Consider the following 70,410-nt stretch of genomic DNA (forward strand, 5'->3'; position numbering starts at 1 on the left):
GGAAGCACAGGTCTGCCCATAGTGATTAATTTGTTGAGGGATGTTCTTGGGTAGTCCAGCAACCATTTTCTCAGCATATTTTTATTGATAGGTATGTATGATAGGAAAGATGGTATGTAAATACATAAAGGCCTTTGATATATGGGATTAATACTAGGCACTTACAACGGATTGGGGAGACCGAGCACACTCACATTACAAGTGCAACCTGCACTGTGAAAACCTGCACTCACACAGCAGAGGCTCAGAAAGTGGGGAGTTCTCAGAGGGCAGGGTAGTCAGAGAAAGAGGGTGTCCCCGAGGAGGTAAAGATTTAGAATTCCCATCACACCAGTGAGGTTCAAAGGAGTTACTGTCCTTGCCTGGCACAGTGACACACACACACACACACACACACACACACACACACACGGTGTTTGTCTAACTGAATTGAAAAGACACGTGAACTCCATCCAGAAAGATTAATAAGATGGAGGTTGATTGGATGAGAAACAATTTCCATTGGATGGACCTGGGGTGAGGACTGTCAGTATAGCACAGAGTTAGTTGTACAGTACTTCCCTGTTTGCAAAGCACTGCTCATGTGGGGTGGGGGCAACGTCTCCCCAACTGGAGGCACTGGAGGTGGGAGCATGCCTTATTCATTGTGTGGAGTCTTCACAAGGACCCCACAGTAAATAGCACCTCCCCACCCCCTAACCCCCGCCTGGCTTTTGCACACCTTGAGAAATAAAACAAGAGGAAAGGGAATCAAACCATTCACTTCCCCCCCCCCCCCCCCGCCCCGATGAGATTTTAGCTATTGTATGAAACCGAATGGTCCTGCTAAGTGCGTCCAGAATTCTGCATAGGACTGGGCAGGCCTCCGCTGTGGGCTGGAAGAGTGTAGCCCTGGAGAAGTGGCCCAGGAAAGCTGTTCCCTGCAGGCAGCTCTCTTCCTGCAGAGTGAGGGGCAGGCTGGGCTCTTCAGGCCCAGTGTTTTCCTTCCAGAATTTACCCCTCGGGGTGTTTAGGGGAACCCTCCTCATCAGCCATAGAATGGGGCTGATGTGTTTTACCCCCTAGAATTAAGCTCTGAGGTGGCATGGATCATAAAACTTCAGAAAACCAGAGGATGTGATCTCAGAGATTAGCTACTGACCAGCCCTCATTTTACTTATGCAGAAATGGAGGTCCAGGGTGATCTGAAACTTTCATATGTAATTTGTGTGGCAGATACTATTAATATTATTAAAAAACAAGACAACAGGCCTCAAGTGAAGTTACTTATGCTAAATCCAACATTGCCAAACTGAGATTTAACCTAATTGCAGTTTGACTCTGCCATAGATGGAATCTTAAACCGGCCAGGAGTCCTCTGATCAGCACTAATTAGGTAACCTACTTGATAAACCCATCATCCCCTACAGGGAAAGTAACCTTGCAATAACTAACCCGCTTTTTGCCTAGTATAACGCCTTGTTCCCACTCCCTTCCGCTTATAAAAAGTCTTTCATTTTGTAAGAGTCCTCTGAGCTGCTTTCTGTCTGCTAGACTGGATGCTGCTTGATTCGTGAATCATTAAATAAAGCCAATACAATCTTTAAAATGGACTCAATTGAATTTTTCTAAACAATATTTTTCTGAACAAATCCCAAGGGCAAGAAAAAGACAACTCTTGCCTCTCGCCCCTTCACAATGCTGCAGGAAATGGGATTCCCAGGCCCATCCTAAAAGGCTCAGTCCACTGGAATCGCAGGCCCAGGGCTGCCTAAGGGTCTGCCCGGAGTCTTGGCATCGGACTGTAATTGTGGAATCAGGAAACAGGGTCCTTGGCTAACTCAGCTGTATCCACATAATTAAAAGGAGAAGTGAAATGTCAGGAGGAAATACGCATTTAATAAATTTTAAAGGGCTCTGTTCATTTTGGAATCTTCACTTTTTTTCTTCTGCCTTTGTTCTTGCCACTGTAAATTAGTCCAAAAAACGATTTTAGAATAGAAAAGGAGCTAGGAGCCAGAGAAGCAGTCTTTACATTTAACCTTCCTGTGGCACTATTTAAGATTTTAATTTTGAAGCATGGCAAGGAGGCAGAAATGATTTAGGGCCCCATATAAACAGAATCACTTTAAAATGAAGATATAACCCTCCACCCCTGTGAGATCTCTCCCTAAAACAACTTAAAAAGCAAAGACCTTTCCCCATGCTGATTAGAACAGACAGCATTTCTAATTCCTCATGAATGGAAATATGAGCTAAAGTATTCCAAAGCAAGGATTTACTTGGATTCACTGCTAAATCCACCACATCAAGCCCCTGGGAGCGGGGAAAAAAGCGCTGAAATTAACCTACCTGGTATATGGGAAATATCAGTTAAATGCTTTTGCAACTTCATCACCATCTACTCGGGGAAAACACTTGTTATTCAAGCCTCCTATTGCCTGAAAGTCTGCAGCTTCTGAACCAAGAAAGGAAGAAACCAACAGGTTTATTTACAAGTTCCTTCCCTCCAGTTTTAAGACTGAGAAATAAACCTGCTGGTTACCGCTCAGAGGCCAACACCTAGTGAGTTAACCCGGCTCTGCGGGGGTCGGCTCTGTCGGCCTTCTGCGCCCCCCGGCGGGTCTCTTTGGTGGTGCAGCCCCGGCCACTCGCTGCAGCAAAGCGGTCCCGGCAGACAACACCGCAGGCTGTCCTCGCGCACCAATCTTGGCGGCGCTCCTCACTCGCCTCTGTCCCCATCAGCGAACATCAGGCTGCGGGAGAGGGGATTCCAGCGGAGGCTCCAGAGTGCAAGAACTCAGTCTAGTGTCAGACGGCGCCAACGCAGCCACCCCAACCTGGGCTGGGAGCGCACGCATCTTTGGAGCCTTCCGCGGTGGTGGAACTCCGGGAGCCAACTTCAGGCCAGTCTGTGGACTCGGTGCAGGTAGCTGGATCCTCCTGCCCCTCCGTGGATGGGATGGCTGGGACTGATGGGCCATTTCGGATCCAAGTGAAAGTGGTGAAGTGCCTCGCTCTCCGGGTTCCTGTAGACGCGCGGGGTGCCCGAGATTGTAAAGTGACAGAGCCCATGACTCTCGGGACCAAGACGCGCGTTGGAATGCCCGAGGGTGTTGGGTTAGGGAAGCGCCCCTCGGGAGGTGACTGGGCCTGGAGGACCCCCGCTGGAGGGATTTTGGGAACAGCGGTTGGGCGTCCTGGAGGCAGATACTGAGGCAGGAATTCGGGGGTGGGGGGATGGTTAAACGTCTTAGAAACAGGAGGTTGCAGGATGGTCCTGAGCTGTGGTTTTCCAGGCAAGAGCTGGCCGGTATCTCCGGGGGAAGTAACTGGAGAAACATTTACTAGGAAAGGTTTGGGGGTCTCGCGGGAGGTGGCAGTGCTGAGAGTCCTAAGGGCGGGTAGCTAGTTTGGGGATCCCTGGGGAAGGTGGCTGGTTTAGTAGGCGTCTTAGTCCTGGGGCAAAGTGGCTGATTAGGACTCTCCCTTCTCTGTCGAAGCGACTGAATCCCTGAAGGAACTGGCGGTCCGATAGATTCGCGGTCATTTCCAGCGGCTCAGAAGAGGTACCTCAAACGGGGATTTCTGGGGTGGTGGCTGAGCAATCCCGGGGCTGGCAGTTGTACCCCGAGTCTCAGAGGATTTGGGGTCCTGGGAAGGGGACACCTGCGCTGTGCATCGGGAGAGAACCGTGGTGGTCTTTTCAAGGCACTGGGGGTTTGTTTCAGGGTCCCACCCAGCAGATCTGCCCTCGGAGTCTCCGGAGAGAAATCTGAGCCGCCCCCAGGTACGCCAGGAGGCCCCCGTTGGGCCCTACCCCGTCGGGCCCGCCCCATCGCGTCACATCACGTCTTAAAAAGCACCAAAAGGCCAGGATCGCGCAGCGGTGGCCACGGTCATGGAGGGCACCTTTGAGGCCAACTGGAGCGCTGAGGTGGTCAATGGGAGTGCGGCGCCGCCAGGGGCAGAGGGCAACCGCACGCATGGGCCGCAGCGCAACGAGGCCCTGGCGCGCGTGGAGGTGGCCGTGCTGTGCCTCATCCTCTTCCTGGCACTGAGCGGCAACGCGTGCGTCCTGCTGGCGCTGCGCACCACGCGCCACAAGCACTCGCGCCTCTTCTTCTTCATGAAGCACCTGAGCATCGCCGACTTGGTGGTGGCGGTGTTCCAGGTGCTGCCACAGCTGCTGTGGGACATCACCTTCCGCTTCTACGGCCCTGACCTGTTGTGCCGCCTGGTCAAGTACTTACAGGTTGTGGGCATGTTCGCCTCCACCTACCTGCTGCTGCTCATGTCGCTGGACCGCTGCCTGGCCATCTGCCAGCCGCTGCGCACCCTGCGCCGCCGCACGGACCGCCTGGCCGTGCTCATCACGTGGCTGGGCTGCCTGGTGGCCAGCGCACCGCAGGTGCACATATTCTCCATACGCGAGGTGGCCGACGGCGTCTTCGACTGCTGGGCGGGCTTCATCCAGCCCTGGGGGCCCAAAGCCTACGTCACGTGGATTACCCTCGCCGTCTACATCGTGCCGGTCATCGTGCTTACCGCCTGCTACAGCCTCATCTGCTTCAAGATCTGGCAGAACTTTCGGAACAAGACGGCGGCGGAGGGGGCGGCCAAGGGGCTGGAGTGCGCGAAGGCGGGCAGTAGGGAGGGAGCGGCCCTGGCTCGAGTCAGCAGCGTCAAGCTCATCTCCAGGGCCAAGATCCGCACGGTCAAGATGACCTTCATCATCGTGCTGGCCTTCATCGTGTGCTGGACACCATTCTTCTTCGTGCAGATGTGGAGCGTCTGGGACGCCAATGCGCCCAAGGAAGGTAGCGCGGGGTGGGAGACGGGGAGGAGCTAGCACGCTGGCTCGGCACATTCAGGAGTCTGGGGGCTTCTTGGGGGTGGGTGGGAATCCTGCAGAGCTGGGTTTGGTTTATGCATGGCTCCATCATCCACTGGCCAAGTGATTTTGGGCATAACTTCCCTGAGCCTCAACTTCCTCTTTTGTAAAATGACAATACCAGCTCTCACTAGGCAGTAGGGGAAGGAAAAGAGAAAAATGCACATAAAGTCCTTAGCACGGTCCTTGGGCTGCACATGGTAATGGTTCCTCATTACGGACCTGGAAACAGAGGTTCAAGTGACTGTGTTTAAGAATTGTTGGGGAGTGGTGGAGGTCACTCTTGAACCCGGGCCCAACTTCAAGATCCCTCCACTTTAAGTTCACTTTGTGTTGAACTTCCATTCTAAGTTCAAGTCAGCCAGAACCCACAAGTTCTGGTTTGGATAAGGGCAGTGGGAGATGGGCGATTCAATTGGGCTAACCAAGTGCTGATAGGGTGCTGGGTGGGGCATCCTGGGGAGGTGGCCATGAGTCTCTGAGCCCTGGCTTGGTGGAAGTGGTAGAGAGGTGAATAACACTGGGTGCTGTAGGCAAGCCTAGGGGCTAGGGAATGTGCTTCTGCTGGGGCTGTGGGGGAAGGGAAGGGAACAAGGACCCACATTTTCAAATTTGAAGGGAGATTTGGGTGATTTCTATAGGTGGGGAACTTGCCCTCCAGTTGGAGGACTGTGGAGGTCAGTGCTGAGGGTGGCCAGGGGTTTTTGTCCAAGTTTGGCTGGTGTCTGGGTATAATGATTTCCTCCCTAATGATTTTTTAATGTTTTTGTCCAAGTTTGGCTGATGTCAGGCGACCCTGCTAGCGGTTCTCAACCTGTCGTGACCCACAGGTTGAGAACCGCTGCTGTAGAGCCTAAGACCATCGGAAAACACAGATATTTACATTACGATTCATTAACAGTAGCAAAATTACAGTTATGAAGTAGCAACGAAAATAATTTTATGGTTGGGGGTCACCACAACATGAGGAACTGTATTAAAGGGTCGCGGCATTAGAAAGGTTGAGAACCACTGCGCTAGGGGCTGTCTCTGGGTGGCTGGGAGCTCCAGGCAGTTGCTGTCTCATTGCCCACAATTTGCCAAGAGCAGGAGGGGTAATCAGTGGTGGTGAATAACTCACACCTTTTTGTTTGAGGGTTAGCACATAAAACTGCACTGGGATGCCAGGGACTCCAGTGTTTGTCAGGAGATACCAAGGGGTTTGCTTTTATCCTATCTGCCTTTGAGACAGCACAAATGTCCCATTTCCTGATATAATCATTACTGCTTCCAAGAGTCTCAAACACAACCATCCGGCGCAAACTGAAATCTCCCTTCACTCAACTGGATAACTTTGCTTTGCTCTCTCCCCCAAACCACAGACTCCTGGCTTTCCCAGCCCTCCCCGGTAGTCTAGCATTATTCCTGGGTCAATTGTCTTCAATATTTATTGAGCACCTTCGTTATGCCAATCTAGCTGTGAGGGGTAAGGTTGCTGAGAGGACTCAGCAAAGCCAGCCTGGCTTCATCACCCAGTCCCTGGTCACACCTTAGAGAGGGGCTTCAGGGATCCAGAGAGGGGAAGGCACTTCTTCCAGGTCACACAGCAAGTCAGAGGCAGAGCAGCCACTAGAGCTGGGGTTTCCTGTCCACCTCCCTTTTCTTCCTGTGCTAGGGTTCTTATTCGGGAGTTAGGTTGGGCAGAAGCCAGCAGTGAGGTGTTGTAAGTAAGATGAGGCACCAGGCCATTCATTCCTGGGCAGGCTCCTGGAGAGACCATACCCAGGTCTTGAGGAAGTGAGGCTGACGCTCCCTTAGGGTGGATATTGGGGAGACCTGGGATCTAATGCTCCCTCCAACCCTTACCAGCTGTGGGACTTTCGGTGAGGGATCCCCACTTCCCCTTGACCCTCAGTGTCTTACTTTTTAGGCGAGGACATTTCAGCATTCATTTTGTTCATTCGGCAAATACTCTGACTCCTCTCTCTTTGTAGCCTCCTCACCTCTCCCATTTATTTTCCTCCCTAATGATTTTTTCCCCTCCTCCCTCTCTCCTATATCACGTCCTGTTGTCCGTCCCCCTCACCTGCTCTCCTCTTTCTCATTTTTCTCCCCAAAGATTGAGAGTATGTGGCCAGCAAATGTCATAATCACTCAGTGAAGTGTATATTTTTTCTACACTTTAAAAGTACCCCAAGTTGCCCTGACCAGTGTGTTCAGTGGTTAGAATGTTAGCCCTCTCACTGAAGTGTTGCGGGTTCAATTCCTAGTCAAGGGCATGTACCTGGGTTGCAAGTTTGAACCTGGCCCCATGTGGGAGGCAACCTGTCCATGTGTCTGTCTCTGTCTCTGTCTCTCTCTCTTCTTCTTCTCCTCCTCCTCCTCCCTGTCTCCCTCTCTCCTTCCCTTCCACTCTTTCTAAAAAAATAAAAAAAAAGAGAGAGAAAATATCCTGGGTTAGTATTAATATAATAACAACAAAAAGTACACCAAGCAATTTATTTGTCTGTCTTAAAAACAAGACATAGGAAAAGAGAAGAGAAAGTGCCCCTGGGTAAAGTGAGGGCAGAGCCCTTCTGGTCCCCAGAGGATATCCTGGGGTGAGGCCTTCATAGAGATGGGCTCATGCTCAGGCTCCAGGAGCAGGGAAAGACGTGGACTCTCAGAATCGGAACCTCAGGTCTTTCTTCCCTTTGCTCCTTTGCTTTTTCCTAGTTCAGGGTGGGTCTCACATGAAAAGCCCAGGTCCCCTGTCCTCCGGGGCATTCTCTCCTGGGTGCTGGAGAAGAGTACAAATGCAGACCCCAGGGGATTCGTGGCTACATGTCGCCAGCACCTCCTCCCAACCTCCAGCGTGTTGCCAGGAGCAGGTACCAGCCCACGTGGGAGAGGCCCACCGAGCACAGAGGACTCAGGCTCTGGCCACCAGCCTGGCCAAGGCATGCAGGGTTCCTAGTGGACGTGGGCTCAGCCAGAATACACATCCTGTGCCCACTTGACATTAATCTAGATAATTGCAAATAGCCGGCTGGGCCATCAGAATGATGGTATTTACAGTTACCTTGGAGATATGACTCAGTCTAGAAACTATCGTCAAGCATTAAGGAAAGAATCAAAGAGAAAAAAAAAAAAAGAATCAAAGAGAGACCGCTCTCAAGTTACTCAGGAGATGTTGATCAGCAAAATGGAATCAGTGCACAGCCCCCACTTTAGTGTCCAAGAGGAAGGTGATTTATAAGAGATGCAAAATACCTAGATCAGGGCTCCTTGCTCTGCTTATTGCCTGGGAGTGGAGAAGGGAGCTCAGGGAGCTGGTGGACAGTGGGACATTCTTCAGGGAAACCCCTGGACAGACAGGCTCAGACTGGGGCAGAAGCGGCCAGACGTGGGATCTCTTCCTGCCAGTAGCTTCATCTGGAAAACAGAAGCAGCTCCAGAGCAGAGTGGCTGGGGAAGTCATGCTGGCCTTGGCAGCTGGTCCCGTGGCCTCTTGGAGGATATAGGTCCCTGCCTCCAGCAGGGCTCACTCTCAGGTGTTCTCTCCAAACCCAGGTGCCCCTTTTACAGTGCTCTCCCTTGACTGCCCTGTCCCCCAACCCCTACACCTTCATTCAAACCAAGGGCTGCCTTTATGGGCTTAGAGCTCACCTTATTCCAAAAATAATTTGAGGTGGGGCACTAAGATTCATGTATTGCAGCAAGACAAAGTAGACATAACGAAACTTAGAGGAAGAGGACAAAAGAGTAAGACAATTATAATCACAGTAATAATAAAGATAAAGTCTGTGTGGAGGTGAGCTGCACACAGGGCTTCCTTTTCCTAAGAGCCGATCTAAGAGGAAAACTCAGTTTCAATATTTCCACTGATTGGAAGAAAAAACAATGAGTGGTAAGAGCGATAGCGGGTTGCCCTGTCCAATAGCCTCCAGGTATTGGACAGGTCACATGGTGGTAATTTAATGAGCTCCCCCCCTTTAAAGCAGCCACATGCCCGCGTGCTGACTAGGTGAGCCTGGGGACTGCAGAAGTTAGGGCTGAGACCAGACACCCATCCTGTATCCTTCAGAATCAAATTCCACAGCCAAAGACTTGGCACCAACCTTCCCCCTTGAACTTGCTGAAGTTTTTTTGCTGCTGGTCCCAAGAACTTCAGCCCTGGGGTAGTTCTGAGGGAAGAGATAGAAAGGGTGTGTCCATTTTTCCAGGGGTTGGTGGATGCGGATTGGGTGTGGTGAGCTGATTTTTAATCTCTGTCCCTAGTTCTCCCCTTCCAATGTGTCCCTTGTGAAATGCCCACACCAGTGGGCATAGGTGAGAGAGAAGGGGGGCAGGTTGGCAGATAGGGTGGGATATGCTGCCTGAACACAACCAGCAGTGGCTCCTGTCTAGTCACCATTCTCAGAAGCCGGGAAGCTAGAGGAGAAGCTTTTGAATTAAAGGAAAATCTCACTCACAGTTTGTAGATGAGCCATATTCATCTTTCAGAATAGTCCCTTTTTCCCTCGAACTTGCTGATTTCCACAGGAGCAAGAAATGCCCAGAGAACAGAGCAGGGCCTGGGCTCCCTGGTGCAGGGAAAGGGCAACACGGCTGGCCTGTGTTTGGAGGCTGCTGGCTGTTTCCTCCTGTGTGTCCTTGAGCAAGTGGTTTCATCTCTGATCCTCCGCTTCCTCCTGTGCATAACAAAGGTAGCCAACTCGTGGAGTTATGAAGATGACATGCTGTGACTGGTGGCACGTGGGGGCCACAAGATCAGGGTCACTCTTCTCCCCGCCCCCATTCTACATGTCAAAGGTCTTGTTTGCATTCTTGGGGCTGACTGAGATTTGGGCAGTTATTCCTGCTGGAGGGGATGGACATTTTTCTCTTGAGAGCCTAGGTGGAGGGGGAAGCGGTGCAGGCAGAGCCTGCTGGACAATAGGCTCTGTGTCCAGGCAGGTTGGTATGTGGAGGAGAGACTAGTTAAGACTGGAGAGGTGAACTGTGAGCCTTGTCACAACAGGGATACTGCCTGTCCTGTTCACTGGTGTGTGCCTGGTGCCTAGCACAGGCTGGGCACCCATTGGGATCTCAAGCAATGCTTGTTGAACAGATACGTGGGATATGGAGGAGGGAGGTGCAGGAGAAAGGACAGGGATGCGTGTGTAGAGTAGGACTTAGAGAAATAAGGACTTTCTAAGCAGCCCTTCAACAGCAGAACTGGCTGCCTGGTGAAGAAGTAAATGCCCCATCACCGGGGGCAGCCAAACATCTGTCAGGAGTGTTGTACCAGAAGGAAGGTTGAAATGCACTAGAGGCCGGGTTTTAAGTGTTTTCCCATCAGATAATAGCTTCCCAGCCCCTCCCTGTTTGTGTGGAACCAAGGCCCCTCCAGTGTGGCCTGCCACCTTGTAAGGACTCTGTGCCCAAGGTGTGGGTGGGCTGGGCAACTTGGAGCGGGGCCTGCTCCTCAGGGGACCACTGATAGGGAGAGCGGTGGGAAAGGTTGGGCTGGAGGAGACTGGACAGGGAGGTCTTAGCTTGGCCCTTCTTGCAATAAATTGCAATTAGAGGGACAGTTGAGGACCATACTCTTGTCTGATTAAGCAATTGCGAGTTCTTTTACATTCTTGGCTAGTGCTAATGTTTTCCCTTTGAGTTTCTGGCCGAAGGTGACTTTACTTTTCTTTCTTTTTTTTTAAAGATTTGATTAATAGCAAAAAATAAAAATCTGTTGGTTGAGGCTTTGCTACATGTTTTTTCCCATTCGATGGGTGTCTGAGTGGGTTGGGGAGAGGGGGCAGGGGTTGTGGGAGGGTCTGTGGGAGGAGATCAGCTCTCTGGAGGGACTCGGGGAGGCCTGGGGTGAGGGCTGGTCTGTCAGCTGCCTCAGGGGCTGGCCCGCCTGATGACCCCACCACGTTACGCTAGCAGTTGGAGGCAAAGGCAAGCCCGTAAGGCTCACTTCTGGGGGTTGGGTGGAGGCTTAACTGTGCTCTGCTGGACCCTGTATGTCAGTCTCCACCAGCCCCAGTCCCTGGACCCCGAGACAGCACTGGGAAGTGATGGGAGTCCCTGTGGGGCATGCCTCTGGGCATTCCCATCTGAGCAATGGAGATGGTACTCCCCATGGGACACGGTGCCCTGTCTGGGCATCAGTTTCAGTGAGGTGAGGAGTTGGATTAGCTGATATCAATACCACCCCTTGTTAAGTGCCAGACCCTGTGTCTGGCCCCATCTTTTCTCCTCACCCAAACATAGCCAGGGAAAGGGGCATTATCCCCATTTCACAGATGAGGACACTGAGGCTCAGGGAGCACATTGAGTAAGTGATGGAGCTGGGATTGAACCCAGTCACCTCATGTCAGACACTGCTAGATTGCACCGGGCCTGTCCCAGGCCAGCATTTTCAGGGTGTTCTATTTGCCTGAGAGTCAGGATCTGCTGGCACTTGTTTAAAAAGCTGATTCCTGGCTCTGTCCCAGGCGCACCATACCAGAGCCCTGCACCCACTCTGTGGCCCGGATACCCCTGGGCTCCTTCCGGCAGCACCCAGCCTCATGGCCGTATTGGCACTGCCCTCTCAGCACTCAGGGCTCGACGCCTGTCGCTTGACTTTCCCTGCTGTCCACTGATCCCTACACCTCAACACACACCTCCCACTTCCCTTTTCCTTTTCATTACCACCTTCTTGGTTGAGAGCGGAGGTTTTCAACTTTGGCTATTGACATTTGGGGCCAGGTAATCTTTGTTTTAGTGTGGCGTTGGGAGGGGCTGCTGTCCCATGCCCTGTAGTGCGTTTAGCAGCATCCCTGGCCCTACCCACTAGATGCTACTGCACCCCTCCTCTCCCCCCCGCCGCCCCGTGTGACCACCAAAACCATCTCCAGACATTGCCCATGTCCCCGAAGGGGCAGAGTCGTCTGGCTGAGAAGCAGTGGTTTAGAGCTACTTGCAGGCCTGGCCTGAACTGACATCCCGCAGATGAGTGCGCCTTGTCACCTTGCCTGGGCTCTGGCCCGTTGGCCTCGTGTCCCCTTCCAGGCCTGCCGACTTGCCACTTCCCACAGGTCCTTTTGCTTGGCGCTCACGCTGACGGTGTTCTCACCAAGGAGGGCCCACCCCCGTCTCTTCTGTGGAGACCCATCTTTCAGAGCCCAGTTCCAGTGTGGGCTGCTTTGTGCACACCTCCAGGGGGTGCCACTGACCTCAGGGTCTGTGAGAAGGGTGCTCTCAGGAGCTGTGCAGGGACAACCCCAACACGGCACCTGGCAGCCTCTTCCAGGGCCCCTTACATGAAACTCTCTGTCTCCCCAGCTGGGGGTCTCCCTCCTCCTCTGAACGCCAGTGTGTTCATTCTACCACCAGTTATTCAGTGTCCCCCGAGGGTTCTGTCCACACGGCCTGCCTGCGTCTGCTAGCCCTCGGTGAGGAGAGCTTGCAGGGAGCCCCCCTCAGGCCTTCACCTGCCCTCCCAAGGCCAACAGCTGCTGTATTCATAATCGTGTGACAGGCCAAGGTTGGCCACAGAATTCTGGGTATACCATGGACCTCTGGGAGGGACACCCCCAGTGTCTGCCAGGCTGGCATTGGGGTCTTATGTCCCGTGGGGTAGTCAGATGGAGTGGCAGCAGTGACCCCCAAACCTGCCTAGACCTCAGTTTTCTGGGGTTGAGAATAGAGTTTAGGTTGGGAAGGGGGTGGAATGTGCCAGTGGCATAGTGCCTAGCATATAGTAAGTGCTCAATAAATGTTTGCTTTTATTTTATTTATTTTTAATCCTCACCTGAGGATATTTTTCCATTGATTTTTAGAGAGAGTGAAAGACAGAGGGAAACATTGATGTGAGAGAAGCACATCAATTGGTTGCCTCCTGCAGGAGCCATGACCAGGGCCTGGACCGGGAAGGAGCCTGCAACCCTGGTACAAGCCCTTGACCAGAATCAAACCTGGGACCCTTCGGTCTAAGCCAAACCGGCTAGGGCAATAAATGTTAGCTTTTAAAAAAGAAAGTTCAAAATGGGCCAGGGTCCTGAGGTAAGTCAGTGCAGCGAGGGGGCGGGAATTGTTTTGAGCTCAAGAGCAGCGTTGTAGCCAAGGGGCTGCAGTCTCAGTAGAGGAATGGTGGCCAGCCCAGGGATGCTGGGAGTGAGAGTGTCACGAGGTAAAGCGAAATGGAGGAGACAGCAGGAGGTGCGGTGGGGAGGTTCTAGCTCTGGGTTTTGGAAACAAGGGGACCCTGGTGTGACAGGTGGGCAGGAATGGGGCATAACCAGGTGGTCTTCGGTGTCCCAGCCCCTGATTCCTGTGATCCTCACTCCTGGCCACTGCGGGGTTAAGAATAGAGTGCTCCCCGGAAGCTGGAGTTTTCTACCCATTTGCCAGATGCTCCCGTACCACGGTCTCTGCCCTCCAGGGCCCATGCCTCACACTGCTCATCCAGTTTCTCTTTCTCTCCACCTGACCATGATATCGGGTGTGAACTTAATTTTTCTAGAGGGAATTGCATTTGAGTCCAGTCATCTTGATAGGAGCCATCTCCTGTCATCAAGCTGGGAAATTGTCCTTTTGCCTTTCAATGTGCTAGTGGAGGTGGCTGATTTATCAGGACTTCTGTCTGCTAATTTCATGCTTCAGTTCAAGTCTTTGCTCGCCAGTGACAGAGCCACAAATGAAAGCCACAGGTTATAAACATAAATAACAATGGTATGAAGGGATGATACTATGAGAAGTATTTATCGAGTATTGTGAGTGCCCTAAGAGGGATTCATTGATTTTCTTTCTGGGAGAAAAATCAGTAGGACTTCAGAGAGGAAGCAACATTTGGAAAGGGTTTTGAAGGATGAGTAGGAGCTGGCTATATAAAGAAGCCATGTTGAGATCATTGGACAGTTACTTTATTTTCCTCCTAATAGAGGAATACTTCCCAAACTTCAGTGTGCACACAAATCATGTGGGGGATCTTGTTAAAATGCAAATTCTGATTCAGGGGGACTGGGTGTGGTTTGCATTTTTAACAAGCATCCAGGTGGTGTCTTTGCACTGCCCATGAGCTGGCCCGTTGAGTAGTAAGTCTTTCATATCTTTTCTCTTTTACCAAAACGTTCAGTTTGCCTTTACACATATGGCCCAATGGGCTGCAGGGCCCTGTTGTCCCCTTGGGGTAGAAAAGGGCTGGTCGTTTGCCCAAAGGCCCCTGCCCTTCTGTTTTCAGAATGTGGCTGTTCCTCAGGTTCTGTCCAGAGAGCACATGTCCCCTCGATTTGAGCAGTGACACAATAGAAGCCCACATAACACTCTGTAGCCCACAAATTTGGCTGTTAATCCTGACCCTATGATACATAGGATGATCACACACTTGTGATTTTTAGAACAATTCCAATTTTTAGAACAATTCCAATGTTGTCAAATTGTGGTCTTTTCAAAGAAGGCACTCTGTAATACATACTGCTTTTCAGTCTTTATATACGTGTACAGTAAAAACAAGAAAAAGGTCTTCCTTAGACCACAACTGTGAAGTTATACACAGCTCCCATAGGAATAAAGGACTTAGACCCTAATTCCTGATTTCATGGGGGGCTGGTGGGGGTGGGCGTGGGGATACTGACACGGGGCAGTGGGGAGGCCTTGAACCTAGTTGATGGTTTCTGGAGTATAAAAGTTGATGAGCTTGATTTGATTCAGATGAAAGGAGAGATGTCAGCTAAGCCATGTCTTTAAATTGTATGTGAACCGCCTCAGGGACAGCACAGCCCAGAGAGGCCTCGGGCAGCTGCGTGTCAGCTGTTCTGGGCTAATTTGGGCCTTCAGTGACAGGAGTGCTGGGAAATTTGAGTGGAGGGAGTGCTGGGATATCCAAACAGGGGACTTCTCCTGGCTTGAGTAAAGCCGGGCCTGGTAGGCGGATCTCAGGCAGACAGTCCTGGAGTGGCCCTCAGCCGCCCACCTCTCCATGAATCACAGTGCCAAGTGGAAATACAGAGTGATTTCTGTCTCCTGGGGTACAGTTACCCAGCATGAGTTGTCTGCTTTTGGTACATGGCCGTTTCTGCTTACCTTCCCTGCTTGGAGCTCCTCCTTAAAAATCACCTGTGGTCCCCAGCCTTGGGCCCACCAGCTCCTCCCCCAAATGCTGCCACTCCCATTGTAATAGAGTGCCTGTCTTGTACTTCTCTCTTTCCACTGGTGTTTGTAAATCCCTTGAGGGCAGGTCCCCAGACCTGACTCAGTGGCTGACATCCAGAGTAGCATGAAAGGATACATGGATGTCTCATAATCTCCCTCTCCCTCCCCCTCCCCCTTCCCTCTGTCTTCTCCCCCCTTCCCCTTTCTTCTCCTCCCTCTTCCTTTCCTCCCAGCTTGAGGTCCAGCAGGTGTGAGGGCCAATCCCTGGACCAGTGCCTCCCACTTGCCCTCCCTTCTAGGCAGGAACCAGAGAGCAGTATGAAGGCACTCAGGGCTGGTCCTGGGGAAAGGTGTTATTTTTATGGGGGGTCCATTGGAGAGTTGCTGCCACCTTCCCTTTTGGGTTTCTGGCAGAGTAAGATTTTTCCAAAACAGATTATCTAAAGTTCTTTTGGTGTCATATAACCCAGTCCAGGGCTCTGAGTTTTGATTATTATTATTATTTTTAATCCTTGAAATCATGGCAAAAAGAGCAAAGGACACTTTCTTTAATCAGCCTGGGATCAGGAGTCCCCAGACCTTGGGCTTTAAAAAAACTATTCAGTTAATCATATCTCATAACCATCCTACCTAATAAAAGAGTAATATGCAAATTGACCGCACCTTCGCTGCGCCCAAGCCACACCCACCAGCCAATCAGGACGAGTATGCAAATTAACCCAACCAAGATGCGGTTAATTTGCATATCAAGACAGCGTAGAAAGAAGCCAAGCGCTGCAGAAGGGAGCGAAGCTGCGGAGAAGCAAGCAGGCGGGGTGGGGAAAAGGGAGGAAAGCAGGCTGGGCTGGGGAGAGTGCAGCAGGAAGCCCTATTACAGGAATTTTCCTGCAATGGGCTAGTAGTTAATAATAATAATGCTAAGTACTGAACAAACACTGCCATTCACAAAGCCCTTTCATATTTTTTTTCCTTCAGTTTTCCTTCAAGTGTCCTCTGTCCTGTGTCCCATACCAGGCTGCCTCAGATGCCAAGACACAGCCCAGCCCGTTGCTTCACATGCATCGGCACTAACTCTGGTATTGATAAGAAAAGTAACATTTATTGAGCACGTTCACATCATTGTAGTAGTAATGACAATTGCTAAGCTTTATTAAGTGTTTACTGGAGTTGAGTGCCAGGAGTCATGGTGAGCACTTGGAATCCTGTCTAATTAAAGTTGGCAAGGATTCTGTAAAGAAGCTATTTTTATTATTCCTGTTTCACAGATGGGGAAACTGAGGTTATGGGAGGTTAGGTAGTTTGTCCAAGAGCACACAGTTGCAAAGTGGCAGAATGAGATTTGTGCCAGGCCTTGGTAACTTGAAAGCAAAGATTGGTACTCCTGTTAATGTGGGGAACAGTGGGCTGAGCTTGCCCTGGGGGTCTGCTCCTCCCCTTTCTGAGCCCTTTTCTATGCTTTTTAACATCGGCCCCTCTTTAGACATCAAGGATTGGCTAACTTTTTCTGTAAAAGGCCAAGTAGGCTGGGGTGAGGGAGGCGGGTATAGGTCTCTGTAACAACCCTATGGAAGGGCAATGTTGTAGCCTAAACAAGATGCAGTAAGCGCAGAGAGCAGTTGCGGTGCAGTCACTCGTCTGCTGGAACCTTCAGTGGCTGCCCATTGCCTGTAGATTCAAGTTCAGACTCAGCCTGGATTCAAAGTCCTCCTCAGCCCAGCTCTTTCCAGTCTCTTCTCCCATGAAACTGCCCTTCTCCAGCTCTGGCAGTGTCTGAATGCTCTCTCTGGAGCATTCTCACCTGTGTGTCTGTTATTCCTGCTGCTTTTCCCCTTTGAAATGTCCACCATAGTCCTTGTTTTTTATTTCCAAGTAGCTCTCCTTCCTGTTGATGGCTTGAAATTCCACCACAGGGAGGACTCTCAGGTCTTGGGTGATTAGGATATGTGTCAACTAAAAGAAGTCCAAATGTGTCCTTAGCATTGGCAGCTTGATGTGAGCAGGATCAGCTTAGAGAGGGTCATCCGTGGCCAGGCAAGTTATTCGTGTCTGTGGCCACCAGGTGGGGGGCAGAGGTGCTGGCCATGGCCCCATGCCTCCCACCCAGGCTGGCCAGCTGCTCAGAATTTATCAGCTGTTTACTTTTGTGTTGTTGTTTATGTAAGTTTTTAAAAAAATAGGATAAATAAATTACAAAGATCCACACATAAGAGTGAGGCAAGTAGCTTAAATGAAGGCAAGTAGCTTAAATCAACTAAGATTATACTGTTAACTACACAGCTAGGTAAAACACGGTGCCTTTCTGTCTAAGCCTGAACTTCATTCTATCCCATTTTATAGCCTCAGATGCCTACATTTCCCCCCTGGTGTTGGATAGATTATTTTCGATGCCTTTTAAAAATTTGACTTTTATGTGTTGATTTTGCCTCTTTCATTTTATATCTTTAATTATGATGTATTCTTAGTCTTGGTGATATTTCACCAGAATTTCTAAACTTAAATTCATCTTCTTGCCCATTCAAATCAGAGCAAATATATTTTTCATTCTCTTTTCTAGAAAGTGAAAAATTCAGTATTATTGGCTTTCCCCCTCTTCATTCTCTCTTTTAAATTATTTTAGTCTAAGGGTTTGATTTTCCTCTTTTGTTCTCTAAACGTTCTCTTTTGCAAGATTTTTTTTTTTTTTTTTGGTCTACCTTAGCTTGTTTTGGTTCCAGGTGCACCAAGTAATCAGACCAGTGCTCCTCAAACTTGGGTGTGCGTCAGACTCCCCTGGAGGGCTGTTTACAACCAACCACTCAACCATGCCCCCAGGAGTCTGATTCCCTGGGTTTAGGGTAGGGCCTGGAAACCGGCTTTTCTAACAAGTTCCCGGTGATCTGGGGGACCCCACTTTGAGAACCACTGAATTTGTTTCACAAACAACCGCCCTCCTCCCTTTGGTGCTAGGACTCGTTGCAGACCAATAGCTCTATTCTGCATTGATGGTGGTGTTGGCATAAGAAGTGCCCAGACCTGTAGAGACTTTTTGTGAGTTCTTTTGAGTCAAACTCACTATAGTTGCTTGGAAGCAAAATCGCAACAGGTTGAGAAAGTGCTTCAGAAAATGGCAGTTTATTTCATACATTAGCATCAAAGGAGGAGCCGTAACGGGGTTGATGGTAGATTAAGGGGGTGAGAGAGAGTAAAGTAGGGAAATCTCTGGGATTGCATGAAAAGCAAAATGGAGAGACATATACTTATTTTACATTGGTGGGTACAGGATAGTTACATTTACAACACACAGAGATGGTATTCAGGGAGCAAGATGACAATGAGGGGTTCCATGGTCTCCCAGCGGGGGTGTGCCCTGAGGGGGTCTGCGAAAGAACATTACTCCTATTTCAAAGGCATGTTATCTTAGTTACAAAAAGACAGTACACAGGCTCACTTGAGGTAAAGATTAACCTTTGTCAAGGAAGCTACAGGCCTAGGATGTGACTACCCGCCATTACCCGCTTTTAGTTAGGAATTTTTATGATCAGACCATCTTCTGTGGTTCCTTTCCGTCTCTTGAGTCTGTAAGGCCCGCCATGCAGGCCTCCCCTGAGCTTGTCAGGTTTAGTATGTGGCCCTTTTTTAGTATGGTGGCATCTAGATCTCAAAACTCCAGCATTCCCATGAAAAATCCCTTCCTGGATTTAGCTTTTGAGTCCTGGAGTTATTTTTTTGAAAACTTTTCCCAGAAGAGACGGAAGACCAGAGGATTTTCTCAGCCTTTGCAGTTGCTTCGCTCATGAGGATGTGGTTGTGAACAGAATCATTGAGAATACGATTCCTTGGGTTTTTGGAGGTGCTGCCTGTCCTCTGTTGATGGGACATGTCTGAAGTTTGTCTGATTTAAGTCCATTGAAAGAAACCCAGATTTTTCTCCCCTCCTACTACATAGAAGTATTTAGGGTTAGGACTTCTCTTTCTCTTTGGAGGTTAAATTTGTGACAGTTTTGATAAGTAATGTCATGAAGTTGATTGCTGATCACTAATTCTGCCTGAAACTCAATAAGTCCTCAGGATAATGGCTCGTACACAGTGCCTCATTTAATTTTAGTGTCCCTTTTTTTTTATTGTAGTAAAAGTTTGTTGTCATGTCAAAGCAGTGCTCTTAGGGGCATCTTCACAGAGAGCATCCACTTCCTGGCCACCATGCCCTTGCCTGTGCCATTCCTTCCTGGAGCATTCATGAGCATCCTTCAGGTGTCCGCTCCAATGCTGGTTTCTGTGGGGCCCGCTGTGATTCGCTCCTAGAAAGTTACATCCCTCCTCAGTGTGCCCACCTCATGGTGCCACTCATTTTATTTTTGTGTTCCCAGTGCCTAGCCTGGTGCTGGCACATGGCTGTGGTGGCAGCCAGCAATGTATTGGGCACTTAACTATGTTCTGGGCACTCATTAATCCTTACAGCATTCCTGTGGGGTTTGTGTACACTTGTCCCCACTTAGAGATTAGGAAACAGAAGTTTGGGGCGAGTTGAAATCATTTGTCCCTGATGGGGCTAGAATACAAACAAGGTCTGGCAGCTTCCAGACTCTGCGCTCTGGGACTCTGAGCTGTAGGCACTCACACCTACTGGGTGAGTGGTGAACCAACAGGTGGCCGTGAGGAGGGCAGCGCCTGCTGGTGGAAGCATGCAGTGGGGAAGTGTTTGATGAGAGAATGACCTGAAGCCTTCCAGGGCTGGCTGAGCCTGGGAGGGCTTGGGGGGCAGTGTGAGTGCATAACAAGAGCAAGGATGTGGAAGGAAGGCAGACTTTGTCTCTTTATTTTATTTTATTTTTGTTAATCCTTACCCAAGGATATTTTTTCCACTGATTTTTTTTGAGAGAGTGGAAGGGATGGGGAGAGACATAGAGAGAGAAATATGGATTGGTTGCCTCTCGCATGCGCCTGGGACAGGGCCGGGGAGCCTGCAACCGAGATATATGCCCTTGACTAGAATTGAATTTGAGACCCTTCAGTCCTCGGGCTGATGCTCTAACCACTGAGCTAGACTGGCTAGGGCCAGAGGATATTTTTTCCATTGATTTTTAGAGAGTGGAAGGGAGGGAGGAAGAGAGGGGAAGAAAAAGAGAGAGAAACATTGATGTAAGAGAGACATATCAGGATTGAACCTGCAACCTAGGTACGTGCCCTTGACCAGGATTCGAACCTGTGACCCTTTGGTGAATGGGCTAACATTCTAACCGCTGAGCACACCAGCCAGGGCCAGACTTTGTCTCTTTAGTTCTCTGTCTGTGGCCCAGCTCCTGGTGCCAGAAAAAAGCTACTCTCAGGAAACAGTGGTTAGCATTCCAGTCCTGATGCCCTGTTCTCTTTCTCCCTGCACCCCCACCTCCTGCAGCCTCGGCTTTCATCATCGCCATGCTCCTGGCCAGCCTCAACAGCTGCTGCAACCCCTGGATCTACATGCTCTTCACGGGCCACCTCTTCCACGAGCTCGTGCAGCGCGTCCTCTGTTGCTCCTCCAGCTACCGGAGGGGCTCTCGGCCTGGGGAGACCAGCGTGAGCAAAAAGAGCAACTCCTCCACCTTTGTCCTGAGCCGGCACAGCTCCAGCCAGAGGAGCTCCTCGCAGCTCTCCTCCCTGTGACCAGCCTGGCTGACTGCCTCTTTCCCTCAGGTTGTGTGACAGGACAGTCCGCCCCTTGGTGGCCGTGGCCGTATGTGTATAGGTACCGTTCAGTTTGTACACCTCCACACCTCGGGGCAGCTTGTGTGGGGTGGGATCCTGACACGGGAGGGGACGTGGTCTGCATGGGGGAAGGTGATAGGGTGACTCAGTCACCAGACTGTCCTTGGATCTCCCCTGGGTTCCCACAGGTACTTCTGCTACCCCGACCCCACTGCTGCCTGGCTGCTGGGTGGGTTGTTTATGTTTCCCGGACCTGTACTTTCACTCCAGTATCTCTTTTCTCCTTTATTCTGTGATCTTGTGAAAAGTAGTAAGTGTAGGATTGGTGTCTAATTATATGTGGAAGCCTAGTGTCCTGAACTTGGAGTAAGGAGTGGGAGCAGGACCCCAAATGGGGTGGTGGTGCTCATAGCCTCCTGACCCCAGAGGGTGTTTGCCTTTGCGTGGCTGACCCAGCATCCTCTTGTCAGAGGATGGCCCTGGGAACAGCAGATTCCCCGAGGAGGCAGTTTGGCACAAGCAGCCGATTAAAACTTGGATTTAAAATCTTTAACAAGCTAATATTTAAGTAGCAAGTGAGAAAGAAAGAAGTAAAAGGCATCCAAATTGGAAAATAAGTAAATCTCTTTGTAGATAACACGATATTTTGTACATAGAAAATTCTAAGGAATTTGTACCCATACACACACCCATGAAAACTAATTAATGAGTTCAGCAAAATTTCAGAGTACAAGGTCATTATATAAAAATCAATTGTATTTCTTCTCTCTCTCTCTCTCTCTCTCTCTCTCTCTCTCTCTCTCTCTGCTGGGTACAGTTTATTGATGGTACATGACAAGGTAGGGAGATCCCTAAGCCCCTCCCCTTCTTCAGGGGGCCTGGGATGGAAACTGTGGAGGTCAGGAGATTGTCAGTGTGTTGGGGGATCGATTTGGGGCAAGGACTCCCCAGCAGCTGAGGGCCTGTCTTCCTCTCACTGAGGGTGATGGTCCAGGGGGCTCTGACTCCTTGGAGGCCATGTGGCCCACCACCTGTTGCTATTGCCAAATTCATTGTTATAGCAGGAAACAAGCTTGATGAAGTGATCATTGAGGGCAATGCCAGCCCAGCATCGAAGATGGAGGAGTGGGTGTCACTGTTAAAGTCACAGGAGACAACTTGGTCCTCAGTGTAGCCCAGGCTGTCCTTGAGGCACCCTCTGATGCCTGCTTCACTACCTGCTTGATGTCATCGTATTTCTTTAGACTAGCAATGAACAATATGCCACTAAAATTAAGAAATAATTAAATTTATAATAGTATCAGAAAGAATACAAAATAGAAATAAATTCAATGAAAGAAATATAGGACTTATACCCTGGAAACTACAGAATATCATTGAAAGAAATTAAAGAAGACTTAAATAAATTGAGAGACATCCTTTGTCCTGGGTCTTAACAATACTATCCAAATTGGTCTACAGATTTAATCTTATTCCTCTCAAAATCCTAGCTGGCTTCTTTGCATAAATTGATAAGCTGATCCTAAAATTCATATGAAAATGCTAGGAATCCCAAATAACCAAACCTTGAAAAAGAAGAGCAAAATTGGATCCACACTTCCTGCTTTCAAAATGTACTAGAAAGCTATAGTAATCAGAACAGCTGGTCCTGGCATAATGACAGACATATTGACCAATGGAGTAGTATAGAGAATACAGATATAAATACTTACATTTACGGCCAGTTGATTTTTGGCAAGTGTGACAAGAGAATTTAATAGGAATGATAGTCTTTTCAAAAAACGGTGCTGGGACAACTGGCTATCCACATACAAGTGAATGAAGTTGGACCCCTACCTCTCACTCAATATAAAAATTAACTCAAAATGCATCAAAGACCTAAACGTAAGAGCTAAATCTACAAAACTCCTAGAAGAAACATAGGCATCAGTCTTCGTGACCTTGGATCAGGCAATGGTTTTTTAGATATGACACCCAAAGCACAAGGAAAGGAAAATTAGATAAACTGGACCTCATAAAAATGGGCACAAATTGTTTATGCTTCAAAGGACACTATCAAAAAAGTGAAAGACAGCTTGCTCATGGAATGAAAGAAAAGAAATATTTGCAAATAATATACTTGTATCCAGAATACATCAAGAACTCTTACAAACTTAATAATAAAAAGACAAATAAGCCAATATTAAATATGGGCAAAACATGTATTTGAATTAACAAGTGAATAGACATTTTTATATCTTCTCCAAAGAAAATAATATAACTGGCCAGTAAGTGCATGAAAGGATGCTCAGTATTATTATTCATTAGGGAAATGCAAATCAAAAACACAGCGAAATACCACCTCATACCCACTAAGATGGCTGTAATCAAAGAGATGGGCAATAACAGGTGTTGGCAAGGATGTAAAGAAATTGGAATGCTTGTACATTGCTTGTGGTAAGAATGTAAAATAGTGCATCCACTTTGGAAAATAATTTGGCAATTGCTCAAAAAGTTAAAACACCAGAAATGCCACTCCTAGGTATTTACTTAAGAGAAATTAAAGCATACACACAAAAACTGGTACATAAATGTTTGTGGCACCATAATTTATAATAGCCAAAAATGGAAATAATCCAAATATCTATCAACTGATGAATGGATAAATAAAATTTATATCTCTATAATGACATGTTATTCAGAATAAAAAGAAATGAAGTACTGATACATACTATAACATGGATAAACCTTGAAAACATTATACTAAATGATAGAAGTCATTGCAAAAAGCCACATACTATATAATTCCATTTATGTGAAATATCCAGAAGAGGCAAATCTATAGAGACAGATTATGGAAGAGTGGTGGCCAGGAGCCGAATGCTGGGGTGAATGGGGAGTGACTGCTAATAGATACAAGGTTCCTTTTTTGGGGTGATGAAAATGTTCTGGGATTAGTAGTGATGGTGCACAATTTTGAGAATATTCTAAAAACCACTGAATCAAACACTTAAAAAAATAAAAAATAAACAAAAATTTTTACCAGCTCAACTTAGCTTGAAGGATGAATTCCTTGGAATCTCTTACGTCCCAGCACTTTTGTTTCTCTATGTGACTCACCATTTCGGGGAATCCCATGGTTTCCATACTTAGTTTTTCTGCGAGAGTTGGTGTTTCCAGTTTGGCCAGAGGACCAGCAGTGATGAGACGCCCACCCTACTCTAGCAGGGCACTGGGAGGCCTTGTGGCTGCAGGTGTTATATTTTATTTAAAAAGACAACTCACAAGGGTCTCACTTGGTAAACATGTTCTCAAATGTCCTCTCATCCTTGAGGTAGAACATAACGGTATCCAAAAAAATACCTACAAGTTGTTAAATACGTTATAGATCAGAGGTTTCTGACTGAGACTGGCCAGCTCAATGGCACTCTGGGGCACTGTAAATTTTTGAAATTTCCACACCTGTTTTTGGACTCACTGTGGTACAGTAAGAGCATTTCCAAAAGGCTACTCTCTGCATACAAATTTTCCTCTTCCCCCTTCACACTGCAGTCTACACACACATGCACAGGGAGGAGAGAGGCAGGCCCTGACATGCCAGTGTTCAAGTCTCAGCATTTAGCCCAGGTCTGCAGTAAGAACTGGAGACTGAAGACTGAGCATCACCTTTGGACACAGAGGCATTGCACAGTGTTGATGTGGCTGCTCTGAGAGTGTCAACTTGCTCTGTGGGAAGCAAACAGGATGCTGGTGAGAGTCTCGGTGCCCATGGACAGGACCCCAGGGGCATTGGTTGCACATGCAGCAAGGGTGGGGTCTGTTGGCATTTGAGCCTCTCTGCTCACCAGCCAGAGATGCCCCCATCTCCTCTGTTCCCAGGGAAGTTGTCATCCCAGCAGCCTACAAAGCCACTGGGGATCAAGGAGACTGACTCAGTATATTATTCTGACTGGGGCACAGCCTTCCCGTGAACCCTGGAGTTGCAAGGTTCTTGGGCACCAGAACCAACTGGGACACTTTCCTAGTTCTGTGCAAGCTCTGGATGGTACCTTGGGTCTCATATGGCGCAGGCGTCTGTGTTTTGTAACAAATCAGTGACATTTGATTTCAGCAGCACCCCTGGCCATACACGTCCCCTTCCCAGGCTCATCTTGGAGAATATTTTCACTGTTTCTTAGCCTTTCCCCAACAAAAGCCTGGAGGAAAGAGCATGGGGTCCAGAATGCTACCTGGAGCTCAGTCGTTTCCTTCCTCCAGTTTATAAGCCCAGTGTGTGGCTGGAAGTGCCAGGAGATTGGAGCACACAGATTTTCTTCTGGAACGTGTCATTGTTCTGATGGTCAAACGTGGAATGTGAATACTTGAAGACTCTGAGCCTTATTTCTTTCGGCCCTGAAAAAAAAAATCTGTCACACAGTTTGGTGTCCTCTCGGGATGGGTCTATGGATTGAGACTGCAGGAAGCTGCCTTTTTAAATGAAGATCCTGGTTTCAAAGTGCTTAACCTTTTTGAATTTAATTGCAATGAAATATCACTTACTGCAAAATGTGAATTCCTTGATTTTGTTCTGCCGTGGTGGCTCTCGTGTACTGTGCCAAGTGGTGAGTGGTGTGGTCAGCAATGAGATGTCTGCTTCATTCGCTGCTTTACGAAAGGTGCATCTAATAAACTTGTTTTTTTCATACATTGTTTTGTCCTCTTTCTCACTCCCAAGAACAATGACCATATCTGGTGCTCACACACTTGAATTCCCTTGCGGAGCTGCATGCTTACCTGCCTGATTATTACAGAGGTGCATCTGGGCTGTGGCGGGCGGGTGGGTCCTGGTCCCCTTGTCCTTGGGCACAGGTCCTCTCATGAATCAGAATTCTCAGAAAACATTCTACATCCCAGAAGCAAACATCTTGTATGATGTAACCACCTCCACTGTGTGCCACAGTCTAATAGGATTCTAGATTGTCACCTTGAAGGGACCCTAACAAGTGTTTCCTCAAGTGGAATATAGGGGCCACCTGTGAAATCACAAATGGGTCTGTGTTCATTCTTGTCACCACTACTGAGGCACACGCTGGAGCTGGGCCCCAAACCTTCATTTTAACCAAGAGTCCCTCATTCCCTGGGTGCAGATTATAAGAGGGAGTGGATCTCCACCTCCCTCCTGTGGCCCATTCACATCACCCCCCACTCCCCGGGGTGCAGTTCCATGTCCTGCTTCTCAAGGGATTCCTGGAAGGAACAGAACTGAGACATATGTGCATCTAAGGGGGTGTCCTTTCTCCAGTTCCATGAACCTCACAGGTAATTGAGCACCTGCCATACTCTGCCCCAGCAAAAGAGAGCGAACTTGAAAAATTGGAGTCCTAGTCAAATCAGGTTTCAGCAAATGCCAAGATGGTGACAAATCTCCACGTAACCCAAGATTCCAACTGTGAAACTATGGCCTAATGATTTCAAGAGGTGTTGGAAGGGCAGGCCCCTGGAGGAGGATGCTTCAGTATTTTTCAGCAGGAGGAGCCTGGCTCGCCATGTCCACGTGAGAATGTGCAGAGCCCTCGTAGAGCAAAGAGGCGTGGGCTGGGGCAGAGCGGATGCTGGCTACTGTGCACCTTTCGGCAAGTCTGCTGACCTCTTTGGGCTGTAACTTTCTCATTTGGAAAAAACTAAGGGATTGATTATGAAGTGTTTAAGAGCAAAATACACTGATATCTGCAGCTTATTTAAAAATGCACAGAGAAAGATGAGATTGGTGGACAGATAGAGATGTGACAAAACAGGAGCAGTTAAATGTTCATTGTGGAGCCTAGGTGGTGGATGTATAGTTCACAAACCCTTTCAAGTTTTCCTCTGTGTTTGAAAATTTCAAAAGATACTAGAAAAAACAAAAATGGGTAAAATTTTAGAGCAGAAATGGGCATTAGAGATCATTTTGTAGATGACAAAATTGAGGCCAGAGAAGGCAACTAGGAGGAGAGGCAGGACTAGAAGGAGGCTGCCTATGCCCTGCCTCCCAGTTCATGTGTGGTCCACCCACCACGCTGCCCCGCTGGCCCCCTGGTTCAGAGCCAGGCACCAATGAGGTGATGCCTTTGAAAACCTGGAAAGTGCGGTGGAACCTTAATTTTATGAGACTTAAATGAGTATTGCATAAAAAAGTCACATAGGATTGGGGGATACGGGCCTAACCAATTTCTTTTCTGCAGGACTTCTCAGAGCTTTTAATGTGTCAGTGTCTATTGAAAATCTTTTAAGAGAAATACATAGCATTTCCCAAACAAATTTAACGACAGAAGCCATCCCCTCCTCTTTTTGAGGACTGAGTTTTAGATAACACAGTTGGGAAAAGCATCTGTAAAGAATATAAGATTGCTGGGGTTTTTTTTGGGGGGGAGGTGATAAGGGGGTTGATGAGGAGGTAAGACATATCCTTTCTATTGCTGCTTATTTACACTGTGAGTCCACACATGCACACATTAGACCTTATGCCCTCATCACACCTCTCAGGGCTGAAGGTGTGCAGGTGCCAACTGACAGTGCCAGGGGCTCAGTGTCTGGGGAGCCACAGGGAAGGTTCTGAGAGGGTTGACCCCAGGCCCTCACCTCAGTGGTGCCAGAGAGGGCCCCCCATCCCTTCCAGCCCAGGGCCATTTTCTTCTGTTGTCGACCACTAGCTGGCCTGGGGGCAACAGATGTCAGTGTGAACTAATCCAAGGGACACTGGGGAGCAGAGGCCCAGCTACCAAGGAGAATCCCAATAGAAACCCAATGCTATCCTGGTTGTTGGATTTGGACAAGAGAAAGCGCCAACCAGCTTGTTCCCTGTCTGTTTCTCAGGGCAGCAGCGAAATCTATTTTAGGAGCTGATCAGAACACACACGAACAAAACACAGCATTCTCCGAATGCAGCTGGAACCCTTTATTGGAGCCACCCCCTAATGCCCACAGTCCCTGGCGGCTTCCTGGGTGGCGCATGTGGACAGGTCGACCCGGGGTGGGGATAGTGCTGGTTTGTGCTGTTACAGTACATGTGATCGCAAAGACTTGCAGTAGCTGCCTCTTAGCAAACGATCTTCCCACGTGCCCAGTCCCGGGGGCATCGCGGAGGGGCGGGGGCAGAGTGGAAGGCCACTGTGTTTCTGTGGTGGGGCTCTCTTTTCTTTCTGGTTTCTCTAGACTCAGTGCTCCCGTCCTGGGGGGAAATAGCAGTCCTTACGGAGCAAGAGCTCGCCAGCAGGCCCCGTGGAGCAGTTCCGTGGGGCCAGCCTGGCCTAACTCCCCTGCCCGGCCACACCCCTCGCTTCACCTGGCTTTACACTTCCTTCCGCAGCAACACCTTGATGCTGCTGCACATCTGGCCCAGGGCGGCGAAGAGCGGGTTGCAGAAGGTGCGGATGCAGAGCGAGTAGATGTGGCTGATGCACTGGATCTCGATCAGGTAGCTCTTGATACACGGCACCACCGCCCAGATGTGGCAGAAGGAGATGCAGGCGAACAGGAAGCCCCAGAGCAGGGCCAGCGGCACACCCAGCAGCGTGGACAGCAGGCGGTAGCACCAGTACTTGGACACGGTGAAGGTGGTGTAGCTCACCTTCCACACGCCGTCGAAGCTGTAGGTGCCCACGGGCTCCGCGATCACGTCCTCGAAATCCACCTGTGGGGGCAGGAAGGGGATCCTCAATCACGGCACCCACCCGTTTCTCAAGCTTCGGTGTGTGAGCATCAGACCTCCCTGGAGGGCTCCTGACCCCGCAGGTCCCGATGGGGACTTGACCCCTCACCTTACGGGTGGGTAAGCAGGCCCGGGGAGCCGAGGGCCTTGCTTCAAGCCAAAGGTAAGTCGGAGGCAGGCCTAGAGGCATGGCTCTCAAAATTTATTATTTTATGATCCTAGGGAGTCAGACAGTCATAATCACGCTGGAAAGATTTAGGGGTGCCTGCTGATAAGATGGTGGGCAGCAAAGGTTCCAGTGGTCCCAGAGCCCATGGCGGGCAGTTGTACCACAGTGATAAGTGCTCGGGTAAGGGAAGGACAGGGGCTGTGTGCACCCACAGGAGGACAGTGAACTCAGCCTGGGGAAAGGGGAGGCTTCCTGGAGGAAGAGACATCTATCTAGGCTGATAGCTGAAGGTAGCCAGGTGGAGGGAGGGACTGTGGGCTGAGAAAGGGAGTTTAGGGCAGAAGGAGCAGGGATTGCTGGGAGCGAGGAGCAGGTGGGACAGTGTGTGCTCTCAGGGAGATGCAGGTGCTTCCCCAAGTCCAAGCCTAGACGACAGGAGTGAGGCTGGAGAGGCAGGCAGGACAGGCATCGGTGCGATGAGCAGCCTCGGAAGGCTCTGTGCAGGGAGCAGCTTGTTCTGACACTGAGGTTGGGGTGGTGGGGAGGATGCAGGTGAGACCAGCTGGGAGCCGCTGGAGAGTCCAGGCAGGACCTGGCGCCTGGTTCGGGTGGTGGGGATGAGTTAGAGGTGCACAGGTCTGAGCTATTCTAGGATCTGGCATGTGGCAAAGTGAGGCATGCCGTTCTGGCTAGTAAGGGAGTCTGGTATCTGAGAGGGGCCGAGCCCGCTGATAAGCACCTTGAGGAGAAGGCAGATTGTTTCCTTGACCTAGTCCTGCAGGGGCCTCGGATGCCCTGCCCCCATTACCCAGCCCTGCCTCTGTGGAGCTGGAACATGGGTGCCCAGAGAACCCGACCCACACATCCTACTGAAGGGTGACTCAGGCCCCATTAGGGAAGTGGGAAGATAATCTGTGGACTTAGAAAAAAGGCCGCTTCCAGCTAAGCCACTTAACTAGCCTTTCTTGAGTCCCTGCTGTGCATTAAGCTCTGTTCCAACTGCTTTCTCATATGTGATGCCATTTAGTGTCACTAAACTTTAGCTGTTTTGTCTGTAAAATGGGGTAGTGACCATCTCAGGCCATTTTAATAAAGTTGGTTGAATGAAGGCACAGACTAATCAGACTAATGGGAGGGGTCCCTGGTGGGGGCTGTTGGGGCCTGAGCTCAAAGTTCAGTCTTCCAGGGTGGGCCTGCTCCCCACTTTTGTTGGGGAGGAGAGAATTCTCTCTATGTCAGTGGTATTATTACAGTTAGTTTTCATTCTAAAATAACATAGCCATATTGCAGAAAATTAAGGGAATAGCAAAAAGAAAACAAAAGCATCTTCGATTTGTATTTCTCTGGTACTAAAAATATTATTGCTTTGGTGCTATTCTTTCCAGTGTAACCTTTTTGGGGGAGGGAGTGGACATAACCGTGTTGTACATTCAAGGTTGAGTCCTGTTTTTCTCGTATGACTGGATTCTGGGCTCCTGCATCATGTCTTTGATCCCTGAGTCCCCCAGGGACAGCTCTGGCTGAGGCTCCACGTACGGAGGCATATTAGCAGGGAGCAAAGTGTAGAGGGTGAGCTTTCAGGCAGCAGGCGATCTGGAAAAGCTGACTAGGGAATCAGAAGGGCCTGCCCCAATCCTTTTGTAAATTTTGCCCCCGGCCCTCTCTGCCTCATGAAGCCCCTTGGATAGAAGGGGAAGAACATGCATATGGTCCTCACCTCCTGGAAGGATGGCACTTCTTCCTGGAGGGCTTCCAGGAGGTGGTGGCTGGCTGGGAATTTGGGGGGCCGTGGGGTTTGGAGGCAGAGATGGAAAAGTGGTGTGCTGGATATTTGGAAAAGAAAGCCCAAGTTGGTTGGAGAATGTCTCATGGCTTTGAAGAGTGGATGGTAAGTGCTGGCATCTACATCTGGTTTATATGGGCCAAAAATCCAGTTGCTGCTCCTTAGGGGAGCTTTCAAACCCAAGGAGCTAGGGAGTAGAGGCCTGGGGGACCATTCCAGCCGTGCCCTGGGTACTCCCACCATGGCTATCGAGGGCCAGTCAAACTCATGGGCCCTGAACCTGCTGCCTGCCCCTCCTCCGCTGTGGCCAATGCCCAGCCCATGCCTCTTAGTGCCAGGGTGGCCCCTGGAGCATGCTGCAGCCCTAGGAACTTTGCCAGCAGAGGGAGGCATTTGGGCAGAGACGTGCCTCCCTGCCTGTGTCCCCACCAGCCCTCCCTCCTTCCCTCTCCCACTGAGCACCTGTGGCCTCTCCTGCCTTCTGGTGGCTGCTCCTTAGGAGGGCGCCTCCCCACTCACAGATTACCCAGCCCTGCCTAGGCCGGAGGAGGCAGGCAGGGCCCAGACTGGATCTAGGCGTCCTGACTCTAATCTGAGCACTTCACACTGCCCCAGCCAGGGTCAGACCCCGGGGTAGATGCTGCTGTCAGGGAGAGTGACTGTCCCTCTGAGGTCTGGTCCTTGTCGGTAAAGACCTGCCCAAGGCAGCGCCCCGGGCCCTTCTTCCCAGCTCCCAGCAGTCATCAATGCCCCAGCCCTGCTGCAGCCCAGCACGATTTGTCCACTTATCCCAGAATATTCCTCCACTCGACACATTTGATTGTTTGTGTCTGGCCTCTAAGAGGCAACAGAGTGGGAAGAGCCCTGACTGATGAAGTCACACTGCTAAGGTTTGAGTCCAGCTCTGCTCCTTATGGCTCTGTGACCTTCAGCAAGTGGCGTGGCTTTTCTATGCCTCATTTTCCTAAGCTTACGAAGCTTATTGGAGGATTCAGTACTTTAAAAAGATGTAAATACTGAACATTGCCTGGCACAGAACACTGATTAGGAACTGTTAGCTGTTGGTGGTTGTCACAGCGTGCTTTCAACAGGAGACGAGAGTCCCAGATCTGGGTGTGCACACCAGTGTAGTTGCTGATCTGATGAATGACTTTGGCAACTTAGCCTCTTTGATCTTCATTTTCTCATCCGTAAAATGGGTTTGCTACTTCTTACAACCTTGTTATGAGGAATAGAAATAATTTCTCATCCATCCGTTCAACTCAACAAGTATTTATTCAACATCCACTCTGCGATAGGCACACCGCCTCTTGGGCAGTGCTTAGCACGACATGTGGTAGGTGCTAGTGATAGTAATTATTTGTTCGGTTGCTCTGAAGATCCTATGAAAATATATTTAAGGGAATCTGTTGACACCCCAGATCATAAGTGCACTTCTTCAGCTTACCTAGCCATAAATGTGTGTGTGTGTGTGTGTGTGTACACGCGCACACACAGACCTCAGCCTGCGCCGATAATAAAATGGACGGGTCCTCTTTTCCCTCATTTCCTACTCACAGTAATGATCCTACCCCCAAGGATCTCTCTGTTGTGTGTCTTAATTATCATTCATTTTATTGCGGAAGCCATTGGTGCTGACATTTGCATTTCCAGTAATTGCCCTTGGGCACTATGCATGGGGCAACTGGCCTGTGAATCAGAAAATGTGCCCTCAGAGGGATGGGCTGTGCTGGGAGGAGGCAGCTGTTCCCTTCACTGGGATTAAGCATGGAGATAGCGTGCTAGTTTGGGGAGGTATTTATAAGACCCGGCTCAGGCCGCTCTATGCAGTCGTGCCAGTGTATCAGAAGCACACGGTGACTTCATTTCTTAATTCGTTTTCAGAAGCTGGAGGGGAGATGGCTGTTTTGGGAGGATGGTGGGGCGGGGGCTGGATCCATGGGCAGCTCAGTGTGCAGCTGGAGGGAGGGGCTGGAGGTGGAGGCGGAGAATGTGGCTGCTCGTTCAGTTGGTGCCCCCTTCTCTGGCATATCTATTTTTGGAACAGCAAGAGGGCCAGTTGATTAATCGGAACCAGCCAGCGCAGCCCCCGCAGTCTCAGAGGGCAGGGAAGGTGCTGGACAGCAGGGCCAGGCGTTGCTGGAGGATGCGTGGGAGGCCAGCAGCCACCTCATGTCAAAAATACCTCCCCCACATGCCCACATGATTCAGTCCTTGGGCATCCAGGGCCCTGGACACTTTGGGTAGGGTATGTGGGAAATAGCTCTAGGCGGGAGGGTAGATGTTTAGTCCCAGTCTCCACTTGACCACTGAGTGGCTACTGTGTGATTTGGGGCCTGGTGCTTTCCCTCTGGGGCCTCTGGGACTCTTTGTTTTTATTTTTTAACTCTACTAGTAGAGGACTAGGTCAAGACCCTTCTAACACAGACTCAGTTTTGGAGTCAGAAGACCCAGGGGGTGGCTTAGCTTTGCTGGGTCGTAGTTTTCTCGCTTATTGCCTTGCTCCATAAAGGGTGGTCCTCAGTCAGTGCCCCTCCACACCAGGCAGGTGCAGAAGTTGAGAGTAAGCATTTAGAAATATTCACAGCCATTTGACCCAGTAATTTTATGTCTGTTGACTCTAATCATACTAAAAATTGGAGCTTACATTGTGGATGCCTTTTATTGATTTGATTTCTCTAGTAATTAGTTTTTATTAAATTTTACAAAAGTATTGGTGTATAAACGGATTGAGAAAATAGTAATAAAAGGAACCCTCTACTGAGATAGTTTGAGAAACACTGGCCTATAAAGTAGGAAGCTAACATGAGGTGATTGCAGCAAAAACAGTTGAAAAACGGCAAAGCTTTGCTTTTTGTGTAATTGGTAATGACACTAATAGAATTCTGTACAATCTGGTATAACCATAGCAACACCCATAATTTGGCCCTGTAGATGGTGGTTTCTGGCCATGTATCATATCTAGTGTTTCACCCAGCATGTAAGGGGCGAGCAGGGGTGGAGCCCACGTTGGCCTGACATCAAGTCCTGAATTCCCTCTGCCCTGACCCTGGCCACAGTCATCGTAGGACCGGATACCGCAGCAGGAGATGAGGCCCAGAAAGTGACACAGGCCAGTTCTGAGGGCAGGAGGCGGGGTCAGGGATTCCCTGGAGCTTGAGGTCCAGAGCACCCTACAGGATGGATCTGGGTCGCCTGGCTGGGTCTTACAGGGACTTGGGTTTATGTAAAAGAGCTGTGAAGAGACTGAGATGACAGAGGCTCCAGGGCGAGAGAAAGGACCTGTCGGAAGAACCCCCACCAGCTCTCCTGAGCTCTGTCCTTTCCTCCTGCCCATCTCTTCCCATGGTCTCTCCTGCCCGGTCAGTCTCTGCCTTCAGGAAGTCGGTGCAGGTGGAAAGGAGAGCAGTAGAAATAGCCCTGGGCTGAGTTCTAGGCATGCCTGTGCCCCAGATTTTGGTGGGTGGTGAGCTAGTCTTCAAAGATGCTCCCAATTAGTCATGCCTCTCAGCATTTATGATCTTGCATAGTCTCATCCTCATTGAGTCTGGGCTTGCCCTGCAACTTGCTTAAACCACCAGAACGAGGGAGAAGGGATGCTGTGCCATTTCCAGAACTAAGCCTTAAGAAGGCTTGGCAGCCATTAGAAGTTCACTTTTATACCCTAATCTAGAGACCAGTCCATTGCTATACCCTGCTCTAGAGACTGGTGGAGAGGCCACATAAAGGGAGAGGCCCAAAACTACACGGAGATAGAGGCCCAGCCATCCCAGCATTGGAGCTAAGACCCGCCTCCCAGCCATACCCGCCAAGGCGCCAGACATATGAATGAGCCATCTTGGATGCTCCAGCTCAGTCCAGGCCCCAGGTGGTTGCAGCCCCAGCTGTCATCTGACTGCAGCTACAGGAGCTGCCCCCAGTGAGCCCTGAAGGTGGCCCAGCTGAGCCTGGTCAACCCACAGGACAATGAGAGATCATCAGATGGTGGTTGCTTTAAGCCTCAAGTTTTGGGATGATTTGTTACACAGCAGTACATAACTGATACAGTGTGTCTTTAGGGAAATCTGGTGGTAACTCTGGACTCCAGGTTTGTCTTCTAAAGGATAAAGGGGACTTATTTGCACTTGAAAATGCAAAACATTCACTGATCCTGGTTAATAAGAATTTCTGATGCCAGGTCCAAGAAATCTGCATTTTAACAAGCTCCCCAGGAAAGTGGGCCATATTTTGAAGAACTCTAGGCTAGTTGATATCCAGAAGTTCCCATCACACTAAGTTATAAACACCTCAGTGTGAGGTAGTCCAAAGTGGCCCTTCCTCGTGGTACTTGACAGAGGGCAAGGCATTTCCGAAAGGCATTGCCCACGTGGAACGACTGGCAGATTGGGTGACCTCCCATAATCCACCTTCACCCTGCCCCTTTGCCTTCTCTCCCTCCAATTCCCTTTCAGATGCTTTGTCTTAGTCCCCCTTTCTTCTGCCGTCAGAGCAGCAAAGAGGTTTCATCTGCGAGCCAGCTCGGCCTGGCTGATGGTCCAGGGCTTCCTGGGGAAGTGCCGTGACCCATTAGTCCTGTCTGCCTGGACCCCAGGGTGAGGGTGGGGGGAAGCGGGGGAGGGGCAATGCCTCTGACTTTGCCCTACATTCTTCTCAATAATTGTGGCCTTTGCTTATTTTGTTTCCTCCTCTGGGAAAGCCTGTTCTCCCCTGTCCACACTTAAAATCGTTTCCTTTTTTTTTTAAAAAAAAGCATCTGGATACCACCCTCCCCACCACCCTGAAGCTGGCTCCTGATTTTCCCAGATGAGAGTGATGTCTTCCCCTTAACCTCCCGGGCACTTCAGCTGGCACTCATTTATTGCATTTAGCAGCTCCCTGAGCACTTGTTAGTTTCCTCTCCTCTTGCTGGTCGGGTTGGCTGCTTCTTGAGAAGAAGGAAGTGCAGGTCAGTTTGCTCTCTGTCACAGCGTGTCCAGGGGGCCCACCTGGGGAGCAGAGCTTGTAGAGCTGGTCCTCTGGGTGTTTGCAGCAAAGGCTGGTGCTTGTGTGTTTTCCTGCAGGCAGGTGTGGGTTGGGGGTGGGATGGAATCTAGAGGGCTGGGCTGGGACCATGTCTGTCCCTGCCCTGTTTGAAGGGCCGACTTTTAGTGCCTAAGGAGAGAGCGGGTGGGGCCAGAAACTGAAGGGCCTGCCTGGCCCTCTGTGCTCACGTGTCACTTCACTGCGATAGCACCTGGGGCCTCATTGTGAGGGCAGGGAGAGAGCCAACCCTGAGCCCTGGGAACAACTCAGGAGGACTCAGGGTGCGGCTGGGGCCTGCAGGAATGCACGGGGAGAGGGCTGAGGCTTTGCAACGTGGGTGAAGGGAAAGGTGTCCTCACTGGCGGGCTGGAGCCCCGAGGACCATTGGCACACATTCACCCCCGTCACCCCCAGAGCCTGGCATGGGGGTCTGAGCCAGCACAGTGCCTGGCACATGGCAGGCACTCCGCAGTGATCCATGGAGTCAGTGCTCCACGAATGGTGGTGATGGTGGGAGCGGAGGGAATGGGCGTGCTTCCCAGCTCCTCAGCCCTGGGCCCGGCCCAGAATCTTGGAGACCACAGTTCAAGTCTGTTGGGCTGCACAGGTCTCCCCTCTGTCTTAGCACTTATTTCCCACCTGGGTTCAAGGGCAGCCCCAGGCCTTGCTCAGGAAGTTTGGGGAAGTTGGAGCTCTGGAAAGACTAAAGGGAGTGCCTCCCCTCTGCTGGGGGTCAGATCCACGGACACATTGGATCTATCTCCCGCTTCTCCACCCAGCCTCCATCTACACCAGGGCTCAGGACCAGAGAGGGAAAGTTTTCCCAGAATCACACAGCAAGTTAGTGTTAGGACTGCGACCAGAACTTAGGTCTCTGTACGCAGTCTTATTTCAGCAGCTTACTGTATCACTCAACCTAGGCCACGTGGAGCCTGTTACCACTCATGCAACCACCCCTGGCAGGTGCCTTCCGAGCCTTCATCTCAGCCTGTCCCTCTTACCCCTCACCCCCTTTTCTTTCTTCCTCCTTCCATCTGGTCTTCTCCCCAGGTGATGAAAGACGCCCAGGTGATCCACACTCTCCTCTCCCCCTCCTTCCTCTCTGGATTCCCTCACAGACCCTTATACCACTCTGAAGTCTGATTGAACCTATTTTGTGGTATTTGTCTGACTTGGTTTTAAGAACCCTATTCTAAATTTCAAAATGTTTTCATTTCTCACTCATGAAAAAAAACAAAAGAAAGAAAAAGTTAAATAACTACCCAAACAAGGGAATGGCCAATAACTATACCAAATAATTAGCAAGATGGTTATCTCTCTTGCTTCTCCTGGGAGAGACATTTTTCTGGGGCTCAGCCCCAGGGGAGGCTGCTTAAGCAGCTGCATCTGTGGGCCCCCGTCCCTCCTTAGGGTTATAATCTGGACCTAGAGCCTGGAAGGCTCACTCCTGGCTCAGTAGGACCTGAGAGCCTCTCTGCACTTGTCTCCTACTGCGGGTCTCCTTTGGAAACCACGTTCTCTCTTGGGGTCCTATTCTCCATCCCCAGCAGAGGGGCTGCCAGAGGGGAGCCTGGGAGTAAAACCTGGCGCTGGCTCAGTTCTCTTGTCCTGCAAGCTCCTCCAGGCTCCCACTCAGCTCACACTTATCACATCCTTGCTTTGTGCCGGGTACTGTCTGGCACTCTCAAACCCCTTGTTACGCTTAATCCTAACGGTATATTTCTGTTGCACAGAGCTGCTCTGAGATCCATGTACCTGGTGGAGGCAAATGATACTATGCTCATTTCACAGAGGAAACGCACACTCAGAAAACCTAGGTGACTTGTCCAGTGTCATCATTTTTAGTTAGAAGAGTCTGGGTTTGAAACCAGATTTGTTAAAATCAAGTCTGGGACGATTCCCTCTAGACCACACTGAGCAAACCATGACGAATACTATTTGCCATTTACCTAGAGCTCCCTTTTAGCTTGCAAAATTTGCCCCCTAATGCTCCCTTTGCAGCCTTTTCACCCTGTGCTGTAATTATCCTATCTTCACCATTAATGACATGCATATATAAATGCAATAATAGCATAGGATGAACTGTTCTGGAGTAAATGCCCTGAGTGAAGAGCCAGCCACCAACTGCCTGGAGGAGTTGGGGAAGGTTCTGGTGGAGGTGATGGTTGAGTTGGGTCTTGAAGGCTGAGCAGGGCCTTCACCATGTGGAGGTGGAGCTGGGCGCTCCTGGCACAGACACAGGAGTGGGTTCTGGTGGGTGTGGTCGGCTCCTGGCATGTGGGCTGGAAGGCGGGAGAAGGTTGGGATCAAGATTGTGTTGGGGTTTGAAAGCCGTGGGGAGGAGTTAGACTCAGCATGGGCAGTGCCCACTGAAGGATGGCAGTGCAGCGGTGCTTAGGACGGGTCCTGAGCCACACCGCGTCATTCAGTGGCCATGAGCTTTGGGCCAGTACAACTGACTTGTGGCCGGGACAACTTAAGAATTCTAAGGTTTGTATAATTTTAATTAAAATGTAAAAACTGATACTCGGTTCTAGGATTGGCAAACTTTTAAGAATGTTTGGAACAATTTGGGCATGTGAATTGATTTGGGCATTTCAACTGTACATTTTATACAATTAAATACAGAGCAAGGATTCCTGATAAAGATTTGGAGTCTAAATTGAGATGTACCCCGAGTCTAAGATACACACTGGATTTTGAAGGCAAAGAAAGACTGGGCAGTAGTTCATTGATCATTGTTTTGTATTGGTTACATGTTGCAATGATACTATTTTGGATATACTGGGTTAAATCAAAGTATGACAATCAATATCCCTTTTAAATCAAAAGTATGAAAATTAATGTCTCCTTTTCCTTTTTGAAATCATGGCTGCTAGGAAATGTACAGTTACATGGAGTGAATTATAACGGGTCACATTGTTTCTATTGGAAAGTGCTTGTCTGAAGTCTGATGCCTTCAGTAGGACCAGGAGGCCCAGCCCCCTCCTAACAGCCCTAACAGTGACTCTGATGCCGGTGGGTGGGCCCCTGCTCCCAGCAGTTCAGCTGTAGGAAGATCCCTGTGGGTACCAAGTGGAGGTTGAAGTGGGGGTGTGGGCCTGGAGGCAGCCAGGCGAGGAAAGGGGCCTGGTTCTGGCGGTGGCCGTGGGTGGGGCTGACTCCCTAAGGCTGCCCACCTGTCCCTCATCTGGGCATTTCCTTTCAGGGGCCTGGGTGCTCTCTGAGAGGCCTCTGCCCTGGCCTGGCCACTGGACCAGGGGTCAGGTGGGGGGCTGGCAGGAGTGCTGGGCATGGCCCCACACCTGGGGGCTGGACAGTGGGCAGTGCCACAGGGAGGTGGGGTAGTGAGGGCCCCGGGAGGGCCACCTGCCCTGGCAGAAGCTGCCCTCCAGGGATTAGCCCCGTGTCCACTGTGAAGACCGCAGAAATCTCCCCTGGCCTGGAGAAGAGCCCGCGTTGGCCACCTCGTCTTCATCCTGGGACGAGGGCCAGGAGCCAGTGGGAAGCGCTTCAGGGTAGTAAGGGCTCTGTGACATGCTCCCCGCCCAGTCAACGCCTGGGTCACCGGGTGTGGCTCGCTCTTGCTCTTGTTTATGTAAGGGTCCTTTGCGGGGTGTACAGGCTGGGTTTTCAGGGAGGAACTGGAGAAGACAGAGGAACCAGGTCTGTCTCCAGGGAAGCTGATTGTGTGGAACAGAGCCCTCCCGTCCAGCACCCACTGCTCTGCACACCCACACCCTCCGGGCGGCGGTGCCTGGGCAGGCCCGAGCCTACCTTCACTATGTCCTCGTTAATGTTCTTGGGGTCTCGGTTCACCAGGTCGATCTCCTTGCAGTGGATGTCCTTGACGATCTGGGCCTCCAGGTCCGTGTTCTCTTCGGCCATCATCGTGGGGCTGGGAGACCCGGGGGGAAGGACTCGGGGCAGGGACACCAGTTCAGTGTCCCCAGGCTTGTGCCCCAGCCGGCTAAATAGGCCCCACCCAGCATGCCAGCTGACAGCTGTCCCACATAGCTCCAGCCTGCCTCTCACCAAAGCCTCGGTGGCAGGCCTCCAAGCTAAAATTAAGACCGGCGCTCTGCTGGGTGGCCCAGAGCGCCTTAAAGGGGGCTGCGGCGGCACTGGGCCTCACGAGGCAGAGGGCCTGGCACCCCTGCTGCCCCGCCCACAGCTCCAGCTGGGCTGTTGGTTGCGGTCCTGGAATTTGCCCCACAGTGTCACCACCCTGTCAGCGTTTGAGCTCCTAGGGCAGTGGTGGGGCCCTGGCTCTGCCTCTTGCTGGCTGTGTGAGGTGGACACACCTCCCCTCTCTGGGCCACCGTGTGCCCACCTGTAAAATGGGCCCCTAATAATAATAATCGGGCCCTGTTTACCTTTGTTGGGAGGAGGAGACCAGCTCATGTGTGGGAAAGGGCTTCACAAAGAACTGAAATGCCGGCTGGGCGGGATTCGTGTTAGAGCAGTTCGTACCTGGCCCTGCTGTTTGGTGGCCTGGAGTAGGGCAGAGATTTTCCTCCTTCTGGGGTTTTCCCTGGACAGGGAGTTGATGGACTGTGACATGGGGGTGGGACAGGGAAGGAGACCACCAATGGGGATGCCCACCCTCCTCTGTGTTCTTGACGCCACATGGTGAGGTCCACGTTTACACTGCTCTTTGTCCTCCCCATAGTGATAGCTTCCAGGGTACTCCTGGACCGCGGGCATCACTGGGGTGCACCTCTCTTGCCTGCTCAGTTTTTATGTGTCTTCTTCCAACTCAGCCATCATTCGAAGTTTCCACAGCATGAAGAATGAAGGCTCTGTGTCCCCAGGACCAGGGTCTATGCATCCACTCATCCATCCACCTACTCACTCATTCAGGATTTGCTAACAGCGGGGCTAAGCAGATCCATCAGTCCCTGTCCCTGCCTTGAGGAACTCAGTCTAGGGGAACAGACTGATAAAAAATAAATTGTAATACAGTGCGGCAAGTGCTGCAGATCAGAGGCATTTTTACAAAGAACTTTCCTTAGAAGTTCAGAGGAGACAATGGTTCACTCTGAGGGCATCAGGGAAGGCTTCCTGGAGGAGGTGGCTTTGGAATAAGGTGTTAAGAACCAGCAGGAGATCACCACATAGAACATTTCACATAGGAAGGCTATAGACATGAGGACTAGTGTGAACTAGAAAGCTGAGGAGTGTGCAATGGCTGGAGCATGGGTTGTTTGGGGTGTAGGGTAGGAGATCAGGCTCTGCTGGGGCCGGGGTATGAAGGATCCTGAATGTCATACTAAAGAGTATGGATTTTATCTAGAGGTGCTGGGAAGCCATTGGAGACTTCAGAGCAGCAGAGGGTCTTTATCAGATTTGTGTGTGAGGAACATCACTGGCGATGGGAACTGGGTGAGGTTTGAGGCGGGAAGACTAATAAAAAAGCTGGAGGCAATAAGAGCTCTATCATAACTGTGATTGGCTACTTACTAATAATAAAGATGCTAAACAATAGTGGCTTGTACAGGGTAGGGACTTTTTCTTTCTCTCATGTAGTGCAAACAGGTAGTTCAGAACTTCTATGGGGGCCACATGGTGCCATTAGGCCCCAGACCTCCATCTTTCTGCCCTGCTGTTCTCAAAGCCACCTCAGGGGCACAGGGTAACTGCTGCTCTTCCAGCCATTGCGCCTGAGTCTAGACAAGAAGAAAGGAAAGCACAGGGAAGGAAAAGGCATCTGCCCGCTGAATCGGCTGCAGTGGAAAGCTTTCCCACTACACAACTTCTGTTTGTTTCTCGTTGGTCACCCCTCTTGGCAAAGGAGGCTAGAAATGAAGACTTTAAGCTGAGCACGTGGGCAGCCCCCACAGTGTCACTAGGGATAAACGATTGGCAACTAGAGAACTCTGCTGCCAAATCCCTGAGGAACTGCCTGGGTTTTTGTTTTTGTTTGTTTATCCTCCTGTCTGGGCCCCAGGTACTAGGGACATGTTCCATGATGTCTGGGCTGCAGCTGGAAGGTGCATCACCTCCTCCTGCAAAGCGATTGGGACAAAGCAAGAAAGTCGTTGCTTGTGTCCATGTGGGACATGGCAGGGATCTGCCTGGGCGCGAGCTTCGCCCACTGCTGGGCCAGATGTGTGGTGAAAACAGGCAGCAGGATTGCCACAGGGTTGGGGGAGCCACCTGGAAGAGACGCATCCTAAAGGAGAAGAAATGGTAGCAGATGATAGTAATGATTATGGAAAATTGTATTTTTCAAAGGTAGCTGCACCTGTCTTCTTAGAACGGGACTGGCTGTATCTGTTCTCACAGTGGGACTGACACTCCTTCCATCAGGAGATGGGTCTGTGTTCCTTCCTTCACTCTGGACAGGGCTTTGGATTACTCAGACTCGCAGGGTGCCGCAGGGCCAACTCCATGTGACGTTGGGCCAGGCCACGGAAGAATACAGCTTCCTGGCTCTGTCCTCTCAGTATTCTTTAAAAAAAAGAATATATATATATATATATATATATATATATATATATTGATTTCAGAGAGGAAAGGAGTGGGAGAGAGAGAGATAGAAACATCAATGATGAGTGAGAATCATTGATCAGCTGCCTCCTGCACGCCCCCTACTGGGGATCGAGCTCGCAACCCAGGTATGTGCCCCTGACCGGAATCCAACCTGGGACCCTTCAGTCCGCAGGCCAACGCTCTATCCACTGAACCAAACCGATTAGGGCCTCTCAGGATTCTTGCCCTTGGAACTCAGCTGCCATATTGTGAGGAAGCCCAAACACCCATTTGGTGAGACCACAGGAAAGGCACTGAGGTCCCCTGCTGTCAGCCAACATCAGCCTTTAAACATGTGAATGAATGAGGCTTTGGATGACTCCAGTTCTGTCTTCAAGTCACCCTAAACCTTCACACCTTCCAGCTGCAGCCCAGACATCATGGAACAGAGCCACACTATCTTCTCTGTGCATAGATGAGTAAACCGAAATATATATACCAGTGTCCATGAGCATTAGAATTTTTTTTAATGTCACTAATTTTGGGGTAGCTTGATTCCCGGTCATAGCAACTGGGAGCATGAGTGATAATATAAGTCATAGCAACTACTGTTTGTTGAGTTCACTGAGTGCTGGTGTTATGCTAACACTCCATGGAGTGTGTAAGTTGGTTCATTTGTTGTGTGAAACTGTTGCAACCTTGATCTGATGATCAGTGATGAGGGCCAAGGTTGTGGGGCAGCCAATACAGATTTTGGATCCCAGAGGAAGGAAATGCTGTGGTCCGAGGTGACCAGGGAGTGCTTTCTGGGGGTGGCAGCCCTTCAGCTGGACCAGAAGGATGATTGGAATCAGAGAGGCAGAGCCGTCTCTCGTTTCATTATGACAATCCTGTTTCCAAAGGCGATGTAGCAACGAGCACTTAACCCAGCAACCGTTAGTCTTGAGGTCTTTTCTTGGCCCCATCACTCCCCAGCTTTGTGACTGTGGCTCAGCTGTTTACCTTCTCTGTGCCCCAGGTTCTCACCTGTCAAACATGGGCGGTGAACCTGCCACATTTTTCACACACAGGGAGCAAACCTAACGGGCACCAGCAGGCCTGTGCAGCCTGGAGAAAATGTTAGGAAGAACACACTGAAAGATGAGGCTGTCAGGTCAGCCCTGGGGCGATGCTCCTGGCGTGAGACACAGTGAAGGAGGGAGAGTGACTTCCCAAAGCCCGTTTTGTGCCTGTGGTCTTACCAGTTTGAAGGACTCTGCTTCTTATTTTAAAGATGTTGTTGTTGTTTTGGAGAGAGAGGAAGATCCTTGAAAATGGGACGTGCAAGAAGACTAAAGTTTGTAGAGTATGAAAAGAGGAAATAATAGGAAAGATGATCTAGACCAAGTCATTGAGAAAGTTGTAGCCCTTCAATCGGAAGACTCAACTAACTGTCAAATTTAGAGCTACCATTAACCAGCAAGCTATACCACTTAGGAAAAAAATAAGGCACCCTGCCAGGTGGCTCAGTGGTTGGAGCATCATCCCATACACCAAAGGGTTGTGGATTCAATTCCTGGTCAGGGTACATACCTAGGTTGCAGGTTCAGTCCCTGGTTGGGGCATACGGAAGGCGACCGATCAATATTTCTCTCTCTTCCTCTTTTTCTTCCTTTCCCTTCCTCTCTCTCTCTAAAAAAATAAATAACATGTCCTTGGGTGAGGATTTAAAAAAAAGGCTAGGATGAGTAGTAGAAAAGGAAACTTTTTTATTTTTTCTAGGCGTTTTAGATCTAGGCAGAAGGCCTCTATTTTTCTGTTCACTGCTTGGCTTTCAGAGTTTGCATTTAGAAGACAAACCACAGCGTTACAGAGCTGGAAGAGACCCATCTTCTGCATTTCACAGATGAAGAATCTGACAGTCGAAGAGTCTTAGTTGGTGGAGGGGAGAGCTTGGGATTTGGAAAGAGAGCTGGGAGTAATGGCCACATGCCAATCAGCTGGTCACTGTCCTCCATGCTTCAGTTTACTCATCTATGTAATGAGGATAAGAAAACCGTCTTTTCTTACCACATTTTGGTACCTGATTCCTACCAGATATTTTGGAGATTTTTGGAATGGTTCCGAAAAAGGACAATATGATCTCAGGATGCATTAGCAGAGACATATCTGCTAGAACAGGCGTCCTCAAACTACGGCCCGCGGGCCACATGTGCGTTTTTTTGCCGTTTTGTTTTTTTACTTCAAAATAAGATATGTGCAGTGTGCATAGGAACTCCAACTGTCTGAGGGACAGTGAACTGGCCCCCTGTTTAAAAAGTTTGAGGACCCCTGCGCTAGAACGATGGAGGTGACTGTTTGACTCAACTCTACACTGGTCAGACCATACGTGGAGCCTTGTTTGGGCTTCATGGTTGAAGAGGGTTGGAGCAATGGGAGGTAACTGATCAATGTTTGGGACCTTATTTAGAAATAGAGTCTTTGTAGATGATCAAGTTAAGATGAGCTCCTTAGGGTGGGCCCTCATCCCACATGACTATGTCCTTACTAAAACGGGGGAACATGGAAACAGAAAAGGACATGCACACAGGTAGAATGCCATGTGAAGACTGGAGTTCTGTGCCCCAAAGCTAAGAGAGACACCTGGAACAGACCCTTCCCTGGCGCCTTCAGAGATGGCGCCGTCCTGCAGGTTCCTGGATCCGGATGTGTAGCCCCCAGAACCACAGCAGGATAAATTTCTGTTATTTGAGCCACTCTGTTTGTGGTACTTTATTACGACAGCCCTATGAAACTAATGTATGGTGGAAGGATCCAAAATTCTAACTGTACTAGTTTCCTTTAGCTGCTGTAATGAATGAAAACTTGTAAATTAACAAATTTCTGTCTTACACTCTGGAGTTCAGAAGTCCTAGCATCCAGGTATCAGCAGGCCAGCAGAATCCACTTCCTGCCTTGCTATCTTCCAGAGGCCACGTGTTCTCTGGTTCGTGGCCCCTCTCTGTCTTCAAAGTGCATCCCTTCAACCCCTGCTCCACATCAGGGCTGTGTTCCAGGCTCCTGCCTCCCCTCTGCCCTCCCGGTACCCCAAACCCCACTTCTGGTCTCCAGGGATCGTCTGCTTTTTGCCTATTGGCACATGAGCACCTGATTCCTTTCGAGCCCACAGCCTCCGGCTCTGTGGGAATTCTGGGGCCCTCATGCCAGGGCAGTCTGTCCGGACAGCAGACACTGCTGGCCCCAGCTGAGCCAGGCCTACTGGGCAGCCAAGGGCACCCAGCCCCCAGACTCTCCTTCCTCCCTCTCTCTTCACATGAATGCTAAGGAGAAAAGCAGATTTGGGACTTCACATAAGGAGGGACTTCTCAACAGCCAGGGCTCTCAGAGAGTGGACTAGGGTAGGAGACAAGGTAGCTCAGTGGAGAATGCAGAATCCTGTGGGTCTGAAGAGCATGGGCTTCTGAGTCACACTGACCTGAGCGGATCTACCTGTCATGACCTTGAACCTAGTTTTCTGACCTGTAACATAGGATTGATACTAAGAGGATGACATGAGGACAGTGTCAGAGTTGCAAATTTAAATGCCCTCGGGGGAAGTGAATGTGTTTCTTCCCAGATGGAAGAAACCCAGGGCCTTGTGGTCATCTCCCTTTGATAGACGCAGAGACAAGAAACACACCCCTTTCCTTTTGGCTGTAGGAAAACTGACAGGGCAAACATGAATGATAGCAGCAAAGGATGCTCAACCTTAGTGTGGAGGACAATATGGAGTGGTGGGGACTGTGGAAAACTGGAGATCATGTGCCCTCATGCCTCCGAAAGAAGTGGGTATTCAGGCTTGGGGGATGTTGCTGAATGGCTCGGCCTATGTGGGGAGGAGCTGAGCGGGCACAGTATGGGGCTATGTCCTTGGGGCTGTGAGGAATCTCAGTGCCCAGGCCATACTCCAGACCCATGATGGCAGTATCTCAGTAATTTCTAAAGCTCCTCTCAGAGTCCCAGTTTTAGAGCCAGTCTAGCCTTAAGGATAAGGAGGTCGGGGCCATGGGGTAACCTGGTGATTGGGGCCAGGGAGACAGACTGAGGGAGAGAAGAGATTCCTGGCGGGGGGTTCAGGGGTGAGTGCCACCTGCTGTGCAGTGTGACCCCTCACTGTGACCCCTCATCGTCTTCATAAAGCTTCACATGTCCCAGTGTGCCTGTTGTCATGGGGAGGGAGGGCTGAATTTAGTATTAAAATGACGTGACCCAAAACAGCTATTGTAAGAAGAGCAGCTGACTTGCCGAGAACAAAAAGGCCAATATTCTTGTGAAATTGCTCAGTTATGGTTGTTCTTTTTTTTTTAATTTATTGTTGAAAGTATTACAGATATCCCGTCCCTCTCCCTCCCCCCACCATTAATCCCCTTCACCCCACCCCCGCCCCCTCCCTGTGGTTGTTCTTTTATGGGAAACAGCACATTCTTTTCAGAACTCAGGCAAGAAGAGTTGCAAGGTCTAGATGTGCAGTGAGGAAGGAGCTTGACAGATTGGAAATTGGCGAGATGTCTTTGGTGGTTACCGAGGCTGGTGTCAGGGTTAGAAGTGCAGGGCCAGCTGCTGAGGCTCAGAAAGGAAATAACGTGTCCCAGCCATTCCTAGTTTAAATTGCACCCAGGTCAAAGGAGACAAAGATAATAGGAAGTGTAGGAAATCACTGTCAGAAGTTTAATAGGGTGTTTCAGAGAAAAGAGTCCTGGGTCAGCCCAGGAAGAAACATTTTGAGACATTCAGTAGTATCATTAAGCTGAGGCACAAAGGACATTCCTCAGGTTGCATTTACCTGATAGACTTGGCACCTCTGCCCAATGAATAAAAGCCATTCCACCCAGCCGGTGTGGCTCAGTGGTTGAACGTCAGTCTCTGAGCCAGGAGGTCCTGGTTCAGTTTCCCATCCGGGCACGTGCCTGGGTTGTGGGCTCAATCCCCAGTGTGGGGCATGCAGGAGGCAGCCGATCAATGATTCTCTTTCATCATTGATGTTTCTGTCTCTCTTTCCCTCTCCCTTCCTCTCTGAAATCAATAAAAAAATATTTAAAAAATAAAATAATAGCTATTCCTACTGAAATGAAACTTTTGTGGTTTGCAGTCGGTCTTTATTTTATTCAGATACACAGGAAGTCTTTGTTTTGCTCAGATATGTGAGGGGATCACTGTAATATTTCATTTTAATATGCTGCAGAGCTAGCATTAAGTTGTTTTAATTTTTACCAGCACGCATATTTATGTCTACTATTTGTGTGCCTCCGGGCTGAGGAATTAATTTATTTTTAGGGGAAACAGGACAGATCTTAGTTTTATCCCCATTTAGTGGACCAGGCTCAGAGTGGTCCAGTTGGTTGGTTCCCTGGAGCCAAGGAAGTTTGGGAGAGAAGGAAGTGGCAAGGCTGAGGGAAAGCATGACACTGTGTTTTATAATAACAGATAGTATTTGGTCTTTGTCTCCATTCCTGGCATCCCACACCCCAGCCTCCTGGACAGGGAGTGACTTAGTCAGTTCCGCCTACCTAATGAAGCCTCCAGACAAACCCAAAGGGACAAAGATCTGAGAGCTCCCGGCTGGTGAACAGGGCGATTCAGGGAGGGTGGTGCTCCCAGAGGGGCGAGGCTCTATGCACCCCTTCCACCTGCATGTTCCTGGGTCACGTCCTCTTGTAATAAACGGGTGACCTAGTAAGGAAACTGTTTCTCGGAGTAATGCAAACCAAGGAGGGTTTGCATTAACCGGATAGGTGTTGAGAAGAAAGCTTTGGAGTTGGGGCAAGGAGACCAAGGGAGGTGGGGCAGAAAGCTTGCAAACTGACAGTGCAGCAGCATTAAAGGAGAGGACACGTGGAGGGAAAAACAGCGGCCTGGTGCGCTGCCCCAGGGCGGGCAGGTGGACTGGGGTGGATTTACCTAAAGGGATCTGAACGGGAGAGTCTTTCCTTTTAAAAAAGCCAGGTCACCTGGGGAGTTACTGAGCCTTTTAAGGTTTCTGACAGTGGGTTCTGAGGAATTAACTGTACTGGCCCCTTCCGGGACCAACAATGACTTTGGGAAGAAATTGATTCAGGGAAAATGTATAAGAACTGGAAATAAATTCTTCCTTTGAACTTAGCTTTTTGGAAACTAGTGCCTGGTGCCCAATAGATATTTGTTGAGTGAATAAATTAACCCCGCACACTGTGGTGGTAATACCACATTGATTCATGTCTGGGAAGAGAATAAGAGTAGAAAATGCTCAGCCAGGAAATGGAGAATGATAGAAAAAGTTGTGCTTTGCTGAATGTTTCCCCGTGAGCTACACAGGTATGGGCCCCTGGCACCTCAGGCTTGCCTCCCCTGGGGACAAGGCAAGGGTTGTGAATGTGGGCCCCGCCCAAGCCCAGTTGAATGCCTGCTCCCCCAGGAGGGGGCGGCGGACAGCATCTGCGTGCTCTCCGCTCTGGAAGCAATTGGGATCGGCTTTTGTTGGGCACAGAATGACTCACATCTGAGCTGAGTCAAGCAACAGGCGGCTTTCAGCTGGATTCCGAGTGCTTTTGAGTCGACGTCGAAGGCCATTATACTTCTGTTAAACACAGGAAATGTTGAGATGTTTTTGAGAAGATGAGGGGTAAATTGGGCTGGATAAATTCAGATCCATCCCGGCTCTGCCACATCCCCAGTGTGACTTCGGGGGCAAGTGATTCAGCTCGCCCGGTCTCCGCTTCCTCCTCTGGAAAGTGGGCGGCGATGCCTCCTCACTCCTAGGACTGAGTGAGTGGACACATGAGTTAATCATAGAAAGCACAACAGTGCCCAGTTATTGTTGTTAATCACCGATAGTAACGTGTTTTGAATGGAGGGAGGGTGGCATTTGTTAGGTACATGTTGGTTGAGTGAGTGGACTCTGAGGACTCCATACCAGACATGTGCTAGGCACGTTGTATCCACTCTCACTGGATCTCCTGAGGTTCAGAGAGGTACAGTAATATGCTGGGGTCACACAGCTGCTAAGTGGGTGTGCTTGAACTCCGCAATGCCAGAGCTTCCCCTCGGCCACAGGGTGGTTCTGAAAGGGACCGGGATGACCTGTGGTTTGCCGCTGAAGGTGGTCTTTTGCTGGGGAGCCAGAGATGCTACCCAGGGATGCAGGGACTGATGCCGCAAAGGGGCATGGAGAGTGAGACAGGAGATCCTGGGTCTGATGTGAGCAGTCTCTAGACGCTCACCTTACTGAGTCTGACCATCATGGGGTGGCATCCAAGGGTATACTTTGGGGTGCAGCTGGGAGGGAAGGTGCGGAGGAGAGGTCCCTGTGGGTGGGGACAGCCAGCAGGCACTGATTGACAGGAAGTGGTGTATAAATACCCCAGCTCTTCACCCTGCAGAGCAGGGAAGAGAGGACTGGGAGGAGTGTGTCAACACTGCCTCCTAGAGGCCCCCAGCAGGATCACACACCAGTCACTCACAGTGGCTTCATGACACGCCCACTATTGGCTCCTGGTTTTTGTTCTATAATTCCCCCACTTTCCCACTGACTCTCCTTGCATCTCTCACATAAGCTCCTTGTGCTGAATTCCTTGTCTCAGGGTCTCCTTTTGGGGACCCAAACTGAATGAAACTACCTGGTATCTGGTAGGCAGAGGCAGGGATGCTGCCAAACACCCTCCAACGCACAGGCCAGGCGCCCAACAAAGGACTATCTGGCCCGAAAGTCAGGAGTGCCAAGGGTGAGAAACCTGTTCCGGACCATGGCAGCAGGTCACCCTGGCACGATTATTTGGCAGGAGGGAGGCCCAGCCCCTCGGACAGACCTCCAGAGCTGACACAGCCCTGCAGACTCACCCTTCGCACATGGCAAGGCCACTGGGAACGGAGGAGACCTGTTGTTTTGAGGATGGGCCAGCATTTTAAGGAGTTAATGAATCAGCTAGAAGGAACCTCAGGGAAGTAGTGTCAGAACAGCTAAGTCTTGGCTGCCTGAGGCACAGGCGAGGGTGGCAAACTCAAGAAACTGCAAGGCACGAAAGGAAACATCGGTTCTTGTCTGGGATGGAGAAAGAAAACTGGTTCCAGAGAAGTCATAACCTAATGCACCCCCTCAGACGCTCCCACCCCAGGAGCCCCACCATCTGCACATTCAAGAACCTGGGGTCCAGGTGGCCATGAAGGTGAACCCAGGCCAACATCTTTCCTGTGTCCCCTGCTGCCTCTCCATCCCCCCAAATTCACGCCCCTGATACTCACACTCCTTTGACACTTGGCGTGAGGACTCTGGCTCCCTGGAGTCACACAGCCCATAGGCAGCTCGGGCCCCGCTGGCCTCTCTGACAAGGACCCCCTCCATCTCAACAGCCCCAGCCCGCTAACAACTAGGATGAAAGTCCCCATCCACCGGCTTGTTAACTCGGCTCCCTGCTTCCTCACTCTGTTGACCAGGCCGGTTGCCAGTTAAAACCCCCTAAAGCCTTAGCTCGTCGCTGTGTGGGAGGTTTTCTAGCACCAGCACCCGGTAGGTGCTCTGTAAACATTTGTTGAGCTCATGGGCAAATCAGCTTTCTGAGGACATTGTAACAGAGGATTCTGGAAGATGCTAAAGCCCTCCCTGGAGGAGTTTGGCTCCCGTGGTGGCACTCAGGCATCCTCACGCCAGCCGCTGCGGTTCCGGCTGCCGGCCCAGGCACCCAGCCTCACCTCCCTGTGCCCAGAGGGCAGTGCAGCCAGTGGGTGAGGTCATTCACTCACACCATGTGCCGAAATGCACGGCAACAATAGCATGCCAGCGCAGGAGAGATGCCACCAAAGACCGCCATCCGTTCACCCGCTTCTACGTCAGCTGGCTCTGCCCCCAGGAGCTTTGTGACAGAGTCCCAGTCCCTGGAGCCACAGCCTTGGACCCAAAGCCCGTCCCACTAATTTCCAGGTGGCTGGAATCCAGATCGCCAGCCAGTCCACCTGCCCATTGTTGGCTGTGTGTCCCACCCCTATTCCCACACGGCACTCGATCACTCACCCCCTCATTTCCACACTCTCCAAACCACTAACACTGAGCACTCGTAATTCTATTGGCTGCAATGGAAGTTGGTGCTGGAATGTGGGAGAGGTTCCTTCTTTTTAGGAAAATATATTTTTATTGATTTTGGAGAGGAAGGGAGAGAGAGATAGAAACATCAATGCTGAGAGAGAATCATTGGTCGGCTGCCTCCTGCACACCCTACACTGAGGATCGAGCTCACAATCCAGGCATGTGCCCTGACCGGGAATCGAACCATGACCTCCTGGTTCATAGGTCGATGCTCAACCACTGAGCCATGCCAGCCGGGCGTGGGAGAGGTTCCTTCTCAGAGCCCACAGCCTTCCTCCTGGCTGCTCCATCCTCTTCTCTCATTTCACTCCCCTACTGGGAGGGAAAGGATACATTTTCTCCTCAGGTTTCATGCAGCCCTCTCCTCCCTTCTGTCCCAAGTACATCTTTAAGCTCAGACATTTCTCAGGACTCCAGACCAGTTCTCCAAGTGTGGTCCTCAGACCGGCAGCGTGAGCATCCCGGGGAAGCTTGTCAGTCATGCAAAGTCTTGGGCCCACCCCAGACCTACTGCCTTGGAAACAAGGATGGGGCCCGGTGAGCTCCGGATGATGATCACGCTCAAGTTTGGAAACCTCAGGTCTAGACAACCATGTTCTTTCCCTTGGGAAGTTTCTGGTGAATCAGATGTCTCCTTACTATGAAGGTTTCAAGAGGAATTGGGCTTTTGGGGAGGAGCTCAGTTTCTGCCAGTGACCTCCCTATTGAGCAACAGAATGTGGGCTTTGGAGTCACCAGCCTGTCTTCTGCCATCTCTGCCACTTCCAGGCTGTGCAACCCTGGGGAGTCTCAGTTTCCTCCTCAAATGATAGTCTCCACTCTGCCTTCTTCCACAACTCTTGTGAGTCTCAGAGGAGACCAAAGACTTAGATGTCCTTAGAGGCTGTAACCTCAGGCAGTATGGGATTAGCTCATGACCTTCAGGCTCCTCCCTGCTTGGGGCTACTGTGGTTTCTCTTTCCTCTGAACAAGTCTCTGGGTGCTGAAAGCCTGAGTCTCCTGGGGGAGAAGGATGCAGAGCCTGCTGATAAACCGGGTTTGCAGACAGAGTAGATGGGGTGTGAGCAGTGCTGGCCAGAAGGCACTGTCCGTATCTGACATCTAACCCTTTCACCTCCGGCTCCCCGCCCCTGCAGGTCACACCCTCCTAGAACCCTGGGCTGCAGAGAGAAGAGGAGCATGGACAGTCCTGCTCTGTGCACTATTCTTCTCACATGGTATCTCATTCATACCCCCCCTAATTACCAAGAGAGGGGTTGGGGGAGGGGAGGAGAGAGAGAAAAAGAGAGAGAGAGAGAGAAAGAAAGAGAGAGAGAAACACTGCCCCCAATTCCTTGATGAGGAAGCTGAGAACCACCCACTCCCCATGGTCCACCCAACTTACACTTTCCATTATTCTGAGCTCCTTTTATTCTTGCACCCCTGAAAATAAAAATTTTCCATAATTATAACTCTTGCCTCTATACATTTTTCTTTTTGCACTAAGTATATAAAATCATTTTCTAAGCTGTTACATAATCCTCACAATTGTCATTTTCAGTGGCTCTAAAACATTCCATTAGGAGGGCATATTGTCATTTGTTGAACTCTTTCCATATTGTGGATAGATTGTTTTTCAGCTTTTCTTGGTGCGCCATTAAATTATATTGCAGTGACAACATCTTTGGGCATTGGCCTTTCAGATTCTTTTGGGAAAAATTCTGTGGAGTGTTATCATTGGGTCATAGGGTATCTGTAATTGTATGGCTCAACTTACTTTCCAAAATACTCTGCCATTAGCAATATTTAAACTTACTAGTTTTTCTGCAACTTTGCCATCATTGGGCTTTAGTATTATTTATTACTAGAGGCCCAGTGCACGAATTCGTGCATGGGTGGGGTCTCTCCCGGCTGATCAGGGCTGTTTTGCCCAGTCCTGATCAGGGCCGATCAGCCAGGGGAGGTTACCGCAGGAGGTTGGCCAGCCGCGGGAGGTTGGCTGTGGGAGCGCACTGACCACCAGGGGGCAGCTCCTGCGTTGAGCATCTGCCCCCTGATGGTCAGTACGTGTCATAGCTATTGGCCAGTTATAACGGTCGCTTAGGCTTTTATATATATAGATTATTTGACACATCATGGTTTCTACTTACATTTCTTTGGTAATTGGTGATGCCAAACATTTTCCCCCTGTTATTTTATGTTTCTTTTCTCTCCAGGGGCAATTTTCTCCTGTCTTTTTCACATTTTACTTATTTGTATTGACTCTTTATGTAGATACTAACTCTCTGATGTGTTTGTTTGCCTATATGTGGTTAATGCTTTTTCCTCCCAGCTCAAGCTAGTTTTTAAACTGAGGGCTATCATGACATAACTCTCTGTACCTCTAACTGATGACACCTGATGAACTCATGGTGCTGCCAGAGGCTGGGCACTTGGAATGGTGGCTGTTTAATTTGCAATGAAATGAATTGGCTTTAGATTCAGTCTAGGCAGGAACGGACTTCTGAGTCTGATGTCTCAAGTCCGGTGCCAACTGAGCAATTGGCTTTCTCCATCCCTGGCCCTGTTTCCCTCCCTTTCTTTTTGTCCAGCTCTTTAGCCGAAGAGGAACTCCAGTAGGCACCACTCAGGTAGACAGTGAGCTTTCCTGCTTCCATCAGTCACTGCGAAAGAAATGCCCCTGGTCACCTGATTCCCTTCAAGACCTGTCTGGACACTCCCACCACTTCCCAAGGTGGCCTCTTCCTTCCCTGGGCCTGGGGAAGGCCGGCTCTGTCTGCCTGTCTGGCCAAGGAACCCACCGAGCCAGGCAAACCACTCCCTGATCTGGGCCTCTCATCCTTCATGTGGTGGTGCTAGACTGGAAGGAGCACTGGACGTGGAGTCTGGGCCTGGCTGCAAGGCCGGCCTGTCCTTACCAGCTGTGTAACTGAGAGGGTCACCGGCCACTTCTCTGGACCTCAGCTGCCTCACTCGAGAGTTGGATTATAACCCAAAGTCATCAAATCTTCAAGCTGAAAGGATTTTCCATGCGTCATCCCATCAAAGTCACACAGCAGCCCTCTGAAGCTGGGTCTGTTTATTAGCCCTGTGTTCAGTGGAGGTGGCTCCGCTGCAGAGAGGTTAAGATGGGAGTGGTAGCAAACTGGTGAACGTTGGCTCTGCCTTCCGTTTGACGTGACTGCCCTTCCCCAACATGCCCAGAGCAATTCACAGAACGTAACCATTCCACTTGTTGACCACCGGCGGCTTTATAACTCCCATGACTTTAGCTTGCCTGTTAGTCAGGGACTTTATCAGAAGCAAGAGGACCTTGTGGGCTTACAGGCCTGAAAGGGATGGGGAGTAGTTTGCAGGAACCAGGGCCTCAGGGGCCGGAGCAGGGGTTTGGTGCCACTAGGACACTTGCTCTGTCTCACTCCCCACCTCTCAGGTCTCTGCCAGTCCATTTCTTGCTGCTGCCAACAGGCTTTCTCCACATACCAGGAAAGATGGCTGTGCAGGTCTTAGCTCCAAGTTCTTCTGGCACTAAGAGCCCAAGCCTCTGTCCCAGCTCAAAATTGGGAAACTCAATAGGTCTGGCTTGGGACAGGCTAGCTGGGTCTGGGCAATGGGATTCTGTGATTGGCCAGGTGAGGGTCACATGCTTAATCCTAGCTGTGGGGCCCAGGGTGGGGTGGGACGCAGCACGGAAGGTGAGTCACGTTGATGGGTGAGGCTGGTGTGGGTTCGGGATGCTTAGGGAGATCATTGGGCTTGGGGGTTTCTGTGTTGGCTTCCTCCGCTCCGTGTTGAAATCCTCCAGGGATTCTTTGCACATGCTTTATAACCAGATGTCCGGTGGGATCCGTAGGCCCATGTCAATATTTGTCTGGACCAGAGCCCCATCTGGACCATTCCCCATGGAAGTCTGAACTCATCCCCAAAGTCTCAGTGAGTTCCTGGGAGGGATTCCTTCTTCAGGTGACTTCAGTCTGGAATCCTGCTTCTCTGTCTTGTAGGTCATCCTGCTTTCTTTGTTTTGCACTTAATGGGCCCAGATGTGACATTTGAATATCTCTCCTAATCAAAATCTCGTGCATGCAGGGCAGGTTAGGAATGTGCTAGGCGTTCCTTTGTGAGGTGGAAGGAGCCAGGGGAGGGGTTGGGTTGCCACCTCCTGACTCTGAATTGGGTGGAGCATCTCTGCCTGGAGGGGGAAGGGCCCCTGCAGGCACTTCACACAGCTTGTCCTACCATTTCTACAGCCAAATTCCTGTCCGTCTCCTCTCCACTTCTCTGTCCCTTCCTTCCTTGTCTGCACATTCTTAGGCAATTCCAAGGAATGCCAATTTGCTCATTTTCTTCTATTCTCATGGCCTCCTGTGACCCTTCCTCTCTCCAAATGTCTCATCAAGATGTTTTCCCAAATGAAGTTAGGTGCCCATTAAGAGGATAACATTTCATCCCACTTTCGATGGTCAGTGTCAGCTAAAATGTACAGGCTTCCCACCCGTGGCCTCCCTTCTCTGAGCCTCGGTCTCTCAGACCATCCTTATGCTGATCAAGTCTTTGAAGTATAGAGGGTTTGGATCTGAAGCTCATCTTTGCCACTCAGTCCCCCGGCTGGGCAAGTCCCTTCACCTTTCTGGCCTCAGTTTTCTGATCCAGTCTTCAGCTGGCCAGTCTTAACAGAGATGGGGTGGCGTCCATGGGCACCCCTCATCAGGATTAAGGCAAAAGTAACCCCAACAGACACATTGGATTGAAAATAAGCTATGTTTAACATCACACCCAATCTCAGAAAAGATGCGTTAAGTGCAAAAATGATATATCTTATCCTAACTATTGCTTCGCCAAAATGATCACTCCAGGCTTCCTGTTTGATAGAATCACCGGCTAGTGTCTGTTTTGTCATTTCCCTGTGCTCTGTCTTAGAACCAAGCCTCTCTGACGCCCATTTGTCACGGAGCAAGCGTCTGGATAATCCCGCAGGCGGGCTGCTGATGGAGTGCCGTGTGGAGCGCTGTCTCGCCTTTAGAAGCCAGAGGCCCACCCCTTTCCCACTGCTGCGCTGTCTACCCACACAGTGTAACAGCTTCGAAAGATCTCACGTGCTAACAACACATTTAGTCCCTGAGATTGCCTGTGAGGCAGGTAAAACAGGGACAGAAATCTTCACATGAAGCCGGGTGGGGTTTAGAGGGTTAAGGAATTCCCCCCCAGTCAGGATGCAGGTGGGGCCCGGGGCTGGATGAGAAGCCAGGGGTCCCTGCTGTCTCCCATTGCCTGGGCCATGTTCAGTTTCTACCGAAGCTCTGACGCCCCAGCCACAGCGGCGTCTGGTGGGAACGGCAGCTCCAGCTTTCACATGCTCCTCGCTCTGGGCTGCCCCCGCCCATTGGCACCTCTAACAGGACCCTGCGTGTGGGGAAGGATCAGGTGCTGCAGCCAGGATGGGGTCTCAGGGACTGCCCCTGTCCTGCCTCTGCCACTTGCTGTGTCCTCAGGCAGGTCCTCACCCCCGCAGCCTCGGCCGGCCAGACCAGCTCAGTCTTGCGCGAAATGAAATTGTGTTCTGGCTCGCTGGTGGCCTTCACTTTTTGGCATTACCAACTTTCCTGCCCCCTCCACATGATGCCACTATTATCATTGGGCCCAAGATTGCTATGGGTTTAAAAAAAAATTATTTTGGCTGCTTTTTAATAGCTTTTTCATTTCTTTCCTCACTCTCAACTGGCACCTCTTTTTACTATGAGCCAGCTCTCTGATTTCTGTCCCTCTTAATTTGTTGTTTCTCCTTGGCTGTGATGTGGGTTATCAGATAACTGACCTTGTTAGAAATCTGTCTCCAGTGTGAGTCACAGCCTGAGCAAAGGCTCCTCTGTGTGTACTTGGTGATGACAGTAGCTCTGACTTTGCCAAGGTCCTTTTAGCCTTTTTCTGTATTCTGAGTCATGTTCCAAAAGGTGAAATTCCCAGAGCAAGTGACATTTCGCCATAGTGGGTAAGTGTAAAAGTGAGACTCCCAGGGTGGAAGGGACGGTAGATGGAATGGGTCATTGCAGGGTGGTCCTGTGTTTAAGGCAGCATGGTGGGTGGGGGTGGGGGGCCCTGAAGCCCATGCTGGCTCCCTTCCATGCAACATCACACCCAACATCATTCCTGCAGACAAGTGAATATCTTGACTCCACGGGAACCACTTCAGAACCTGAACTCAGAGTCCTGACACTGGTGGTGGGTTATTAAGAGCAGTAACCACTGTAGCCAAGGTTATGGGTCATGGATGGCATTGGAAGGAGACCAACAAGATGAGTCCCAGAACTGGAGACTCCAATGATTGGAGATATTCCAGTCTTTCCAGTCTCATATACATGCAAAATTTCCAAATCAATGTAATCTAAAAGAGACCATCACAGTCCTTTATAATGGCAAAAAGTCAGAAATAAGGCAAAATGGAATACTATACAGCATTGACAATATTTAGAGAATCCTATCTAATAAAGAGGGAATATGTTAATTGACCCTCATGCCATCGCAAAGATGGCAGCGCCCACAGCCAATAAGGAGAGAACATGCTAAATGACTGCCCCACTCTCAAAGATGGCGGTGCCAATAAGGAGGGAATATGCTAATTGACTGCCATGCCCTCAAAATGGTGGCGCCCACAGCCACAAGATGGCGGCACCCAGTCCTCTCAGCCCGCCAGCCGCCCAGGGCCGGCCCGAGGCACAGGCAAGCCTTGGATGTCCGCTGCCCCACCACCCAGGGCTGGTCCAAGGCGCAGGCAAGCCTCGGATGGCGCTGCCCAGCCACCCAGGGCCACCCGAGGCTCAGGTAACCAGGGCCGGCCAAGGCTTGCACTGCCAGCAGTGGCAGCAGCAGAGGTGTGATGGAGGCATCACCTTCCCCTGATCGCCGGGTCCCTTCCGCCCCTGAGGGCTCCCAGACTGTGAGAAAGGGCAGGCCGGGCTGAGGGACCCCCCCCCACGCCCCCCCCACCCCTGCTTCAGTGCATGAATTTTCTAATAATGTGGGAAAGGCTGATGATGATAAAGTCAACTGAAAAAGGCAAGTGAAAAATTGTTACTACAGGATGATCTCAATTGCAAAAAATTATTTGCATAGACCAGTGGTCGGCAAACTGCGGCTCGCGAGCCACATGCGGCTCGTTGTCCCCTTGTGTGTGGCTCTTCCACAAAATACCACATGTAGGCGCGCACGTACAGTGTGATTGAAACTTCGTGGCCCATGCGCAGAAGTCGGTTTTCGGCTCTCAAAAGAAATTTCAATCGTTGTACTGTTGATATTTGGCTCTGTTGACTAATGAGTTTGCTGACCACTGGCATAGACCAAGGACAGGAAAGATATACTCGATGGTTATAACTTTGATGACTGCAGGCACCAGTGGTTAATAGAAACTCGAAGCTCATACCAGATGTAGTAAGAGGGAGTGCTGGGGCCCAGCCAGTGTGGCTTAGTGGTTGAGCATTGACCTGTGAACCAAGAGGGCACATGGTTCAATTCCTGGTCAGGGCACATGCCTGGTTTGTGTGCTTGATCCCCGGTGGGGGACATGTAGGAGGCAGCTGATCAACGATTCTCTTTCATCATTGATGTTTCTATCTCTCTCTTTTTCTCTCTCTCCCTTCCTCTCTGACATCAATAAAATAAATATATTTTTAATTTAAAAAAAGAGGGAGTGGTGGGGACTGAGGAAGATTAGAGAGAGCATGCCCTCCAGAAAGGGGGCTCCTAGCCAGCTGTTGCCGTGTATTGCTGCTCTTCAAATTTTTAAAGAGAAGCTAGAAATCGTGGTATTGATGTGAAGTCCCCCCATTTTTAAATGGTGGCAACTAATTTACACTTTTTTAAACACTGTTTTGCCCCCCCCCCCAAAAAAAATTGTGGTGGTTTGGCTTTAGCCTTTTGTCCACCAGTCTTCCACCTTTGAATTACACCAAAACATTGCTGCCACTGTCTCTGAGGAGTGTGCTTACTGGAGAATTGAACTTGTCTTTATCATAGCTTTGGCAATTTTCCAATTTCATAAATCAATGCACAGTATTTCTATAATTAAAGAAAAAACATGAATGACCGTAACCCCAGGGGATTGGTGTGTGTGTGTGTGTGTTTGTGTGTGCGCACGCGCGCGGGTGTGCACGAGCATGAATGTTGAGGAAAAGGTGTATCTAAGAATTCTGTGAACAGCAGAACCTTCCTGAGATTCAGTTTATAGAACAAGGAGACAATTTCTGCTCTGCTTACCTTACAAGATTGAGACTCAAAGAAAGTGTTGATTTGAGCAGACCTTGCAAATAATAAGGTGCTGTTGGACATGAAGGTAAAAGTAGGTGCTCAAAAAATTGTCATTTGGATAGAGGGGAAAAGGGAAGGAGGAAAGCTGGTAAGTCTCTGCAAAGTCTTGGGAAGCACATGGTTTTAAAAGTGTGTGTTTTCAGAATGCCCTGGCTTTGCCACTAAGCAGCTGTGACACTGATAAATAATCATAATTATATTGGTAACTATGACTGGTTGCACACTTATGATGTGCACTTTGTATGCATTATAACTTTCTGAGCCTAATTCCTCAAAAAGAGGGGTAATCATAGTCCTAATTTTGAAGTATTCTTGTGAGGATTAATTAGATAATCCAGGTACTATCTGTAAAACAGAACTCAATAAACAGCAATTGCCTTTTAGATCTGGGCCGGGTTTCACCACTGGTAGGACCCATTTCATTTCACTTGTTCCCACTAATTCAAGGAGACAATGGATGGTGACTCTGAGGGCAGTAATTACTTATTCAAAATATGTAATTTTTTTCTTTCTTGGTTTCTTAAAGAAAGGAAGCTCATTCAACTCACTGAGATGGTTTACAAACGGGAAGTAAATCTGACTCACATTCTGCCTTTGGAAGATTGCTACAGGTGTACCCTGAGAGCAAGCTAGCCCTACCCACCACTTTCCAACCAGCTGCTGCTTGGCATCCGCAGGAGCTCTGAGAGGCCTTTTTAGGAATACAGTGTCTACTTGTTTATCTAGCAAAATTGGGTGGGTGAGCACTTCCATATAAATGAAACGTCTCTAAATGTCACATATACATATACACACATCTTCCTTCCTTCCTTTCTTTCTTTCTACCTATCTATTATCTCTATTTCAATTAATGATTCATATAATTTATCCTTTTAGGCGGTGTTAAATGCCAAGCTCTAGCATAGGCACTTTACATACATTCTCTCTTTAACCCTCACAGCAGCCATGTAAGATGAATAATATTATCTTTTTACATATAAGGAAAAGAGACCCAGAGAGGGAAACCATTTTCCCAGGGTCACACAGCAAGTGAAGGGGAAGACAGATTCAGTGCCAGGCCTGACTGGTGCCAAATAAAGTTAGATTTGTAAGTTTCAAAAAACAATTATTTTGATGCCATCCTCTGATGAGCTAGAATCCCCCCTCCACTTTTGCCCAAAAGAAATCAGAGTAAGGGCCCACAGACCTTCCTTTACATCCCATTAGGTGGTGAGATGGGATCATAGTGTACCTGGAGACAAACAAGAACTGGTCCCACGGATTCCTGGGACTGCTCTGACCCCAACAGGTCACCACTGACACAATTCATCACCCTGAGAGAGCAACCAGCCCCTCTCCTCATAGTCATGTCCCTCCCTTCTTCTCTTGGGGATCTTCATGCTGGCAGCAAACATCCTTTTCTCCCAAATTTCCAAGGCTCATATCAGTGATAAATATGGATCCATGTAGATGCAAAGAATAAGATACAATTTCTCGGGATGAGCTATGTCTAGAAATACTGAGCAATGCCACCACATAGCACTCTTGACTTGAAAAACATTAGAGTAAGTTACAGTGTGGCAGGAACAAACATTTGGTATCTTTACAGCTTCCCTGCCAGATACCTTGAAGGATGCTCTGCTGCTTGCTGTGGACTCTGGTGAGGGAGCTCACGCTGGTGAGGAGACGGGGCCTTGGCAGGAGGCAGGAAGGTTGAATTGGTTTCCACTGGAAAGGGTAGGGAAGTAGCCACAGAAGGATGGACTAAGCAGGGTGGATTTAGAAGGCGGGTGGGGGTGGGGGTGAGGGCAGTGTTGAGATGAACAAACAGGGAAGGAAATCACTTGGGGTTAGAAACTTGGAGGTGAGGAATACAGTGGAGATAGAGGAAAGGTTTTTGAGCAGAGACTGCAAGAGCCCCAGAAATAAATCGGGGTGCAGAGGGGCTCCTGCATGTTTTGATGGGCATCCTACAGCAGACTGTCTCTTTGGCGCCCTTTCTTTTTTATACTTTATTTTTCAATTACAATTCGCATTCAACATTGTTTTATATTAGTTTCATGTGTACAGCTTAGTGGTTAGACAATCATATGCTTTACAAAGTGTTTCCCCTGATATTTCCAGTATCCACCTGGCCCCGTACATAGTTATTACAACATTGTTGACTATTCCTTGTGCTATACTTTACATCCCATGACTATTTTGTGACTACCAATTAGTACTTCTTAATCCCGTCACCTTCGGAGCCTTTTAAAGGGATTTCTGTAAAGGTTAAATCAGGACATATTTACCACACTTTTCACAACCATTTATTTATTTATTGAATTTATTGGGTGATATTGGTTAATAAAATTATATAGGTTTCAAGTGTACAATTCTATAATACATCACCTGTATATTGTATTGCATGTTCACCACCCCAAGTCAAGTCTCCTTCTGTCATTATTTAGTCCCCTATACCCTCTTCCTCCTCCCCCACCTCCCTTTCTCTCTGGTAATCACCATACTGTTGTCTGTGTCTTTGAGGCTTTTTTTCTTTTTTTAAAAAAATAAATCTTTATTGTTCAGATTATTACAATTATTTCTCCCCCCCCCCCCATATTTCCCCTCCTCCCGGTTCCCACCCTTCCCTCTGCCCTTACCTCCCCCCATCGCTATCCTTATACATAGGTGTATGATATTGTCCAGTCTCTTCCCGTACCCCCCACACAGACACCCCCTTCCCCTGAGAATTATCAATCCACTCCCATTCTATATCCCTGATTCTATTATGTTCATCAGTCTATTCTGTTCTTCAGATTTTTAATTCACTTGACTTTTAGATTCATTTGATGGTAGGTATGTATTTGTTGTTCATAATTTTTATCTTTACTGTTTTCTTCTTTTTCCTCCTTTTAAATGATACCTTTCAGCATTTCATGTAATACTGGTTTGGTGGTGATGAATTCCTTTAGCTTTTTCTTATCTGTGAAGCTCTTTATCTGCCCTTCAATTCTGAACGATAACTTTGCTGGGTAGAGTAGTCTTGGTTGTAGGTTCTTGCTATTCATCACTTTGAATATTTCTTGCCATTCCCGTCTGGCCTGCATGGTTTCTGTTGAGAAATCAGCTGATAATCGTATGGGTGCTCCCTTGTAAGTAACCAACTGTTTTTCTCTTGCTGCTTGTAAGATTCTCTCTTTGTCTTTTGCCCTTGGCATTTTAATTATGATGTGTCTTGGTGTGGTCCTCTTTGGATTCCTTTTGTTTGGAGTTCTGTGCGCTTCCTGGACTTGTAAGTCTATTTCTTTTACCAGGTGGGGGAAGTTTTCGGTCATTATTTCTTCAAATAGGTTTTCAGCGTCTTGCTCTCTCTCTTCTTCTGGCACCCCAAAAATTCGGATGCTAGTACGCTTGAAGTTGTCCCAGAGGCTTCTTACACTATCTTCTACTTTCTGAATTCTCTTCTCTTCTTGCTTTTCTGGAGGCGTGTCCTTTGCCTCTTTGTATTCCAAATCTTTGACTTGATTCTTGAGTTCCTCTAGTCTGCTGCTGGGTCTCTGTATAATATTTTTTATTTCAGTCAGTGTATGTTTCATTTCTAGTTGGACCTTTTTCATATCCTCAAGGGTCTCATTAAATTTATCGGCTTTTTCCATGAAATTCTTGAAAAACCTTATAACCGTGGTTTTGAACTCTATGTCCAGTCGTTTGTTCTCCTCCATTTCTTTTGTTTGGGATCTGTTTCCTTGCCTTCTCATTTTCGCTGCTTCCCTGAGTTGGTAGGGTAACTTTGTATCCTATTGGTTCAACGGGTCAGCCTCCCAGTTACCTAAGGTGGAGCTCTTGGTGCACCCCTTTTTAGACTGTGTGTACAGCCTTGTTGTAGTTAAGTCTTGATTGTTGTTGGTGTCACTGGGAGGAATTGACCTCCAGGCCAATTGGCTGTGAGGACCCGCTGTATCTCAGCCCTTCCGCGTTTGTTCTTTCTTTTTCCTTCTTAGTTGTAAATCTACCATTCAGCCAGCTTTCCCGTGGTTCTGGGTGGTAGACGATTTGTCTTTTAGTTGTATTTTTGAAATTGTTGTGCGCGGCGCAGTTTAGTTGTTTAGCTTTGCCACCATCTTGGTTCTCGAGGCTTTTTTTTTAATCCCTTCACTTTTATCACCCAGACACCTAAACCCCTCCCCTCTGACAGCTATCAGTCTGTTATCTGTATCTATGAATCTGTTTCTATTTTTTTGTTAGTTTATTTTGTTCATTAGATTACACATATAAGTGAAATCATATTGTACTTTTCTCTGACTGGCTTATTTCACTTAGCATAATACCATCTATGCTGTTGCAACCAATTTTTTAAGACACAAAAATAAAAAGCAAAGGAAAAATCCTTAATATAAGTGTATATATATATATATATATATATATATATATATATATGTGTGTGTGTGTATTTTTATGAGTAAAATTAATCATAAAATTAACACTAATCTGGTCACTCAAGGGATAGGATGGGTAGTGAGGATGAAGGGAAGGGAGGATGAAGTTTTTTTTTATACTTCCTATTTGGTTTGCTTGTTACAAGAAGCTTGTGCTATTAAAAAAAATTTTTTTTTTTAAATAATTGTAGTCTTACAGGAGAGTTGCAAAGAGAGCTCTCATATACCCTTCACTCAGCTTCCTGTAATGTTACCATGGTCCATTTATCAAAACTGGGAATTAATACTGGTACAAGACTACTAAGTAGCCTACAAACTTTATTCAGATTTCTCCATTTCCCACTGAAGTCCATCTTCTATTCCAGGACCCTATCCAGGATCCCATGTCACATTTAGGCAGCATGTCTCCATGGTCTCCTCTTAATGTGGGATGGTTTCTCAGTCCTGTCTTTTATGACCTTGATAGTTTTGAAGAGTACTGGTCAGGTATTTTGTAGAATGTTCCATATGTGGGTTTGTGTGATGTTTTTTCATGATTACATAGATTGAGGTTATGGATTTGGGAGATAGGTGAAGGTGCCCTATCAGGGCATAATACTGGGGTACATGATATTGGTGTGTCTATTGCTGCTGATGTTGACCTCGCTTTCTTCACTGTAAAGTTACTGTGTCCTCTTGTCTAATTAATAGATGTGGGGGATAAGATGATCAAATATCCTGTTTCTCCTTAAACTTTTACCCACTAATTTTAGTTTTCATTGGTGGATCTTGCAACCAGTATTCCTGTGGTGCTCTGATGGTTGCTTCCTATTACCCCCAATTCCTTCTGCATTTATTTATTTATTTATTTATTTTTTTAATTTCTTTATTGATTAAGGTGTCACATATTTGTCCTCATCCCCCCATTCCCATCCCACATCCCTCCCCATGGATGCCCCAACCCCCTGTTGAACTTAACCATTGGTTAGGCTCTTATGCATGCACACAAGACCTTTGGTTGATCTCTCCCTTCTCCCCCCACCCTCCCCTATCCTCCCTTTGAGGCCCGATAGTCCGATCGGTGCCTCCTTGTTTCTGGTTCTGTTCTTGTTCATCGGTCCATGTTGTTCATCATTTCCCCTAGATGAGCGAAATCATGTGTCACTAGAGATATACTTATAAGAATTGAATGTGCGACGAGCAATAATAGTTATGCTGACAGGCAAATGAATCAGTCTGTAGTGAGTTTCCTTCTGGACCAACAGTTCTTTTGAGACCCAATATCAATGTCCACCAGTTCCTTATGAGTACATGTCGGCACTGACCCCTCAGCTCTGGATGGTGGACAAATGGTGGTAATGCAGGTCCGACTCCCTCTGGTTTGGTCTCGGCCGGACCCAGGGGCACGGCTTCACCCGGATCCAGGGGCCCACGGCCTCACCCGGACCCAGGGGCCAGGCTCACCAGGATCCAGGGGCCCGCGGCCTCACCCGGACCCGGGGCCAGGCTCACCCGGATCCAGGGGCCCGCGGCCTCACCCGGACCCGGGGCCCAGGCTCACCCGGATCCGGGGGCCCGCGGCCTCACCCGGACCCGGGGCCCAGGCTCACCCGGATCCGGGGGCCCGCGGCCTCACCCGGACCCGGGGCCCAGGCTCACCCGGATCCGGGGGCCCGCGGCCTCACCCGGACCCGGGGCCCAGGCTCACCCGGATCCGGGGGCCCGCGGCCTCACCCGGACCCGGGGCCAGGCTCACCCGGATCCAGGGGCCCACGGCCTCACCCGGACCCGGGACCCAGGCTCACCCGGATCCAGGGGCCCACGGCCTCACCCGGACCCGGGACCCAGGCTCACCCTGACCCAGTTCCCAGCCTCACCCGGACCCAGGGGCGCGCAGCTTCACCCGGATCCGGGACCCAGCGGGGTTTCGTCTTCTTGATCCCATTTCCTGTTGGTCAATTCCATCTCAGTAATTCCTTCGGCCATTTTCTCAGAGCTCCAGGGCAGCCGCCGCAAAACTCGTCGGGCGGCGGGCTCGGCGAAGCTCCGGTGTGCCCGGTGCGCGGCAGCGGGCTGGTCCGGGGTGGCTGCGTCGGCCCTTGGGTCTGCAGCGGTGGCCAGTCACCGAGCGTGCGCACCTGGCCGCTTCCGGGGCGTTGAGATTCTTGAAGGACTCGGAGGTCAGCAAGCGCGGAGTCTCCCACCCCATGTCTCCCAGGGGCTCGTCTGTCCGTGCTCGGCAGCGAGTGGGGCCTTCCCCTCAGCCGGAGACCGCCGGGGGAACTGCGCCGAGCACGTTCCAGGCCGCCACTGTGTCGTCTGAGCCGTAGTTCTTAAAGTGTGATCTTTGGGTCACCGGCATCAGCATCATCCCGAGTACCCCTCTCTTTTATTCTAGTTGTAGAGCATCCGCTCAGTCAGCCCTCCGGTGGTTCCAGACGGTGTCCGCTCTGCTCTCCCGTCGCAGACTCAAAATTGTTGTGGTAGGCAGCAATCAGGCTTCTGCCCTATGCCTCCATCCTGGTCTTCCTTTGTATAGTTAAGTCTTGATTGTTGTTGGTGTCGCTGGGAGGAATTGTCCTCCAGGCCAATTGGCCGTGCAGATCCTCTGTGTCTATAAAGGAAGAGTTGCTGTGTAGGAGACAGATTTATGGGCCGGGTCTTGGTGCAGCAAGGCTTTGGCGCTCATTGATTCTGCCTCTGGAATGTGTCCTTTATGCGAGTGGTTGAAATCTGGTGTCATCTCACACAGACCACTAGATGCCCTCGTTTCTGGGTCTCCAATGGTGTGCAGGTCAGCTACTACCTGAGACCACTCAGCAGGACTTACGGCAAAAACTGCAGTTTCCTCCTCCTGTCTGAGCGTCCCTAGAGCAGACCGACTAGAACCGCAGTTTATCTGGTCAAGCTGCCATAGGGCAGGCCACCCACATGCAAAAGCCGTTGCTTGGAGCCCAGGTGTGCCTGCTAGACGTGCGGGGCGGACCTGCAAAACGAGCGGGGCGGGTCCCAGGGCGGGGCGAGTCTCAGGGCGGGGCGGGGCCTCAGGGCGCCACCAGGCCATGGCGAGGCGAACCGCACTGGCTGCAAGTCTGCTTTTTCCGCTTTCCATGTCTCCAAGCCCCCTCATTCCGCACTCCAGCGCAGCAAACACTGATTGCTGGGCGCACCTTCGCAAGGAAGTCACTCCCACTCTCCGACAGGAAGGCCGAGAGTCCAGCCTCTTCCCGCAGGCGTCTGGGGAGCTAATCTCCCCTAGGGTTGGAACAAAAGCCACAAGTCCCTTCCCCCGACCCACGTGCCTCCGCACCTCCGCTCCTCCAGAGTTCGCTCTTTCCTCTTCTCTCTTAGCTGTAAATCCACCATTCAGCCAGCTCTCCTGTGGTTCTGGGTGGCAGACGCTCTGTGCGCGGCGAAGTTCCTTTGTTTAACTTTGAAATTGCTGTGCGCGAAGTTCCTTTGTTTGACTTTGCTGCCTTCTTTGTTCTCCTCTCTCAAAATGGCTAGAGGACTTGAGTGTAAGACAGGAAGTCTTAAGAATCCTCTAAGTCGGTGTTGGCGGTCTCCGGGGCCCCGAGGATCTCAGTGGGGAGCTGGGCCAGGTCGGTGACGCGGGTGGGCCCGTCTCGCAGAAAGACGGTCTCTTCCTTCACCGAGAGCCGCCGCGCCGAGTCCGCGGCCGCCGCCACAGCAGCTGCCGCGGCGCCCACGAGCTCATGGCCCCGGCTGCGGTGCTGGCTGAGAGGAGCAGCCGCTCGGCCTGGGGAGACGCGAGCAGGAGTCGCCGCGCTCACCAGTCCATCTTTTAGTTGTTTTTCTGAAACTGCCATGGGAGGCAACAGATCAGCCGTTCACCTCCGCCGCCATCTTGGCTTCTCTCCTTCTGCATTTAATTGGAATTCTTCTGTAAGGAAGAGTTATCACTTTCCTCCGTTTATTTATTTATTCATTCAATTTCATCAGTAAGGGATCCCAGATATTTATTTATTTATGTATTTATTTGGGGGGTATTTTATTGCTCCAATTGTTCCAGCTTTGCCTAGTGGGAGTGCTTTCAGGTTGATGCTTGTATCCTTTTGGCATGATGTATTACTCTTATAGCTTAAACAATACAGCAAAGTATAAATAATTAAAATTGCTTTTCACTACTTTTTATTGTGTTGAACTGGTGTTTCATTTGAATGGGAGAGGACGTGGAGACTAGACACGCGGCGACTCAGCGTTCTTTTTCTTCACACATCGCTCAGTCTTTTTGTTACATTTATGCAAATTTAACTAACATAAAATATACACAAACACTCACATTTACTCACAACTAAATAAGAAAGAATTATAGCAGCTGGTCACTCTTTTGGAGCTTGTATTTATAACTGCTTTCATCCATTGCCTAGTAAATGTGTTCCCGCTGCCCTTCCCAAGCACCTGAGCTGGTTGTGGTTTTTGCTTGGTTGGATGACTGACCCTGCCCTTCGTTCCAAAGGGTCAGGCCACCACTAATCATGCCTGGATTTCTTTCCTGTAACTTGGCATTGATGTTCATCATAGGGCATGGTAATACCAAGAAAGCCCTAAGGAATCCCCTGCAATCCATCCGTCTGCTGTGGAACAACAGTCCAATTACCCCATGGCAATCAGGATCAATCACCCCAGACAGCTCAGAAACTCCCTTTGTTGCTTGTTGATTCAGAGTCATGAGGAGCTGTAAGTCCCCGGGTGGCAGTCTTAATTTCCAGTCCAGTGAAATCACCGTGTTTCCTGGTGGACGTCTTCCTCCCTTTGGAAAAAGACTCCTAGACTAGATGGCCGTGAGGTCACATGGACATGGAGTATACATTATGCTGTGGTTCACTAGGGGAGCATTGGCTATGGCGAATGGTGCCACACCCATTTCCACCCTTGATTGCTGAACTCGTAAATCCTGGCTCTGGGGTAATTACTGCTGTATTATGGACAGTGGTTTAGAGCCTAAGCAACTTCCTGGGGAATGTTGCCCCAACCCTGCAAAGCATTGCCGCGCACGTGGTGCTTGTAACTCAGACTTCACCCGCCCATTAGGTCAGCTGCTGCAGGGCCCGTCTTCACACTTAATTTTCTGTGCAGTGAGTTCCTTGGTTAGAAGCCATGTGAATGGGATATCCTGCTGGTGGATAAGGGATTCTGTGAGTCTCTAGATGGTAGTTTACAGAAACATTGTGCAAAGGGAAGTCCGATGTGTATCCAGAGTTGGAGTCTAGACCAGTGGTCGGCAAACTCATTAGTCAACAGAGCCAAATATCAACAGTACAACGATTGAAATTTCTTTTGAGAGCCAAATTTTTTAAACTTAAACTTCTTCTAACACCAATTCTTTAAAATAGACTCGCCCAGGCCGTGGTATTTTGTGGAAGAGCCTACACTCAAGAGGCCAAACAGCCGCATGTGGCTCGCGAGCCTCAGTTTGCCAACCACGGGTCTAGACCATTAAGAATAAAACAACGCCTCTTCCATTGTAGCTGGCGCTCATATAATCACCTGCTATGAGACAGCTGCCTGACCACTGGGGAATGGTGTCATGCGAGGGACCGTTTTTTGGTCTAGGTTCCTGGCAGGTTTGGCACCGGCAGTAGCTGTGGGAGGTCAAGTTGGAAGGGTGGAAGTCCACAATGCCAACCGCATGCATGACCTGCATACTTGCCATATGACCACTTTATTCATGACCCCATTGAACACCGAAAGGAGGTGGCACAGCTTTGAGCTACACAGAGAAATCGTAAATAACGGATTTCTTTTCTTAAAAAAAAAAAAGGAATAATTCTCTTTGGCATTAGGCTGTATGTACTAGAATATCGAATCATGAATCTACCAAGGTTATAAAGGTGTTTTGTTTTTTTTTAATCACAAAGAATGACAAGGTCTTCCTATTGTTGAAGAGACTCATGAAAACCATGAACTCTGAGTGTTGACAAAACTTCACTTGGAGAGAAAATTAAAAATAAATCCCAGAGTATTGTTTTGTTTGCTTTTCCAGTCAACGGCTGAAAAGATGACTTAGCCGAGAAAAATCAAATTTCAAGGTTAACTCATAACCCATAAAAAAAAATGGTACTTGCTGCTTGTTTTCGCATGCCGCACTGAAGAAGCTGTGTCCCTTGAGGTGCTGTCAAAAAATCTTTGAGGGAATGAGCTTAATTAGAAAAAATAAGATTGGCTTTCTACTGATGCTATTTGGGCAATGCCAGGTTCAAGATCAGCATTTGGGACAAAAATCCAAGAGAAGATTAATCTTTTTAGGATGTCTTATCACTGCCAAACCTTGGGGTGAAAAACTGTGTGGGGAGTCCATGCTAGCTACCAAGATAGCCAGTTTGTGAGAAATAGTGTGTTCAAACATCACATCATTTGCTTTTTTGTGTTAAGAGTTGAAGGCTAATCCAGAATACCAAGGTTTGCTTATTGCCAAAGGGAAATTAACTTGGCTGGAATCAGTGAAGGTCACAGGCACTCTTTCTTTGGAATAATGTCAGGGAGAGACCTAAAGTATTAACTTTCACACAGCGTGGTATAGTGGACCCTCTCAGCAGGCGCCCCTGTGTCTCTTGTACCAGTTCGAAGCGTTCCCATCACAACTTCTGTGTGCTTTGCTTCCATCATTTTCACCTGCTGCTTCTTCCAGGATCACCCTTGGGTGACTGGGGCCCTCTGCACAGGTGTAGAGAGCAGTGCACTCTGGGAATTTGTAGCACGTAGGAGTGACTATAGCCAGTGACTGTAGGGCTGGGTATGAAAGCCCAGCTCCTGCTTTGGGGTATGGGAATAAATTCCAAGCTGTAACTCATTCCCCAGAGGTCCCCAGGGGACCAGGGCAAGGTTAGGAGCTGCATATAGGGCCCCTTTACCCAGCTTTTCCTCGTTGTCCATCCTGCTTTCCTCACTCCATTACAATTTCTTCTCAATAAATCCTTCCCATATGCACCCTCCCCTAGGGATTGCTTCTT

General features: G+C 49.6%; 2 protein-coding genes across 3 annotated transcripts; one reads left to right on the forward strand and one right to left on the reverse strand.

Annotated features, from left to right (window-relative positions):
• Positions 1 to 2,647: 2,647 nt before the first annotated feature.
• On the forward strand, positions 2,648 to 25,253 carry OXTR (oxytocin receptor). 2 transcript variants are annotated; one of them, XM_079794830.1, is made up of 4 exons: positions 2,648 to 2,908; positions 3,483 to 3,548; positions 3,711 to 4,799; positions 20,331 to 25,253. In XM_079794830.1, exons 3-4 carry the CDS (start codon positions 3,881 to 3,883, stop codon positions 20,576 to 20,578), a joined length of 1,167 nt encoding a protein of 388 aa, XP_079650956.1. In that variant the 5' UTR covers positions 2,648 to 2,908; positions 3,483 to 3,548; positions 3,711 to 3,880; the 3' UTR covers positions 20,579 to 25,253. The 2 variants fall into 2 exon arrangements, with proteins under 2 accessions (XP_079650956.1, XP_079650957.1); XM_079794831.1 differs by lacking the exon at positions 3,483 to 3,548.
• Positions 25,254 to 27,548: 2,295 nt separating this feature from the next.
• CAV3 (caveolin 3) lies at positions 27,549 to 39,183 on the reverse strand. The gene is made up of 2 exons (XM_079795706.1): positions 39,017 to 39,183; positions 27,549 to 28,247 (listed from the first exon to the last, which is right to left on the reverse strand). Exons 1-2 carry the CDS (start codon positions 39,128 to 39,130, stop codon positions 27,906 to 27,908), a joined length of 456 nt encoding a protein of 151 aa, XP_079651832.1. The 5' UTR covers positions 39,131 to 39,183; the 3' UTR covers positions 27,549 to 27,905.
• Between the last annotated feature and the right edge of the window lie 31,227 nt (positions 39,184 to 70,410).

The sequence above is a fragment of the Cnephaeus nilssonii genome (assembly GCF_951640355.1).
Source record: "Cnephaeus nilssonii genome assembly, chromosome: 17".
Classification (NCBI taxonomy): domain Eukaryota; kingdom Metazoa; phylum Chordata; class Mammalia; order Chiroptera; family Vespertilionidae; genus Cnephaeus; species Cnephaeus nilssonii.

What these genes read in the sequence shown, in the direction of transcription:
- OXTR (XM_079794830.1), top strand. Translation starts at nt 3,881, where the DNA reads ATGGAGGGCACCTTTGAGGCCAACTGGAGCGCTGAGGTGGTCAATGGG. An exon ending in CGCCAATGCGCCCAAGGAAG is followed by an intron (nt 4,800 to 20,330) that starts GTAGCGCGGGGT and finishes CACCTCCTGCAG; the next exon opens with CCTCGGCTTTCATCATCGCC.
- CAV3 (XM_079795706.1), bottom strand. Translation starts at nt 39,130, where the DNA reads ATGATGGCCGAAGAGAACACGGACCTGGAGGCCCAGATCGTCAAGGAC. An exon ending in TTAACGAGGACATAGTGAAG is followed by an intron (nt 28,248 to 39,016) that starts GTAGGCTCGGGC and finishes CTGCCCCCACAG; the next exon opens with GTGGATTTCGAGGACGTGAT.